Genomic DNA, 72,089 nt, shown 5'->3' on the forward strand with positions numbered 1-72,089 from the left:
AGTCACCCAGCAAGTATCATGGCTGAATGCGGATTTGAACTCGGGTCTCCCCAGTCCTAGTCCAGCATTCTAACCACTACACCACGCTGGCTCATCTGTGTTTGAATTGTGTTTGAAATGTGTGTTCTGTGTTGGGAAGGACAGACTCCCTTTTACTGTGTGCTTCTGCAGTGTTTTTTTAAGGCAGTGTTGCAAAATGCATTGCAAATTGCAATGCAAAACTTGTGTGCAGTGATTTCTGTGAGTGCTGCTTGTTCTGGGCATCGGGAACATAGGAACATAGGAAGCTGCCATATACTGAGTCAGACCATTGTTCTATCTAGCTCAGTATTGTCTACACAGACTGGCAGTGGCTTCTTCAAGGTTGCAGGCAGGAATCTCTCTCAGCCCTATCAGGGAGGGAACTTGGAACCTAGATGCTCTTTCCAGAGCAGCTCCATCCCCTAAGGGGAATTTCTTACAGTGCTCACATGTGGTCTCCCATTCAAATGCAACCAGGGCGGACCCTGCTTAGCTAAGGGGACAAGTTGTGCTTGCTCATGTGCTTCCTTCTGATCTGCTCCTGCTTCTGCTCTGTCCCTCTGTGGTTTATCTGAAACGTTTGCACCCTGGCGCCTTAGGGGATTTTGCTTGCTGAACCAGATATCACCCAGTTCCTGTCAGCAATCCCCCAGGCATCCTTTTAAAAGCTGCTCTGTGACCCCTTTTCTTATTTTAAGTGCCAGCAGTCAGGTTCCATTTTGGTTCAAGTGCAGCCCGTCCCTTTTGTACAGACTTTGCTTACCCCAATATATATCCCAGTGCCTAACAAATCTAAAGCCTTCCTCTCAGCACCACCATCTCATCCATGCATTGAGACCCCTCAGTTCTGCCTGTCTCGCTGGTCCTGCACATGGAACAGGTAGCACTTCAGAGAACGCTACTTCAGTATGCTACCTATCAGCCTAAATTTGGCTTTCAGGACCTCTTGACTGCATTTCCCAACATTGTTGGTGCCAACATGCACCACGACAGCTGACTCCTCCCCAGCACTGCCTAACAGCCTTCCCGTAAGCCACGTGATGTCCTCAACCTTTGCACCAGGCAGGCAGGTCACCATGTGGTCTACACTTGGGTCACAGACCCACCTCTCTATGCCCCAATGATCAATTCACCCACTACTAGGAGACCCCTGTCCCTTAGAGGAGTATTCTTGTTGTAAATCTGTCAGGCTAGCCAGATGGAGAGTAAAACAGGCAGAGGCAGAAGGGGAACAATCGGGAAACTCAAAACACCCCATTGTCCCACATGGGTAGCTCCTAGGAACATCAAGCGGGTTGTGTGGTAGGGCATGATGGTTGCTACCTACCAGCCAACCCACAAAATAGATGGGCAAATGGGAGATTTTAAACAAATGTTTCACCTTTTCCCCAAACCCTCGCATAATGAAGCTGCTGAGGTGGAACAGTGACTAAGAAAATGGACAACACAAGAATTGTCTTCAAACCAACTACTCAAGTGTATATACCTGACTCATAAGATGCAGGCTTGCACACACAAAAGGAAGTAGAGAGCAAATGAAAAAGGATGAATGTTAGGACAATTAGGACTGCATCCCCTCCTTTTGTGAATATTTGGAAATTACATCAAAAACTACTAGTTCAAAACCTCAACAGTGTCAGCATTTTAAAAAATACATTTTCAAATGATTTAGATTATAGCATGCATCATGTGAATGCATTGTTTTGTTTGAGACACATTTCTGGTGAAAAGGCAATTCAAAAATACTGGTAACAGACACTTCACAAATAAAAACAACATATGTGAGAATACCATGGTGTGGAAAGTAATTTTCAGACCCCCCCCCCCCCGATTATGCTTCTGCAGGAAGTGGGGTGGGGGCACGGAACAGCACAGCCTCATTTCGGCAGTTAGGAGTGTTGCACCAATGCACTGCTAGTATGGATATTAGCCAGTATTAATGGCAAGACAGAAAGGAATACAAGTTATGCATATTACTATTGAATGTTAAGTAGGGATGTACACAAATCAATTTTTTCATTTTGATTTGTACCCAAATCGAATCACCAATTTCTTTGAAATCTGGGTGGTAGCAGGCACCCATTAGGGCACTACCACCTGACCCACTCTTCTGCCCCCGAAACTTCTTTTCTGCCCTGAATCTGCCCCAAAGTCATGCCAACTTTAAAAATTCTTTCAAAATCACCCCTTTGACCAATTCCTTTGAAATCTGGGTGGTAGCTTCCTTGCACCCATTGGGCACTAGCACCCACCACAACCCTCTCTGGGCTACTACGGTTCCCCCCCCCCCGGGGAGTTATAACTAAGGCTGTTGAAATCCCCATTATTCCCTATGGGGGAAAACTTAAAGATGCATACACTTCAAAAATAATTTAAAAATCAGCCCTTTGCCCAATTTCTTTGAAATTTGGGTGGTAACTTCCTTGCACCCATTGGGCACTACCACCCACCACAACCCACATTGGGCCACCCTGGTGCCCCCCACATGGAGCTATAAGGGTGCTGAAATCCCCATTATTTCCTATGGGGGAAAGCTTAAAGATGTGCCAACTTCAAAATTTCTTTAAAAATCACCCCTTTGCCCAATTTCTTTGAAATTTGGGTAGTAGCTTCCACCCATTGGGCACTACCACCCAACCCACTTTGGCCACAAAATGGAGGTCCAAATCTCTGAATTTTTCAGGTCCAAATCTAGGGTGATTTGTTTTGTACCCGAATCTGGGCAACTGAGGACAGGGGTGATTTTTTTTGTCTACAAATCACCCGTATCAGCCAGATTTAGGTACAAATCATTTTGTATCTGAATCATTTTGCACATCCCCAGTGTTAAGCAGACCCACTAAAATTTGCATTTGTAACAACATTTTTCTCACTATCCCGTAGAAATTATATAGTAAATTTACTGAGGTCATAACACCTTCCAAAATATAGCTTTGCTTCTTCAAGGTGCACAGTCTTGATGCAAGTCCTAGAGTATAGTAATAAATAATCACAGGGCAGCTTCTCACGACTTATGGCAAGCGAATAAGTTGGAAACTTGTTGGAGAAATGTGGGAATAGAAAGTGCATGCTCCTAATGGACATAATATCTCACCCTCCCAAGTCTGGTACTTGTGCTGGATTCTAGTGATTCGCCTGACATTCACTGACCAACTTCAAACATAGGGTACAAATGGGTGAATATTGGGTGAATGTTACTAGTTAATCTTGGGAATCCAGCATGGTAACCAGACTTGAGCAGGTCCAGATGTCGCACCCACCAGGAGTGTGCATTCTCGGTTCCCAACATTTCCTCAGTGTGTTCCAGGCTTACTAATGGCAGTCATGACTTAATTACTGTCTGGCTTACTGATGGAAGTCATGTGGCTGTCCAGAGATTCTCCTCCAACTAATAGCGATTGGTGATGTCAGTTTGCTGCCACCATTTACCTTTTGGGTTGTTGTTTTTTTAAAAAACAACAACAGTTTTTATACATTACCTTTAACTATTCCATTAAAGACATAGCTGACTGTTTTTTGAGGAGCATAAACATCACAAGGTTTTCTATGGCAGAAAAGATATTACACAAACGGACATATGAGATAAAAGTTAGGAACTCACATGAAACTTATCTTAATTCTCATGAGGTTTTCAAAGGTCATCTAACAAAAGCATTTTTATTTCCTTGAAACTTTAAAAACAAATGTTGAACAGATGAATTTTTCAGGCTTCAGTGCAGCAGATTTGGGATAAAATGACATTTCCATCCATCATCTGGAAGGACCTCATCATCCTAGGTGTAAGGTGCAAAACTGAGCAGGTCACACATCTGTGAAGCTTTTGCTTCAGAAATTACAACAGAAGGTCACAAAATGTTTAAGGTTGGCTTTTAAATTACCATCTGGAGTGCGTTTAATTACTGCTGAGCCCATCTGCCATTTTCTGAGATAACTAAAATTAACACAAAAGTAAACCTCTCATTGCTAAAGGTAAAGACCAGTAAATTGTAGTGCCCCTTCTGGAATCTTGCTCTTCCTGGGCCTTTATCTCAGAGCTAGCTCAGATCCTGTCATTCAGACAGTATTTCAAAGGTGGGGCAGATGGCTGTATGTATGTGGCTGCTGGGTAGTGACAGAGGGGGAGGTTGGCACCACAGCCTTACTCAAAGGCATCACTTGAAAGCAGCAGTGCCATACGGCAGCGGGAGAAGTACTGCACAAATATATATAGCTGATAAATGGCTAGCAGTGCCCACTGAGCAGGGCTTACACTGGGTTCTGTTGGCTATGCATCTCTATGATGCTGCCTGATTGCTCCTGCCTCCAATCTTCACCGATCAGTAAAGAACATAAGAACAACCCAGCCCCTGCTGGATCGGGCTCAAGGACTCAGTGTGAGCCCATCCAAGCAGGAATCAGGCACCAGGGCGGTGATATAATTAGACTGCACCAGTGTTCCCTCAAACAGGGATTCCCAGATGTTGTTGACTACAACTCCCAGCATCCCCAGCTGCAATAGCCTTTGCTTGGGGGGTTATGGGAGTTGTAGTCAACAACATCTGGGAATCCCTGTTAGAGGGAACACTGGACTGCACTGCAGTTGGCAAAGGAAATCAAGCCGGTGGCAGCAGTAGTGGTGGGGGAATGGCTGAGCAGGGGCTGCGGAGGTGAGTGGCAGGTGAGTGGGGGGCAGATACTGAAGTCATTAGGCTGTGTCACCAGCATTGCCAATGACAGTGAGTGAGCAGCTAAGCAGGAGCCACAGAGGTGAGTGGCAGCTGGCCTTCTTCTTTGTGGAGCTTTGTAGCTAGTCTGAAGCAAGCAAATCCTTCTTCCCATTCTGGCCAAGCAGCAGGATTGTCAAAGCTGAAAGCTTCTGGTGCGGGAAAGTGAGCCATTTCAAAAGTTTGTGGATTCAGACTCAGGCTTCTGATACCATGTCACAAAAGCTCAAAGGGAGCCAGCCATTATAAGCTAAGACTACTATATTGTGCAACAGAAAGAGACAAGCTCAACAAGATGTACAGGCTGGAAGAAGGAAGTGCCACCTACTGGCTGGTCATATTGCAACACATTTCCACACAGTGGTGGGTACTAGCCACAGAGGTGAGTGCCAGCAACAGGGAGGCGGCCAAAAAGTCTAGCTAACATTGCTGGTGATTAAGCTGGCAAGAGGTTCTGCTCTGTTGATTTCTATCTGGCTTGGTCAGTCCAAGTTTTCTTAGGGCTATGCTGCCTACAAAGAAGCAGTACTAGTTAGATTACTAGGATAGGTCCTAGAATCAGATGAGACGTTTTCAGGTTCAAGCCATTGATCGTGGCGGTGGTGGTGGGGAGATGGCATTAGACAGGTGTTCTTGATTGACTGGTATTTGAAAAATGCTTTTTGAGCATGCATGGAAGAAGAGAATGCCTTCTTTGCCATGAGTCCCATCACCTGTTGAGATCTTCTGGAGAGGTATGTCTACGGTTGCCACCGGCTCATCTGGTGGCTGCTTGGGGACGAGCCTTCTCAGTTGCTGCCCCTGTGCTTTGGAATGCACTCCCTGGTGAAATAAGAGCCTCCCCATCTCTGGCAACTTTTTAAAAGGCACTGAAGACACTTTTATTCACCTAGGCTTTTATAGTTGTTATAGATTTATAGTTTAAATATTTTTAATATTTGGTTTTTAATGTTTTCAATGATTTTAATTGTTTATTGATTTAATGTTATAAATGATTTTAATTGTAAACCGCCCAGAGACACATGTTTTGGGTGGTATAGAAATATTTTAAATAAGTAAATAAATAAGTAAATAAATAAATAATGGCGTTGTACTGAATTACTCCTTAAGATGTTTAAATTCCCTTGAAGGATTTTACCAATCAAAGCATGCAGGGAAGAATTAATAAGAAAACCATTTCTGCCAGCTTTTCTTTTGTATATTGGTAATCTGTCACTGATTCCACTCCCCCCCACACACACACATTTCAAGCCCTCAATAACAATAACACACTTACATTATGACTTTATTATCTTAGTTTTTACATAGTCACCGCAAATGCCTTCCCTCATAAAATCAGTGTGGTAAAACCACCACATGAGAATGTTACCACTTCAGAAACAAACATATGAATAAGCTCCAAGCCTTTCCGACATGTACAGAACCCTTCACTGTAGCAATGAAGGCTAGAAATGCATTTCACCTCTCCCTCTCTAAAATTATGCAGAGATCATGTATAACCTTGGGATGCATGTTACCTATTGCTGCTGTGTGTACTCTGTCACTGTCTTTGTAGGTCAGAAACAAATTTAGAATGGACATGGGGAGGTGCTTTTCATTTCATGCAAGATATAAGAATCATTTGGCAAACATATACAGTCAGGGTTGCTTCTAAGGCAGAGAATGTGTTCTATTTTAAAACATTATTATTATTATTATCATTTTACACAGTCAGACAGGTGTTATTGACTGGTTTGTTTTATCCAGACATCGAGTCCTTCCCAAGGACCTGGGATGGCTGAATTTTATTGTCAATGTTGTTGTTGTTGTTATAGATATCGTCACAGAATATAGGCTGTTCCCAGTAAAGCTGCTTTTTGTAATTGGCTGATGGTGATTTCTGTGACCCCTATGGTGTTGAGGTGCTCTTCAAGGTCTTTTGGAACTGCACCCAGGGCGCCAATGACCACTGGGATGATTTTGGTCTTTTTCTGCCACAGCCTTTCCATTTCAATTTGTAGATCTTTGTATTTGGTGATTTTTTCTATTTCTTTTTCTTCTATTCTGCTATCTCCTGGTATTGCTATGTCGATTATTTTGACTTGTTTTTTCTTCTTCCCGACTACAGTTATATCTGGTGTATTGTGTGGCAGATGTTTGTCTGTTTGTAGTCGCAAGTCCCATAATATTTTTACATCTTCATTTTCTTCAACTTTTTCAATTTGATGGTCCCACCAATTTTAGGCTACAGGTAGCTGGTATTTTTTGCAGATGTTCCAGTGTATCATCCCTGCTACTTTGTCATGCCTTTGTTTGTAGTCAGTCTGTGCGATCTTTTGACAACAGCTGATTAGGTGGTCCACGGTTTCATCTGCTTCTTTACAAAGGCGGCACTTGCTGTTTGTGGTTGATTTTTTGACTTTGGCTCTTATTGCATTTGTTCTTAGTGCCTGTTCTTGCGCAGCCAGTATTAAACCCTCTGTTTCTTTCTTCAAGTTGCCATTCTTAAGCCATTGCCAGGTCTTGGTGATGTCTGATTTCCCACTTATATTGTGCAAATATTGACCATGCAGTGGCTTATTTTTCTGCTCGGTTCTTGACTTGTTCTTTCTTGTAGGCCTGCTTTGTTTCATTGGTGTTGAATAGTTGTTGGTTTATTATTATTATTATTATTATTATTATTATTATTATTATTATTATTATTTTATATATTTACTCTCTGTTGTAAGTAAGGTAAAGGTAAAGTGTGCCGTCAAGTCAGTTTCGACTCCTGCTGCCCACAGAGCCATGTGGTTTTCTTTGGTAGAATACAGGAGGGGTTTCCCATTGCCTCCTCCTGTGCAGTATGAGATGATGCCTTTCAGCACCTTCCTAGATTGCTGCTGCCCCATATAGTACCAGCAGGGATTCGAACTGGCAACCTTCTGCTTGTTAGTCAAGCATTTCCGCACTGTGCCTCTTAAGGTGTACTCTATTGTAAGTAGGCAACCTATTATAAGTAGGTGCCTACTTCACTTTTTCACTCGTTCGTAAAGTACTTATATTAGCAGATTGCATTTTATTTTAATTTATTAAAATATTATTTATTTAGCATGTAAGTGTTCTGCAGAAAATTTATCCATTTTTTTACTACTAGTACTACTACTACTACTACTTCCATTGTTATAAGTAGCATATGAGTCTTCATGGTACACCTGCAACCTACGTTTCTGTAGTAAACATCAAATGACTCACTCTAGTGTGTTTGACCCAAGGAAACATAAATTTTACAAATATAATTTTGTGATTGTGCATTCCTGAACTAATTTAATTGCATGTTTCCTGAAGCTGGACAACCACCTGGAAGAAGTCATAACAATAATAATAGTAAGTCAATTTTTGCAAGGTAATTGGGTTAAATGTTAAGATCGAATACCATCTCCTGGCAGCAGCTGCAAAAATCTTTACTTCCTTTGTGGAAGGAGTGTTAAGAATGTCAAAAAATAACAAGCATCTGTTATCATTCTCTAAGTAAAATAAAAAGTTATTGATTTCCACTAAAAATAAATCCCTAATAAACATGCACACATTATTCTGAAGCTTAGAAGGACTATTATATTTTGATTGTGCTGTCATTCCCAAAGACATGAAGGGGATTTTATCCTCTGTGCTCTTTCAAAAGAAAAGTGTTTGTTTGAATTAGAAGAGTCTTTTTCTTTCACGATAGAGTTTGACCGTTCTTTACTGTAACAGAAAACAGAATAAACTGGGCTGTAACCTATATCCATAGCACAGGCAATGAAAATTTCCTTATACATTGTTCCCAGAGTTATCTCAAATATCTAACTCTGATCATGGAACATTAGGTATTGGCAACCACAATTTTTGAGATGCATGGATGGTTTACTTTTTTGTTACTCTTTAAAAAATTGTTCCTGTTCTTTTTAAATATTTTGAAAGGAGTACCTCCATTTGTTTATCTGTCTTAGCATGCCTCTTTATAATCTCAGACCTTTTGCATTCTCTCTCTCTCTCTCACACACACACACACACACACAAACACACACACAAAACTTTAAGCTCTTTAAGAGGCTCAGGGTATTATCAACTGAATACAAAGTTGGAATACAACACCATTCCCCCCCCAAATATATAGATATAGATATAGATATAGATATAGATATAGATATAGATATAGATATAGATATAGATTGTGGTGACTTTTGACTGTGATTAATAAAAATTTCATTATTAAGGTGGTTCAGATGATGACTGGGACTGGGCTGTGGGGCGGGAGGCAGGATCCTACTTACCTTCCCCCACACGATCTGGGGTCCCAACAAGGCTCTGCTGCTTGTATGCCCACACAAGTGGTAGGGCAGTGTTTGTGAATGAGAGGTGGGAGGAAGGAAGCCTGGCCACTAGATATCTCACAATGCACTGTGCGAGCAGCATGGTGCATTGGAATATCTCCCAGCTGCCAGAGCACTCCACCCCCCAACTCTAAGGTTAGCATGGCTGCCAGCAGCCCAAGCACCCATATGACCAGGGTGTGAGGTAGGGGGCATGCATGAATATAGGAACATAGGAACATAGGAAGCTGCTATATACTGAATCAGACCTGGGGTGTAGCAAGGTTGGAGTGGGCCCAGAGACAAGATTTTAAAATGGGCCCCCACCTCACTGAAGCTCAGCTCATAAAGAAATCTTAAATGAGGCTGAATAGTGGTAACAAAAAGCATAGTAAAATCTATCTATCTATCTATCTATCTATCTATCTATCTATCTATCTATCTATCTATCTATCTATCTATCTATCACAATAGAACATCATCCTAAATTATGTTTTAAAAGGTTTTGTAAATTGTGGACGATGCAAGTCATTTAATGGTACTAGAGAAAGACATGCTGTCCTGGTAGCTCCAGGTCTTAACACTCACATCAGTTTTGGAAGATGAATACAACTGAAGGAAGCCCAGGCAGGTGCGCAGCTGGGGGAGTCAGTCATATGACTTGCCTCGGGTGGGGGGGCAAGGCAGTGGGCCCCCAGACAACTGTCTCCCCTTGCCCTATTATAGTTACGACCCTGAATCAGACCATTGGTCTATCTAGCTCAATCCTCTGCTAACTGCGCAAAGAGGCACCTTTTACTGTGGTGATTCTCTTTATTTAGCAGGGGGAGAGTAACTGGCCCTATCCACCCCCAGCACAGTACTTCCAGTGACTGTTGCTGGTGTGTGACTTATGTTTCTTTTTAGAATGTGAGCCCTTTGGGGACAGGGAGCCATCTTACACAACTCACATGGTACTTTCAAACAAAATCTCAAGTGTGACGCAACTGGGAAGTCTATATTTTGTGACTGTGTATATGTGCGTAAGAAAGCCAGTAATTTACAATTCCCTAAATATTATGAAGATAAAGACAAAAGAAGCAGAAAGATGAAGGTAAACTCTGTTACATAGTTGTACATTGGATAGAAAGCAACAAGAGGCTGGAAAACAAAACTACAAAATAATAGGAGAAAGATGCAGTGGGAGCTAGAGAACAATGAAAGAAAAGGAGGGAGTGGAGAAAGTAATGATCAGACACAGTAAAAGGGTAGACAAATAATGACAAGCAACCAAGAGATAAGATAAGAGTTACATGATGAAAGCTATGGAAATAATAGAGCCTCGATGTAATCAGGGCTACAGAAATACTAGTATTTTAGGATGTTGTTTGGCTACAAGTTGAGGCATTTGTGGTGGGGGAAGGATGATTCCTATTCGTGGCAAATTAAAGCCTGCTGAAAGCTTAAGACACATTTAGCCATTTCATAATGTATATCATACCACCAGTTTTCATATTTGAGATATACTCTAGTGAAGATGTTTGCCCACTCAAATTAGCATGAAAACATATTTGTCCCAATCCACTAAGGGCAGTTCTCATGCAGAAACATGCTTATGTGGATGAACTCTTTGGGAGGGACTGTAGCTCAGAGGCAGAACACATACTTTGCAAGCAGAAGATCCTGTTCAGTACCTGGCATCTCCAGGTAGAGCTGGAAAAGAGTTCTGACCGAAACCCTGGAGATCAGCTGCAAGTCAATATAGACAATAGGGGTGTGCACAGAATCAGCTGCTCAGTTTGGGTCTGACCGGACCCGAACTGGACCAAGCCAATTCGGTCCGGCAGCCCCTCACCCCCCCAGTTCTGTTCAGTCCAGGAGGGGGGTTCCCCTCCAGGTGGCTTCTCCAAGGGGATGTAAGGTGGTCGGGGTGTGTGTGTGTGTACCATGGAGGTTCCCTCTCCCCCGCCGGTCTTCTTTCAAAAATGGCCTCGTTGAGTTTCCCCAATGCAGTGACCATTTTGAGGATATGCCTATGCAATGGACCTCTGTGTGGCCTGGGCATGACCTAAGCCATGCAGAGGCCCATTGGGCAGGTGTGGCGGCCTCCAAAATGGTCACCACATCGGGGAAAACCATTTTTGAAGGAAGGAAGGTTAGGGGGAGGGGTTACCTTCATGGACCCCACCACCACCTCAGAGAAGCCCCTCAGAGGGGGTAAGTTTTTTAAAAAAATCTTTTTTGGTAAAAGGTCTACAAACCCCTCGAACAGGTCGGGGGGGTTCAGTCTGGGGTTGAGCCAAACCGGGGGTGGTTTGGCTTGACCCTGAGCCTTTGAACTGAACCAATTCAACTTTAAACCAGTTTGGTTCTGAACCTGCTCGCAGATCCCTAATAGACCATAGATAGACCAAGGGTCCCTCTAGTATAAGAGAGCTTCATATGAACTACCCTGTGCATGCAGGACAAAACTGTATCGGGTAGGGGGAGCCTTGCAAGGGAGGTCTTTTCATACTTCAGTGAATAATAATGTGGTGGTGGTGGTGGGGAGGAAATGAACTTATATGCCACTGTGCTGTATTGGTTAGAGTGCTGGATCAGGACCAGGGAGACCTATGTTCAAATCCCTGTTCAGCTGTGAAACTCATTGGGTGACTCTGGGCCAGTCACCTATCTCTCAGCCTGACTTACCCCATAGAGTTGTTGTGAGGATAAACATATACCATGCTCTAGACTACTTGGAGGAAGAGCATGATATGCATACATGTAAAAATTTAAAAATGAAATAAAATATATGCTTCCTTCTTCCTATGACATGTGGTCAGCTCTGACAGAAAGCAAACAATATCATTAACAATGTCCACATGCTCCCACTTACTGGAAATCTTCAAGCTTGACAGACGTCTAGTTTTCCTGCATCAAGCAGGGGGCTAGAATAAATGATCTACACAACCTCTCCAACTCTATGATTCTATGAAGCAGTATCACTGCAGCCCACTCTTTCGTATGAGTATTTATATTGGAACTCATTTAAGTCTGAACAGAAGACAGTGGCTGCCATGACATGCAGCATTCCATCACTGGCATGCTCTGTGCTGGGGCTGCTGTGGACATGCAGGCATAAGAACATAAGAACAGCCCTGCTGGATCAGGCCCAAGGCCCATCTAATCCAGCATCCTGTTTTGCACAGTGGTCCACCAGATGCCGCTGGAAGCCACAGACAGGAGTTGAGGGCATGTCCTCTCTCCTGCCGTTACTCCCCTGCAACTGGTACTCAGAGGCACCCTGCCCTTGGTGCTGGAGGTGGCCCACAGCCCTCCGACTAGTAGCCATTGATAGACCTCTCCTCCATGAAGTCATCCATGAAGTCAGCCCCAGAGCTGTCAAAAATGAGTGGCTGCACAAGCAGCACTGCAGCAATTACTCCTATTGTAGTAAAGGAGATATTCCCACAGTGCCACTAGGGCAATTGGTCATTCTTGGCAATGTCAGGGCTGCCTGTGCGTTGGGCAGCAGCCCCAGCACAGAGCATTCTTGCAAAAGAATGCTGCACATCATGTCATTCATTAACTGTAGTATAAAGAGATCTTATCTTGTTCTTCAAATAAATAAACTTTGCCAAATATTTTGTATAAAGAAAAACAGATACGCTTCAACTCTTGCCCTGTATGATACTGGAACTGGCAGTGCCTGACATACTGGACAAGGGTGTGTCAGTCCAGTAACATTGTGTGCACACAAGTTGTGCAAATGCAGAAAACTGTGCAAATGATGGTACGTAGGAACAAACCCATTATAACCAGTGGGTTTACTCCTGCATAACATCATTTGCTCAACTTACATGCACACATTATTGGAATTGCATCCCCTTGCATGGTACGCCAGCCACTGCAGTTAGCATTGATAGAGGTGTAGCTATAAGGCTATGGGTTATGCTCCAAATGATAATAAAACCCAACAAATATTAACAATAAATAATTCGTTGACCTGAGTAACATGGAATTAGCAGAGGCCTTTTCAGTCATTAGCAATGTGGTATATGGCAAAGCGGGCCCTACCAGGCAGCAGGGTGCAGTGAGCAGCATCAGGTGGCAGATTGGGGAGAGGGGCACATTTTGAGGCATCCCATCCACTACCTGCTTGCTCCTGTCAGCAGCACCACAGTCTGGGAGTGTTCCTGGATCCCAGACTCTCCCTGGTTTCTCAGGTTGAGGTTGTGGCCAGGAGTGCTTTTTATCAGCTTCGGCTGATAGGCAAGAAACGTCCATTTCTGGAGACAAATGACCTCAAAACGGTGCTACATATGCTAGTAAACTGTAGGCTTGACTACTGTAATGCACTGTATGTGGGGCTGCTTTTGTACGTAGTTCGGAAACTACAACTGGTACAGAATGCGGCAGCCAGATTGGTCCCGTTTACCTGAAGGGACCATATAACACTGATTCTAAAAGAACTGCCCTAGCTGCTGCTATGTTTCCAAACAAAACACAAAGTGCTGGTAATTACCTATAAAGCCCTTAATGGCTTAGGTCCAGGGTACTTAAAACAGCTCCTTCTCTGTCATGAACCCTGTCGCCTTTTAAGATCATCTGGAGAGGTCTGGTTATGGTTGCCGCCAACTCATTTGGTGGCAACTCGGGGCTGGGCCTTCTCTGTGACTGCCCAAGGGCTTTGGAAGGTGCTCTCTGCTGAAATAAGAGCATCTCCTTCTCTGTTTGCTTTTAGGAGGACCTTGAAGATGTACCTGTTTCCCCAGGCTTTTAACTGAAATTCAAATTTTAAATTTTAATATGTGTTTTTATCTATTGTGATTTTAATCTGTTCTTATGAATTTTAAATGTTTTGTTTTATATTATGTTTTAATCTGTACACTGCCTAGAGAGTTCTATACTAGGCAGTATAGAAATGCAATGAATGAATGAATGAATGTTGCCATGCAGAGAGAAGTTTACTAAATAAAGGCCATCGTTAAAAGAAGAGAACTCATAATTCTGCAAGGAACATGAGGTCTCTCATTAACTTCTAAATAATCAGGTCCCTCTTAGCCTTCTTTAGTATTCTAATTCTAAGTTCCTATGCCAAGCAAGAAAGGAACTTGACTTTTAAAGATCTCCAGCCTGTTTTTAGTCCGCCACCTCTCAGTGAATGAAATTGAAAGCTCTTTAAGCTGCAGCTATTTGAAAAATCAGCAATTAGACAGTCCATTCGAATCTGAGAAGGGCACAGCAAGTGCCATGTTTCATCAGCATAAATTATTAACTGCAGAAGGACATGCAATATTCATAGCTAAAAATCATTAAATAAAATAGGCTGGGGAAAAAAATCTTAAACATGAGGCAATGTTAATCATTTAGCCGCAAACCTTCAGCTTAGAGACTTGCGTTAGTTTAATTAATTAATTATCCCCCCCTCCCAAAGTCTATTCACTGACAGATGTTGCTCAGCAAACCTGCACCACAAATTCCACTGGGTAGAAAACAAACTTGCGGTTTAGCTTCCTGCAGTATTAATTAACATCATGACACATTGTTAATGATAGTGGACAAAGTTAAAACCAAGAGTTCTTTATGCTTGGTAAACTGGGGGTGAAAGTGGGTCAAAAGAACAATGATTTCAACATAGAACTTGTCCTCTCAAATGTATTGTACAATTACAGATGTTCTTATTTGTGCAAAGAATACAAAACAAACCCTGGTTTTCTGTTTCTTCGAGCACGCACAATAGAAAGCCCCTCAGAGCTTTAGACTTCAAATGAAAACTGGATTTATTCTGAAGCCCAGAGGCTTCATTAAGATTGTTGAGCTGGAGAGAAGGAAAGAAGTTCCATGCAGGCCTAAATTCAGCAGGGCAAGCCGAGAATTTGAGCTCCATTGCTCATCAGTCCATTGAGGTGGTTTCAGTGCAAGCTCCAGAGATCTGCTTTGCTTAGTATGTAGCCTCGAGCACCATTTGGTACAAATTAGTTGTGCCACTTCTCAGTAAAGTTTTATTGTTCTCCCCTCCTTGTCTCAAGGCTTTCTTCTTTTGCCTGGGAAATTAGAATGGGCTGAGCCCCAAACCAGATCACTGTTGCACGACTGCAAATTTTTGACAGCTGAGTAGGCATTTGAACAGACACCACGATCAAAGAGCAGAGACAGTTTAAGACAAGAGAAAGGATACACTGTATTGTTCAGAAATTGTCTCAATAATTGGACACATTGGGGTTTTCAGCCCTGTAAGATACTAACCATTCTTGTCTGATCATGTTTGGCATTGGCATTAAACCCATGAGCATCCTCCTGAATACGAGGATTATTCAAGTGCTAAATGTTACTCACATGATTGAGACTGAAAGTGGATCTAACTCAAAAGCCAGGGAGAGAGTTGATGGGTGGATGGGCAAGGCTAGAACAGATATGTTTATCATAGCACTGGCCGAATGGATATTTGGAACGTGACTTTGAAGAAAAGAATGTACTGTACGTTTCAATTTAATTACAGAGATTATGAATGGAGTAATGAATGATGATGAATTATAAGTATCATCATTTATAGAATACTTGATCATCAAACCTGATTCCTACAAGCAAATCTTAGCTATAAAACAAGATGAATACCAGAAGCATGGCCACTTTTCTTCTGTAGCAGTGAAAAGGCAAAAGGTCCTATGGCACTTCAGCAACTGCCTCTGTGACTATGGCATGAATTTTCCAGGGCAACAGCTTGCAGCGGGGATGGCCAACCAGAGGCACATCAGCTGCATTCAACCCCCGTTCTGATTGTATCTGGGACCCTCTGCTATGTTATCTCCCCAGCGATGTAATCAGGTTTCCTGGTTTATGGTGCCACAGCGACTGCATGTGCTTGTGAACATACTTCTTTATCTATTCATTTTCAGAAAGCAAAGCAGATAGTGCCCATCTTGCCATCTCATCCCCTTTCTCTCCTCTTTGCCAGGAGGGGAGAACAAGGGACACAGGCATCCCCCCATGTGACTTTTCCATTTGACAGGTTTAGAAGCTTGTGATGGGACGTGGCATTGTCCCTCTTGCCAGGCAATGGCTTGAGTAGCTTGGAGATGGGGCGGGGCAAGTGCTCAGAGAGGCAGCCACCAAGAAGCGTGGCAGGCATGGAGTGGGTGCATTCCTGGGCAGGTCTGGGCTGCACACTATGATTTTGGGTCCAGAAACAGCATGAAACCACAGTTATGGCAGCCTCTGCATCTGGACATAATGCTGTTCCCCCAAACCTCAGATTGGGACGGCAAAACTCACTACAAACTGAAGGTCCAAACTGGAGTTTGGGGAGGAAAACCACAGGTAGCTTTTGCCATGAAACCGCGGTATCATGCATTTAGACGTACAGGAATCCCAACCTCTGCTCCATTTAACTGTGGTTTTCAATTACATGCCAATGTGGCCATTGGCAACTGCTGGCCTCCAAAGTCAAATACTGGAGTGGAAGAAGTAGCCAATTGTCTGCATTTATTCATGCTCACCTGTTTTATTAGAATGACAGCATTGGCTCTAGTGCAACTGGAGAGCAAATAATGTTTCTATTTTTTTCATTTTTTATTTTTGCCATCAGATCAGATTGTTTGAGAATATCAACTGTATCCATCAAATTAATAACAAAACAGTCCCCCTGACCAGTGGCATTTTTAAAAGAGACATCCATACAATGTAGCACAATGAGAACTGGCTTTTAGAAAATTGCATTATTTTAATTAATCTTGAGATGAAATGGTATTTTATTTTCTCCTTTCATTATCATAATACTTGATATTATTACACCAATGTGGTATAGTGGTTCATCTGTAGGATTAGGACTGAGGAGATCTGAGTTCAAATCCCCATTCAGCCACGAAACTCCCTGGGTGACTCTGAATCCATCACTTATTTCTCATCTTAACTGACCTCATAGCACTGTTGTGGGAATAAACATAATCATGCACACTCCTCTGGACTCCTGGGAGGAAGAGCAGGAACTAAATGTAAATACATACATACATACATACATACATACATACCATGTTCCCCTCACACATATGCTATCTAGTATGATAATATCAAGCCCTTGAATATGCTGGAAGGAAACATTAACATGGTTATCAATATTTCAGCCACGAACTGAGGTCTAATAGCCTTGTCCTGTCTAAATTCTCTCTACAGGTACAGAGCAGATTAGTTTCCAGAATTAAAGACTATACAAAATGCTCTAGTGTACACACATAAAAGATATACCTTCCTACCATGGGAGAAAAGCCTCAAAGATGAATTAGAATGATAACCATATTATAAAACATTTCCTTCTTCATGTAGGCATACATTATTACCTGAATAATTTATGCCATGAATTTCACAGGTTATTCTGCAAGGTGAAAAATTATAACTTTTGCTTGAAGAGAAAATAAAGAGGGGAAAGAGTCAAAAATGCATCCAAGAATGATAAAGTTTTGAGGTACCCTCCTAAACCTAACCCTCATCCTGAGTCATGATTTTTTTTTTGTTCACAAGTAGGACTTCCTCTTCTCAAGTAGTCCCATTGGTTACATTGGATGCCCCCCAACTTTTCTAGATCACAGAACCTACAATAATGTAACATTTCACTTCAGGGGAATGCAGTGGTGACGCCCACACCACAAGCATGGCGCCCTGTGTGACTGCACAACTCACTGAGAATGTGAGTGGTTAGCTAAGAACAATGAACACTTCAAACTCCATACAAACTGGAATGCATGCTTCAACATCTCAGTTCTCAGCATATCCACTGAAAGGACACACTGTGACTGACTGACCTAAAGGCAATCATCAATGTTCTAGTAGCTATTCAAGTGCACTAGCCGACCCCGCACAGAGCATCTGTGCACATTTTGGGGCCGGCTACCTCCCCCCACCTTCTGCTCCAGTCTCTGGCAGGTGACCAATTCTCCTGGGTGCACCTCAGCCAATCAGGCACCTCCACCACCCAGCCAATAAGCTGGGCGCTGGGACGCACATTCCAAGGCTCACCCAGGAGAATTAAAGATTCTACAGGCCAGACTCTCACTATCGTCAAGGTTTCTTGGCAGTTATCCCTTGGCACACACTTCTTGTAAACATACAAAACCTATGTCTTCTGTCCATCCAAGCCAAACACAGATGACAATGGTTTCCTTTTTGAATGTGGTTGCATCCTTGGGAGTATGTCAGGCTTGTGTATGTCTGGCTTGTTGAAGAACTCAACGTGTTCAGGAGGGCCTCTGCCAGCTGTACACTGGAAAAAATAGTTACCCTTCACAACAATCCTCTCAGGGCAGGTTCAGATGAACATAGGTTTTTTTGTGGGCTCACTAGGAGAAAGGGGAAAACTCCAGAGATAAGAACGGCCATTCTGGATCAGGCACAAGGCCCATCAGAATGAATCCACCCGGACTCAGCATCCTGTTTCACACAGTGTCCCACCAGATACCACTGGTAGCCCACAGGCAGGAGCTGAGGACGTGCCCTCTCTCCTGCTGTTACTCCCCTGCAACTGGTATTCAGAGGCATCCTGCCTCTGAGGCTGGAGGTGTCCTATAGCCCTCCGTATAGTAGCCATTGATAGACCTCTCCTCCATGAAATTATCTAAACCCCTCTTACAGCCAACCAGGTTGTTGCCTGTCACCACTTCTTGTGGCAGAGAATTCCACAAGTTGATTATGTGGTGTGCGAATAAGTACTTCAATTTGTTGGTCCTAGATTTCTTGGCAATCAATTTCATGGGATGATCCCTGGTTCTAGTGTTATGTGAGAGGGAGAAAAAATTAGCAACTTTCAACACACCATGCATGATTTTATAGACCTCTATCATGTCTCCCCACACTCATCTTTTTTCTAAACTAAAAAGCCCAAAGTGTTGTAGCCTTGCCTCATAAGAAAGGAGCTCTAGGCCCCTGATCATCTTGGTTGCCCTCTTCTGCACCTTTTCCAGTTCTACAATGTCCTTCTTTAGGTGTGGTAGCCAGAACTGTATGCAGTAATCCTAGTGGGGCTGCACCATAGTTTTGTATAAGGGTATTATAATATTAGCCATTTTATTTTCAATCCCCTTCCTAATGATCCCTAGTATGGAATTGGCCTTTTTCACAACTGCCTCACATTGAGTCCCTCTCCTGGTCACTCACTGGCAGCTCAAATCCCATTAGTACATATGGGAAGCTGGGGTTTTTCACCCCAATATGCATCACTTTACACTTGCCAACATTGAACCACATTTGCCATTTTGTTGCCCACTCACCCAGTTTGGAAAGATCCTTTTGGAGCTCCTCACAATCTGTTTTGGATTTCATTACCCTAAATAGTTTAGTGTCATCTGCAAATTTGGCCACCTCGCTGCTCATTAAAAATGTCACATTGTGTAACTGATGGATCCAAATACTCATTCAAGGGAGGACGGACATGTACTACCCCTCTTACAATCCTAGAAAGCTCCACTGGACAAGACCTTGCAGAAGCAATGTGGACAGAAAAGTACTGCTTCTTTGCTGCACACATTGCACGTTATATTTCATGTTGATTTTAGTGTGCTGTATCTGATTTTATTGTGAACTGTCTCGGATACTCAGCATTGGGGTGGGAATGCAGGGTTTAAATTGTGTAACTAACTCACTCACTCACTCAGTCACTCACTAACAATGCATGGGAAGTCACACCAGGTAAAATATAATGCCCACTACTGAAACCATCAAATGAGAACTCTACAATAAGTGGCTTAACAACTGCAAACTATATTTCATCACATTCCTAAGTTAGCATCTAATGTGTTTCAGCAGGAGGAATTGATTTATACTAGCTGTATCAACTTCTGTGTTTTGTGGACAGAATATTGTAAATTCAAATAACCTTTTGATAAACCTGAAGGGGTTTTAAGGTCTTCATTCCAGCCTGTGCATAACTTTCTCCAAACAAGGTAATTATACTTCTTAATATTTTATGTAGCAATATACCCTAATGGCTTCATTAAAATGAATAATACCTGTAAAAAGAAACAGAACCAAGGCCAAATGAATCTGATCATTCAAAACCAAGGTCAAAATGCCCACTTGTTTCAATGGGACCAAAAATTGCAATGGCTATAAATTAGCTTCACATGGTTGTTTGAAACCAGTGCAAACTTTAAAGATAATTTGGAAAAATAAACAAGTGTCCCCTTGGTGCTGATATAACAGCACACTTTGTTCTTTATTAGCATTTTGTCTTTGTCTTCTGCTTGTTTTTTAAAACTGAAATAAAGTGTAACACATAGGCCACATTCACACGTAGCACAAAACTAGAGGTGACTTCACCTCTGGTTTTGCAAACCGTATGTCCAAATGCAGGAAACCACAGTTAAAGCTAAAAACAGATCCTAGGTTTCCCTCCCCAAACTCTGTTTTGTACCTTCAGCTTTCATGTGGTTTTGCTTCCATTAACTCCATTTCTCAGTGCCACCATTACATCTGAATGCTGGCACCACAGTTTCCCCCTTATGCAAACGGAGTTGAGGGAGGAAGCCCCTTCCTCACTCCAGCTGCTATAGGCTGCTGGGGCTGTCCTTCATTAAAGAAGGAAGCCCTGGCAGCCAGTTCCCCCTCCTCTCTGCAGTCAGTGAGCCTGCAGTTAGATCGCTTTCCATTTCATCCAGATACGGATGAAATGCAGGTTTTGTAAGGCAGCCAGTATCAACTTTAAAAGCAAAGGGACTACACAACACACTTCTGCTATCTTCAGTCTCCACTGAAGTATGTTACTAGCCACTACCTGTACTCTGTCCACTTTTGGCCACCACACTTTAAGAAGAATAGAGACCAACTGAAACTCATTCAGAGGAAAGTAACAAAGATGGTCAAGGGCCCAGAAACCAAATCTTACAAGGAAAGGTTGAAGGAACTGGATATGTCTAGCCTGGAGAAGAGAAGACAGAGGAGGGACAGGATAGCATTCTTCATATACCTGAAGGGATGCCATACAGAAAAGGACAAAGACTTGTTTACTGCTGCCCCAGGGGGCAGAGCTAGATTGAATGGGCTTAAGTAATAGGAGGGTAGATTTTGATTGGACATTAGGAGACACGTCTTAACAGCAGGAGTATTGGACAATAGAAACAATGACTTAGGGGACAGTGGGTTCCCTTACTGGAGGTCTTCAGAGACTGGATAGCCATTTGTTGGAGATGCTGTAGCTCTGGATTTCCTACACCAATTATGGGGTTGGCCTACAAGCCCCCTTCCATGCTATGATTCCATGACCTCTCTAGTTTAAGGCAATGCTTGTTCTTCTTTTCCATTCCTTTGCACCTTCAGCAGTTTCCCCTGGATTCCTTTCTGATTGTTCAGGAGATGAGTGAAAAAGCCCTAGACAACAGATCAAAGAGTACTATTTTTATTTCTTGGAAGTACTGTTGTTTGACAGGAGCATACAATAGGCTCTAACAGGATTAAACAAACTCAGTGTTTTATGCTGCAGGAGAGAATTACAAGTTTGTAATTAAAGAAGCAAATTTGTGTAGTTTAAAACTGTTCAAGTGCCTTTAAAGTCTGCCTTGAAGAAAGAAAAAACTAGGACAGGGCCCCCTTTTATCTCAGTGTCTCCTGTAACATGGAGCCCTCTGGGTAACACTTTCAAAAACCACCTCAGTCACTTAGTAAGCCAATTTCTTTGCCAGCCTGAAGCCCCACTGAAGCTAACAGATCTTGCTCTCACAAACCAGGGCAAATCAGGGCCAGATCTGATGTGTCTGTCCTGCTTTCAAGGGTGGTGAGGAACACAGTTATCTATGTAGTCCCCAAGAGCAAGTCATGCGAAATAAATACTCATATACATTTGTGCACAATTGCTTATAAAAGCTTCACTAGTGCAAGAACCATATAGGTAACTAACTAGTAATACCAATAGTGGTAATATTGATTATTTTTAAGGTGCTATGCAAGATTAGAGAAAGGCCAGCCTGCAGGCTTAGGCGGGCTCTACACATGCAGATGAAGACAGTGGTAGAACATGGAGATGGCAGAATGGACTGTATCACCGCAGATTGAAGGTGAGATACTACTTTTTAAATGTTTCACCAAAAATCTCCCTGCAAATAGAAAACTAGCATATCAGGAAGCAAGATTCTAGCCCAGCCTTAATCCTGCTTTGCTGTTTTTCTGTTCTTTAGGGAGTGTTTAATGTGGGGGAGAATTAACAAATGTGATCTTCCACCTGCAATTTGGTGTCACCCAGTCTACCACTTCTGGATGATGCTATCACATCATTACCCTCTCAAAACCATAGATTGGTTTTGAGAGGGGAAGGCAAGGAATGTAGGAAAGAGGAAGAGACACATTAGGGGAAAGTGTGGCCCAAGAAGCCACCACACAAATAGTAGCATATACATTTAGGCATACTGTAATGGTTCTTTCACAAGTTAGCATTTGGATTAGACCCCATTCCCACTGCTGGTACCAAAAGCAGCGCTATCCAAAGGCACTTGCATTGTTTGGGTGGTGAGGGATTTCTTGAAATCTAGAGGGCTAATATGTGCTAGTTAATCACTGCCCAGTCAGAGCAGTGTTGGGGTTTTCTGACCAATTCTTTCTGTTCACGAGACACAGGACTGCACCAGATGAAGTGGTGTAGATTGCTACTGGCCCAATCAGAGTTTAAGCCAAATCTTAGGAGCAGAGCATGAATCTCTCAGAAGGTTTCCTGAATAAGCTAATAGGGGTGCTAAAGGGTCACTTTTGTATTTCTCTGGAATAAAATTGTTTCTAAATCTGCGTTGGGGAAATGGTTAGGTTGGCTTCTGGGTTAATCAATTATGCTATGGTACAATGCCTCATAAACTGTGGGCTCTGTTGTGATGCTATTATCTGATAGTGTTGCCATGTAGACAATATGCTTACCCTTCCTCTCTGCACTCAGGCTCCTTTAAAAGTCCATACTCTGGAGAGGAAGGGGAGGAGGAGGAGAGATCCAGAGAGAACAATGTTGGTGGCTGACATTCTGTGCAACATTCCTGTGACATTCCTGTGACACACAGGTGCCACAAGAGCACTTTTGTACTAAACAGAAGAATTGTGTAAACACAGTTGAGCATTGTTTCTTTGGAAATAATGACTGTCAATTATTCAACTGCATTTGTGCCATTCCTGTGTTTAGCGCAAGAGTGCTCTTGTGCAACGGTGTGATTGCTACATTGCAAGGTGCTGTAATGTTGTGCAGGATGTCAGCCTATTTCTAATTGTTGATACATTTTATAAACTATGGTTACCTTAGAGTTTGTGAGAAATTAGTATGACAGAATGTCTGCTTGCCCATAAGGAGGAGGAGGAGGAGGAGGAGGAGAAGGAGGAGGGTCAGAGGCATCCATTTCTTCAAGAGTACAACTTTCCACAGCAAATCCAGCATGATACATTCAACTTGCTTTTCTGCGGGCTGAGGTGGGGAGTGTGTGGGATATCACATCTGGCTTTGGGAGCTGTACATTCCAAGGATATGGATCATCATAGGGCTTTATAGCACTGCCCCAGAAATGGGTTTCTATTGTCTTAGAGCAGAGCTGCTCAAGCTAAACTATGGATGGGACCCTGGGAAGAAAGGCTCAATTTTTAGATGAAAGCATTTCTTCCTGATAACCCAGGTTTGACTCCTTAGCTGCTTTAAGATAAAATGGCTTTTCTGGCCCAATAAGGTTTGGTTTCCTTCTGCACAGGGAGAAGCTGTGAGATAGCATAGCTAAGAGAGCCCCAGAGGAAACTGCCTTGTTTGATGCAGGCTGGAACATCCTACTTAATGGCTGCATTCACACACAATGGCAAACCACGGGTAGACAAACTCGAGGTTGATTTTTGTAGCCATGAATCGCATAGCAGATGTTTGTCCAACCGTAGCCCGGCAACCTTCAGTTTCAGGGTAGGGGAGCCTCTCCCTCTTCCTGGTCCACTGAGGCCGTATCCCAGCAAGCTCCATAGCGCTCACATTGCCAGACTGTGGGCAAAGCATCAGAATATCTGCTGGGCAGCATCCATTGGCCACAATCTTCAAGGGGGGGTGCCGAGTGAGAATGAGCTTTTTTGGAACGGACCACCAGCCCTGAGCAGGGAAAGGGTATTCAAATCCCTTTAAATGTCGTGTACGCTCTTTTCCTGACAGCAGTTGCATTGCTGCCTTAGTAAGAGCCCTTGATCAAATAAGTCTTGCACAAGCACAATTGCTGGCCATGGGGGGATGCAGAGGGGCAATATTTTTCTGTTACTCTGGGAAGGGATCATGATATCTCCTAGGAAGGAATATGTATATGAGGGAGGGCAAATGATCCACTGTTACCAAGGATGCTCTTATGGTGGCTGACCCCAGCAAAGAGGTCCAGCAACATCCAAGCACATGCCTGCCCCGTGTCAGGATTAGCCCTCCCATGATTAGCCCTCCCATGAGAGTTCTCCAAACCTCAGGTTGGAGCAGTCCACTGGGGAGGACCAGGGGCTCCAAGCCCTTCAGTCCTCCATCAGACTGTGCTCTCATGAGGTAGGCCATCCAGATCAAGGGCTCCTTCTGTAGGGCTCCTGTTCTCTCCGGTAAATTATAAAACTTGCACTAATAATATAACGTGTGAGATAACAGAACTGTGACCCCCATCTCTCCAGGCTATGATTTCATAGTACCAAGGAGTAGTGGCCTCTCCATGTGCCCAGGTGGTACCATGTGGGCAGACTAGTGAAACACCGGGATTGGGGATTGATCTTTACTCTCATTCAAATTTCCTGGGTTTGGACTGGCATTTCAGAGTATGCTGTGGGGATTATTAGTGATCCCAGGAAAGTAGGGTTGCTGTCCCATGCAAAAGCAAACATAGATATGTGCCAGTGGACAGCCGGACTGGCAGAGGAAGTGCTTGGACTGCTTCTTCATAGCAGTTGCCAAGATAGGGAAAGGTGTTGCTGGGGTACCCTTCCCCATGGCTTGCTTGTGTCAACCAACCAGACTAAGCAGTAGCTGCCATCCAGCCCTCATGCATGTCTCCATGGAATTTAACTCTCATGAGAGAGTGGTCTTCGGGAGAAGGAGTGTCATCACACATTATTAAGGATCCAGTCCACCTGGATCATTACAGTCCACCGGGACAGTTCATCTCATGAGTAATAAATACCATGGTTATGGAAGAATCTGTGTTTGGACGTAATGCTGCCACCTTCTAAACTCAGGTAGGAGCAGCAAAACTCACTACCAAATGAAGGTTCAAACTTTTGGCGAGAGAAAAGGTTGCTTTTGCTGTGGAACTGTGGTTTCATTAAGACATATACAAATTCCAACCTCTGCCCCATCCAACTCTGTTTTGGCATTATGCGCCAATGGGACAGTAGATAGTGAAAACTCCCACTTTCCTTTCCTCTCCTTTGGTCCTTTGGATCTGTCAAATGTTTCAATCAAGATGTCAGGATTGCAAAATGTTTTGCCCTAATAACATAAAGACCACTTTTGAGACAGACCCTCAAGCTCACATGACTACATGAAAGTGTACTTCTACTGTATACAGGCAGGAACCCTTCTTCTTCTTCCTAAGACAGTTTGCTGTGCTCTTCTCAACATCCCTGTGCTAAGGTTCAAAACAGGATCTCTTTTCCCTGTAGGATTGTCAGCTGTATGAAATTTCAAGAGAACTTTCCCTCAAAGAGATCTGTAAGTATCATATTTATTTAGCATGTTAGGATATGGCAAAATTAGATCGATTATTCTTGTTTTATTTTATACTATTTGTATTTTTTTATTTTATAAGGGGGGAGAGCTGGTCTTGTAGTAGCAAGCATAACTTGTCCCCTTAGCTAAGCAGGGTCCACCCTGGTTGTATATGAAAGGGGGACTAGGAGTGTGAGCACTGTACAATATTCCTCTTAGGGGATGGAGCCACTCTGGGAAGAGCATCTAGGTTCCAAGTTCCCTCCCTGGCATTTCCAAGATAGGGCTGAGAAGGATGAAGGAGAGGCAAAGACAAAAGTGGAGAGACAGAACATAATCTTTATCAGAGCCAAACTGCTTATTTCATTTGCAAATAATGTGTGTGGGGTGGGGTGGGGTGGGGGGTGGAGTGGGGTGGGCTGATCCAGGCCAGAATTGTAGAGCTGTAGCGGGGCTGTCACACTTTGCCTTTACTTTAGTCTCAGTTGGGATCAGGGCCCCCACGGATGCTATTTTCCAAGGAATAATAGCTTCCTTTCCCCCCATGTCAAGTAGTACCTATGGGAAGGGTACCCAAATCCAAATTGGAACAACAATTAGACAAGGTCTTACAGCTCCCATCATGATTCCAATCTGGGTCAGCCGGCCACTGCTTTTTACCAAAGAAGATAGTCCTAGCAAACTTGCAATGACATTATTCATCTAGCCTGAACATTAGTGGGGAATGGGAAGAACAATTGCCATGCCAGAAGAGTTCTCTCCACAAATAATAAAATCCCCAGAAACATCTCCAGGCAGGGGAAGAAGAGTGATCAGATAGGACAAGCTATTTCAAATTAACGAGAAACAGGAGTTAGATTCCTGGGCCAAGGTACACTCCTGATTATCCCTGTCGTGATGTCACTGCTGCCCCTCCCACTCATTTAAGAACCTGGCAGGCAGGAAATGGGAGGAGAAACTTCCCCGTATTGATTCTGTAGTATTTTATTGTTCCTTATGTGTTCCTTTTAAAACACATTACCTTGCACAAAGGATTAATTATACTGAGATGCTAAAAAAAAACCCTTACTATTGAAGTGAAGTTAATGTGAAACATAGAACATCCACACTGTAAATCTTCACACAAGCTAAAGGGAAATCGGATTTTTTTTCATTCTGTAACATTTTCCATTATTTCCTTGGGTCACATTAAACAATAATAAGCTCTGTTGTATCAGAATTATAAGTAGATTGATTTGGAATATGCTGCTCTTCTCCCTAATGAGACACAGCCAAAAAGAATGCTTGTGAGGGGGATTATTCGTGTTGGAAGTGTAAAATACTTACAATTAGAATTCAACAGGTGCCAATATTACTTTATCAAAAGCCTTTGAGATATATACTGAGGTTTATTCATGTGAATATATAAGAGCTAGGTGTATGCAAGAATTGGATTCTGCCACCTGCTTTGACAAATCGATTTGTGAATTGTTGAGTGGGTTCAATTTTCTGGGAGAGCAGGTCTACTCATTAAACCCAATACACCAGCTCTCCATGAGAAAATGGTGCAATTTGAGCAGTGTTTTTCTTGGGAGAGCTGGTCTACCTGTTGGGTTTAATGGGTTGACCTGCTCTCCCAGAAAACCTATTGGTAGACCTGCTCTCCCCAAAGAAAAACAATCAGAAGCAAAATGGTGGTTCGAATAGATGAAGTTATTAGAATAGAATCAGGATCAATTTGTTTCAACCTCTAGAATTGGCATTGGGGGTCAATGGCAATTCAAGGTAGAATCATTTGAATTGGCATTAGGGTCAATGGTGATTTGAGGTTGAATCATTTGAATTGACCCAATTTGAATCAAATCAATTTGTCCTCGAATCTGTCATAAATCTGTTCGCTCGGCTAACCCAACAGGATTTACAACCCCTTCAGCTCTACTTCTGTGAGTTAAACAGGAAGTCTGGAAAGAAGAGTAGCAGTGAAGGTGCACGAATGAAAGCGGAAAAGACTCCCAAAGAAAAATAGTAGTAAACAAAACTAGGTACCACCCTCTACGATAACTGAGTAATAACTGAAAAAAACAACAGAGCAAGGAATGAACAGAACAAGGGACAACAGAGCAAAGAATGAACAGAACAAGGGACAACAGAGCAAGGAATGAACAGAACAAGGGCAGGCTGGAACACGAAAAGGTTGAAGAATGCTAAGTATGAACACGGTCTGTGGTAAGCGAAAGTCGCTAATAGCAATCTGTGCCAATAACAGTCTGCTTAATATAGGGCTCAAGATAACCGACAGCCAATCAGGCTTTCCTGACTCAGCACTTCTATTTCCTCTCCTGTGATATCTTGCGCCTGCATGTCTCCCACTGAGCCTTTCTCTTGAGATGCCTTCTTAACATAGGTGAAATCCCAGCTTCCTCCTGATCAGCCTCTTTAGCCCTCATGTCTGCCAGCTGCCCAGACTCCTCTGTATGCTGCTGTTCCAGCCCAGCTCCAGAGTCTGTTCTCTCAGCCAAATCCTGCTGATGTGCCTCTGAGCCTGCACTCCCAACCTAGTCCTCCTGTTCCTCCTCTGACTCTTCTGACTCAAAGGTCTGAGCCATGACCAATTCATAGTGCACATCCCTAATAAGAGCCTGAGTTTTACATTAACAGTCAACATTTTCTGTACAAGCCTTAATACTTTGAGTCGCTTGTTGTCGTTTGAGTAAACTACAAGCCAATACAATACAATCAAAAGCCAGATAATATGAAGAAAGGAATAGTTTTTTTTTACCTTCTTCTTTCTCAATCAGTTTCAAACTACAATTCCAGAAACATTTGTGTATTACTTTCACCTTTCTGCATTTATAGTACTTGTTCAAAGAGCTGACATTTGGTTTGCTGTGTTGAATCTAAATCTTGTCTGGCTGGTCAAAATGCTTTTCTTTTTAAATGCTGTCTTATTTATTTACTTAAAATGTCTTAATGCTGTATTTTCATGGCTCAAGGCATCTTACAAAGAGCATAAAAAAGCAATTAAAACAAAATATAAAAACAGCTTATCCCTAGGTTACCTGACAATCACATTGTATCTAGACAGCCCAACCTAAAGCCAAATGAGAAAGGTATGCTTTATAGCTCTCCTATACAAAATGTTAGAATTTTTTGTTTTGAAAATGAAACCTTGAATTAGGAAAAAAAGTTAAAGGAAATATATTAGGACATCATTGCCTTAAAAAAACCCCAACAAGCTTAGTTTAGACTCCATTTGCCCATGTCATATGTGTAAATGACCATGTTATAATGCCACAAGGACAATGTACTCCAAAATATAACCCTCTTTCAGAAAGACCTCCACACATGCAGCTGTATGCATGTGTGCACCTCTTTTCACACATTCAGCTGAAAAGTTTGAGACCTTGAGGGCATGGCCAACATGATGGTAAGTAGGGCCAACAGGCATGGTCCTACTCTTCCCCTCATATGTTCACTGGAAGGGGCTTGTCTGAAAAGGACTCTAATGGGGTGTGGGCATTCAATCAAACTAAAATAACAAACCCAACAAGCTGCCTTTAAGCAGGCATCTTCTCAGTTATGAATAGCTTGTCATGATTATTAAACTCTTGCAACTGAAAATCAAAACAAATCACAAGTTCAATTGTTATTTCTATAACATCCCAGTTTATGAGCCTTTCTATTTATTTGTGATTATGTTTCTTATCTGTTTCTTCTAGTAGTTGTAGACAACTTTCATAAAGGGTTGTTTTGGGGTGTGGTTTTTTTGCATTTGTACAGCTAGCTATTTTTTCTAGGCACCTCATTTTATTGTATAGTATTTTGTTTGTTAACTTATGTATTGAGCCATTTGGAAATATCTTTAGTTCATTGCATACCAGATTGTTTTGTTTTGCTTCTTTTGAACAGAGCCAGCGATTTGTTTAGCGCTATTTCAGGATTTACATATTAACATAATGAAGCTATTCAGATGAGCAGAAAATAGGGTTACATTCTGAAAGCAGATAGAACCCTATTTTTACCTCATAGCAAACAGACGGGTACATGCTGCAAACCCGGCAGGGAGTGTGAGCAAAACAAATATTGGACCCTCTAACAGGGGCAGCAAGACTGACATATGCGCGCAAATGGAAAGACAGTCAATGCCCGTCTAAAGAGGATTGGATTCTTAAAGTACTAGAATTGGCAGAAATGGCGAAATTAACATCACTACTAAGAAACAAATTTGAAGAAATTTAAAAAAGAATGGGACCCTCTTCTTGTCTATCTAAAAATACATCACAAAATGGATTTCTGTCAGGCTTTTGAGGGCTAACAACAAATGTTTCAAAAACACCCCAAAGTTGTTTTCTATATGAACTACTGTGGAGAGAATGTTTAATCTATCAAAGGAAGAGTCACACCCCCCCCCAATGCACTCTTCAGATCCAGGAGGGACACAGCGGATGCCCCCTGGAGCAATTGCCAGATGCCGATGAGAGCAATTGCAAGATGCCCCCATAAGTAGCCCAGGCACAAGGCACACTCCGTACACCGCAGCATGGTTTGGGAAGGCAGAAGGGGGAAACTTCCCCTCGCCCACTCACCCTCCCCGCAGCTGTGGCTGTCACCTCAGTGGCAACCCACCCCCACCCCACTGTATAGTGTGTGTAGAAGGTAAAAGGGAGAACCCCCTTGCCCCTCCCACTGCTGCCGTAGCCAAGTGGCGACTCTGCCTCTCCATCAATCCACCACTGCCACCCCTTGCTAGCCTCTCTGGGCATGGGAGGGTGGGCATGTGGGGGAGGGTGTCCCCATAACCCACCTGCCCTGATGCTGCCACTTGCCACTCTTGCAGTGCCAGCAGGGTGGGAGAGTGAGTGGCAAAGTGTCACCCACACCTGCACACCCTCATTGGCACTGCTACCCTCTGCATCTTGATGATGGTGCAAGGGTGGGCGGGTGGGTGCAGTGTCACACCGAGGCAAATTGGGCACCTGGACTGCCCCCGCCGTGAGGCCCTCTGCCGCTGCTGTGAGCCCCCTGCTGCCACCGTGAGCCTCTCCCCACTTTCATTGCCTCCATAAGGCCGAACCAGTGACTGTTAAGGACCAGGCCTGATTTATATACTAAATATGCTCATTAGCTAGCATACAAAATTAGGTCTGGCTCATAGTGTCACCAAGTGACCAAGTTCTTTTATATGGTGACCATGTAGGATCTGGGTGCATGGAAGAAAGGAGATCAAACCAATCCTCAAAGATTCAATGGGCTTTATTGAGTATAAAAGAATAACAACATAATCTAGCAGAAAGCAGAACACTCTATCAATATTACTAACAGTATTTTAAACAGAACATCCTAGCCACAACCAGTGTTCCTAACTACCATATGTGTGTATATTAAATCTTCCTAGAGCCTAATACAATTCAGATACAGATGGAAAAGGGGGGGGGGAGGAAGGCTGAGGGCTGGCATGGTTTTTTGGGGGGGGAGATCAGGAATTAGTAGGGGGAGAGGGGAAGGGAGCAGGAGAAGGGGAAGGGATGAGGGGATTCTAGGCTCGTAGGGGCAGCATATTTACCAGGATCAGAGACTTGAGAGTGGAGATCTTTTCAGCTTGAAGGAGCGAGGCGCTTGGCGGGAGACAGGAGCGTTTGCAGTTGCTCAGATCACGGCTGAGAGCCAGAGCACCATGGCTGGGGAAGTCTTGACTTCTCACTGTGCAGTAGAAGTCACAGACAGCTCCTTTCCATGGACAGAGTTCCTGCTTTGCCCCGCGGCTTAGCAGCAAACTCTGGGATCCTTGTTGAGCAGCTCTAGGCAAAAGATTGCCCGTAGGCACAAGACTGCTTGTAGGAGACAGTTCCTGTCCATGGACAGAGTTCCTGCCTCTAGCCCCGTGGCTTAGCAGCAAACTCTGGCATTGCTGTGAGCAAATCTTGCTGTAGGCACAAGATTGCTAGACTCTCTGTCCAGTAGCCTGCTTCTTTATAGTGTAATTTTTCTTTGATCTCTCTCTCTCATAGAGTCTATTCAAATCCCATCTTTTCCTGGGTTCTCAAAAAGGTGACAACTTGCTGCTACCTTCAGGACAATGTCTTTTTAATTATTCAGGATATTGGCCAGTCCAGAGAGATCTCAATCTCATCTTCTGTAAACTGTGCGCTTGGGGGGGGGACATTGCCCAAAGCAAATCTGCATCTCAGAGCTACAAATTGCATCTTCCCCCAATTGCCAGTTTGACCCCAAAAGGTGTTAAAAGTCAGGAGTTTAGTGAGAGAATTAGTTCTATTTGTGTGAGACAGCAATTAAATTATTTCTTGTGTACCTCTATCTAGTGTGTAATTATAACAAGAGAAAATTTAAAGTAACATGGCTAGGGCAGAAGCATCAGTGAGGTAAGAATTAAAGTCTACAGGCAGATCTCTGTATGCATCTACCTATGTTGAATCTCTATACAGAGCGATTGAGTTAATCTTTGGCAAGGATTAGCATGGATTTCTTGCAACAGGAGAGAGCAGCCTCTGGCCTCTCCACAGACATTATGAGTCACATTTTAGCATTTGGGTATAGCAATCAGCATTCAGGCCTGGCTTTTGTATTCCTTTGAGCAGTCATTTACAACACAATGCTGGATTGTCTCCTGCTTTACATAGCAGTTTGAGATCTAGTATGCCAGTTCACCTCGAATTCAGGTATTATTTCATTTCTTAATATATGAAATCAGACACAGGCCTATATTTCACATACTTCTGAGTTGGTACCTCTGGTTCTGATATGTTGATATGGACCGTCCATAACATGACCCTTGCAAGGACAGTCATTCCAGCAGTCGCTCCCACTCCACCAGCAGATGGAAGGAGGAACCGGTGGAGCCCAGAGAGGTGTACCACATACTCAAGTTCCTCCTCACAACAACCCTGTGTAGTAGGCTAGGCTGAGAGAGAAGTGACTGGCCCAGAGTCACCCAGCAAGTCTCATGGCTGAAATGGGGATTTGAACTCGGGTCTCCCCGGTCCTAGTCCAGCACTTTAACCACTACACCACGCTGCAGGCAAGGGCAGCTGCAGGCAAGGGCAGGGACACTCCTGCTCTTGTCCAGTGACTTGCAGGGGACAGGAAGGAGTACAAAAATCCCCATTCAGCCATGATACTTGCTGGGTGACTCTGGGCCAGTCACTTCACTCTCAGCCTGACCTACTTCACAGTGTTGTTGTGAGGAGGAACTTGAGTATGTAGTACACTGCTCTGGGCTCCTTGGAGGAAGAGTGGGATATTCTATATTATTAATTCTTCTAAATGGGCCATGTGCCCTGCGGGGCAGCTGGAAAGCAGTTTGACAGTTGGATCGGGGGCGCTGTGAAGCAGCAGGGAGCTCGGATGCTGGGGGCAACTTCGTGAGCTGGACAGTTGGCTCTGAGGGCTGCGGACAGCAGACGGTTGGCTGAGCTGTGCCATGAAGCGGCAGGGAGCTTGGAGGCTGTCAGGCGAGCAGGCGACAGTCCCTGGCAGTGGCAGGGGGAAGCAAGGACTGCGAGAAAGAGATAGAAAGATGGAGGACAGAGAGCATGAGCACGAGACTTGTGGGGGGGAGACTTGGGGGGAGCGAGGGTGGCGAGAGTGAGTGAGAGCATTGCGGGAGTGGCAAGAAACTTGCGGAGGGAGAGCAGGGTGGTGAGAGCGAGCGAGAGCGTTGCGGGAATGGCGAGAGACTTGTGGGGGGAGAGCGGGTGTGGCCAGAGTGAGTGAGAGCGTTGCGAGAGTGGCGAGAGACTTGCAGGGGGAGAGCGGGGGTGGCAAGAGCGAGAAAGAGCATTGCGGGGGCGGCGAGAACAAGCAAGAGCATTGTGGGGGTGCAATGCCACAGGGTCAGTGCAAGACCACACAGATGCTCTGTGCAGGGTCAGCTAGTAAAATGTAAAATGAATGAATAGTATGACATGTGTCTGTGCAACTATTCCCCTTAGGGGATAAGGCTGCTATAGGAAGAAGGATTTGAGCTCCCTGCCTGGCATCTCCAGGTCGGGCTGAGCGGGAATCCTGCCTGAGAGCCTCGGGAAGCCACTGCCAGTCTGTGTCGACAGTACTAAGACAGTACTAAGCTGGCACGTCAAATTAGTAGATTCAGTAATAGTTACAGTATAATCCTACCTAATGATTATTCCCACCTCATGATTATTCAGCAGTGAATAACACAACAAGCAGGTAATTTATGTTCACTTTAAATCTGTACTTTTTTTTTTCATTTTTCATAAAACCTCACAAACACACACAATGATAAAAAATAAAAAATGCTTTAATGACCGTGTCCAAAACTACAGACAATTTCCCCAGAAATTTTCAATAAACCTCACAGTTCTCTTGCTTGATTTAATTTCCTTCAGGGTAGTGTTATCAGCAAAACAGTGTAAACATTGTACACAAGTGATTGTACACACACACACACACACACACACACACACACACACACGGCAAGCAGCCATGGCTGGCAGACGATCAATAAAACGGGGTTAGGAGACGGCTTGCTCTTCTAACCTCATTTTGGAGGGTGGCTCCATAAGTGAGTTTGCCACAATGATGCTGCTGGGATCATGGCCAGATCCCAGTGGTAGACGCGCACGTGGAGTACTGGACTGGGGTTCCTTAGGCCAGCTTTGCACATCCACGTGAAAAGCTTCCATGAGTGAAACACAACGAAACTAACTTAACCGTTACAATGCAGGTTTACAAAGTCTAAACCAGTAGGGGTGTGCACGGAACCACCACCCTGCGGTCTGGCACTGGGGTGGGGGGGTCGCTTTAAGAGCGGCGGGAGGGTTTACTTACCCCTCCCGCCGCTTTCCTGATCTGGTGCCGTAAATTTTTAGAGTAATTGGGGCAGCAGGATACCTCCCTGCTGCCCCTTCCCCGCTGCTCCTCAGAAAACTTCCTAAGAGTCCTTTGCATGCGCGCGCAAAGGACTCTTGGGAAGTTTTCCGAGGAGCAGCGGGGAAGGGGTGGCAGGGAGGTATCCTGCTGCCCCAATTACTCTAAAATTTACGGCGCCAGATTGGGAAAGTGGCGGGAGGGGTAAGCAAACCCTCCCGCCGCTCTTAAAGCGACCCCTGGACCCTGGACCGAACCACCCAGCTCCGGACCGGTCCGGACCGGTCCGGAGGCCTTTTCAATGGCCTCTGGACTGGTCTGGGCCCATCCCTATAAACCAGTGGTTCCTAACCTGGCTTCCTCCAGATGTTGCTGAATTACAACTCCCAGAATCCCCAGAGTTTTAATTCAGCGATATCTGGAGGAACCTGGGTTGGGAACTACTGGTCTTGGTCTAAACACTTGATTTCTAAGACAGAATGAACTACCATGGAAAAACCAAGTAAAATGTGAATACAACAACACCTTGCTGACCATAGAGAAACTGGTGTAACTGCACTAACTGTTTGAATTGTGATTGCATCGTTCCTGTTTCCTTCCTTCTCTCCTGTGTTTGAGGAAATCAATGCAAGGAACATTAACTCTCAGTGGAGCTGCATCACATCAGATGTTTCATCTTCTATTCCAGAGCATTCACATGAACATTCAATGAGGAGATTCTCAGGATCAGCAAAAACCGGGCTAAAGGAGCCTAGCCCACTTTTTTGCTGATTTTTTGCTCCCCCGGGAGTCACGCAGCTCCTGGCAGCAACCCTCCAAATTCCCCCTCCCCTTAGCCGAGGTTAGTGGAGCGAGCACTCCACTAACCCGATATTTTGGATCGTGTATTGCTGTGGCGCAGCTCCGCTCTGCAGCAACACACGGGGAGACCCGAGGAGGATGAAACAAGCTTCTTGACCCTGGGGGTCTCTCCAGGATGCTCTGCATGGGGCATCCTGGAACTTCCAGGGGGCCGCACGGCCCCCAATCCCCACAGCCCCCTGCTGGCTCCATGACGGAGCTGGCAGTCGTGTGGGTCGCTGATCCGGCTACCCAGGGCTGCCTTCCTTCTCATCTGCGGGGAGAGCGGGATTTTGCAATATTTGCATGGGATCTTGTTTGGCTTCTATTGGATATTCCATGGACTCTTGGCATTAGCCATGTTTCTAATTGTGCTTTTTGGGGGCCAACATTATTTTCTGTCTTTGGACAGAAAGAAGATCTTTACCCTAAAATGGACAAATATGGTCTCACAAGCCAAATATGGTCTCACAATGAATACTGCAATATTGCTAGTAGTAAATGCAGACTGCAAGATCTCTGGAGACAGATCATCTGGAGATCAGGGGTCATCAACAGTATTTTTGCAGTGCCATCAATGTACATGACACTTTTCAGAGTAACAGAATTACTTTGAAAAGTGTCATGCACATTGACGACACTGCAAAAATAGTGTTGGTCTCTTTCAGTATATCCTTGACTGGTTCTGAATCTTGGACTATTATATGCTTGAGCTGTAAAGCTTCCATCTAGTTCAATACTTCAGGAATTGCTTCTTTTTAAAAGCCATATTGTCCATTCAATCCAAGCTTTGTGCTACAGGCAGTTATTAACTACTCACCTATATTACAACCATCTCTCTCTTTTGATTCTGTTATTGCCCAAGTTAATGTTATACACATTACAAACTGTCCAACTGATCATGAGTTTTAAGGTTTTAGTTTGTTTTCTGGCAATCTAGGTTGCAAAAAGGTGATGAATTCTGACACTTTTCTGGTTTGACATAAACTATAAATTTAGCCTTTGCCCATTTGGAGGAAGATGGAGTGGGGTGGGGGAGGTGAATTAAAAAAAAAAAAAAAAACACCTTCTGAATATGTCACAGAGATTCTAGATGGGATTTGATTTCTATGAATAGAAGACAGAGGGTTCTGTCAGATGAAACACGGAGCCATGGAAGCTTCTAACTGTGCTTCCAAAAACAAGCAGAGAATTCCCTCCGCAGATTACCTGACAGCTGCATGCTTTGTATTATTTGAGGTTTATTTGTCCCCTCCCTCCACCATTTGCCCAATGCATGGCTGTTTCTCAGCTGCTATCTGCTGAGATTCTTGCAATAAGCTGAGAATAAAGCCTGGCGGTCAGTTCGGAAACAATGTGATGGCAAATTCAGCCACACTTAAAACAAACAAGCCAACTACTTGTTTGTTGGATACAGATTATCTAGGCCCATTTCAAACTGGCTTTCAGGTGAGCTATGGGGTAGAGATTGCCTTAGTCAGCCTGATGGATGGTCTCCAATTAGGAATTGATAGAGGTAGTGTATTGGTCCTTTTGGATCTCTTGGTGGAGAGACATAGTATCCTTCTGGAATGTCTGAGCGGGTTAGGAGTGGGGGGGGGCATTGCATTGCATTGGTTCTGCTCCTTCCTCTCTGGAAGATTCCAGTTGGTGTATCTTGGAGACTTGCTCTTCAGAATCTGAACTTTTACATGGTATCTCCCAGGGGTCCATAATGTCTCCAATGCCTTTTAACATCTATATGAAACTGCTTGGCAAGATCATCACAATGTTTGGTGCAGGGTGTTATCAGCATGCTGATGACACCCAAATCTATTTCTCCATGTCAACATCATTGGGAGAAGGCTTAACCTTCCTAAATGCCTGCCTGGAGGCAGTGATGGGCTGGATGAGGGGTAACAAACTGAGACTGAATCCAGAGGAGACAGAGGTTACTTATTACTTACTTACTTATTGTGTGGGGTTGGAACTCGGGAGATGATTTTGATCTGCCAGTTCTGGATGGGGTCCCCAAAAGGAAAAGGTATGCATTCTGAGGGTGCTTCTGGATCCAAACCTCTTCATGGTATTCCAAGTTGAGGTGGTGGCCAGAGGCACTTTCTATAGGCTGCGACTGATACGCCAGCTGTGTCAGTTTCTAGAGATAAAATGACCTCAGAACAGTGGTATATATACTGGTAATCTCCAGACTTGACTGCAATGTGCTCTATGTGAGGCTGCCTTTGTAGTCTGGAAACTGCAGTTGGTACAGAATGTGGCAGCTAGATTGGTCTCTGGGTCATCTCAGAGATATCATATTACTCCTATACTAAAAGAGCTACACTGGCTACCAATAAGTTTATGGGCAAAATACAAAGTGCCCAAAACAGCTTAGGCCCTGGGTATTTAAGAGAATGAGGCTGTTCTCATGAGCAGCCAAGACTGAGCTAGAGCAGCTAAGCCCGGGCTTGACTGCCCATGAGAACTGCCCAGATGCATAAACACTATTGTGCGAATGGGTTCAAAGAACCTGGGCCACCAATGAAAAAGGCCGCCAAAGCACCGTGGCTTGGGCTCCAAGGAGAGCGAACTCCCCCCTCCCACACCCAGGCTGCTGAGAGCTGGAGTGAACTCTCCACCAGTTATTTCAGGCAGTGTCAACTGCCCAATAGGGTGTTTTTCCCTTTCTCTCCCTCTCTAGTAAGGGGGGAATGTCCTATCAGGCAGCCGACGCTTCCAGAAATGATGACCTGAGAGCTCACTCAGGCTCTTGACAGCCCAGGCCATGCCCCCTTGGTGTATGATGTCACACGCAAAGGGGCATGGTCCAGACTGCTGAGAGCCCGAGCGAGCTCTCCGCTTGTCATTTCAGACAGTGTCAGCTGCCCGATAGGACGTTTTCCCCTTTCTCTCCCTCAGGGAGAGAAAGGGGAAAATGTCCTATTGGGCAGCTGGCACTGCATGAAATAACTGGCAGAGAGTTAGCCCAGGCTCTCGGCAGCCCGGGCATGGAAGGGGGGGAGTTTTCTGGGGTGGGGGGGTGGGGTGGGAGTTCTCCTTCACCGAAGGAGAGTTTGCTGAGCACAGGTTTTGCTCTGGGCACTGATTATTCTCCATGCGGTTCTTGGGGCGCCACATTTGTTCTGGCTCTCAGTAGCCTGGGTGGGAGGGGGGAGTTCGCTCTGGAGCCCGAGCCACACCCCCATGTGCATGATGTTACGCGCATGAGCGTATGTGGAGGGGACCGCCGAGCAGGGCGGGACCCAGGCTGCTGTTCGGCTGGCTCCTCGCCTGGAACTGCCAGGAGCCACTTAGCTCCCAGCAGCACCTTGGCAGCAAACCCGGCTAAGAAGCCGGGCTGTTAAACAAGGTTAAGGGAGTGAGTGCTACCTTAACCCCATTTAATTAACCGTGTGTCAGTGACAGCTGCTTTCAGCCAGTGCTGAAACACTGATCAGCATCCTCCTGTTGCTAGGGGGATGCCCATAATGCACTGTGGACACACGTGGTGCATTGTGAGATTTCCAGGGGCCAGGACAATGCATACCAATCCCTGCACCATCGCGTTGCCTCAGGCAGCAGTGAAGCATCTGGGTACATGATCCGTGCACCCAGACTCGGCATCAGGATCGTCGGTAAGGAAGGCGAGCTTCTGTAGTCTTCCCTGCCCCCCACCGGCAAGCCCACTCATGCAATTGTGAGAAAGGGCTCAATGTCTTCTTCACCAGGAGCCTTACTGCCCATTGAGATAATCTGGAGAGATTCATCTGCAGTTGCCACAACCTCCCCTTCTCTGACAATTCAAAAAAATTCTCTAAAGACTTATTTATTCATGCAAGCTTTTTAACTTAACTTGATTGTTTTAAGGTTTTCATTTTTAATTGGTTTTATGTTTTTGTAAACTGCCCAGAGACAGAAGGTTGGGGCAGTCTACACATTTTACAAACAAACAAACAAACAAACAAACAAACAAACAAACAAACAAACAAACAAACAAACAAACAAAGTTAATAATCTACACACCTTGGTTTCAAAGCTTGGTTTGTTTGGCCAGATTGAACTTTGGGTGAATTTGAGAGGTATATTCAGACAGAAAAGCAGAGTGGGGATTCTCAGATTCAACTGAGGATCCATGTTGCATCTGAAAAAGCCCAGAGAGTGCTGTGGCACCTTGCCTGGCAATTTTCTGTCCATTGATAAAGAAAGTTTAGCATGCTGTCTCCATATTTGGATATGGAGTTTCTTGAGATCCCAAAGACAGTGACATGTTACAATTTGAGGTGCTGTTAGCCTTAGTACAAATTAAGTTCTTTGTAAAGTAATGCAGTTTTGTGTAAAGTAATGCATCACACTCTCGCACGCACTCTAACATCTGATTGTCATGAATCCCAAATTTTCATATTCAAAATATTGTTGATCACTCTTAATGCTAAATGGTTGTGGTTATGAAATTGTATCTTTCTTTGAAATGTGCATGCTGCTGAAACAGAACACCACATTAAACCTTGAGAATGTTTTTGCATATATAATCTAGAAAAGAAGACATGTTCCTTAATATGCTGTCATCTCATTCGAGTGTAATATTCCCCACAAAACAAATTCAGCCAGAATTTTCATTACAGAAAACTGGTTTAGCTATCAAGTCTTCTCATTAGAAATCCCAAAATTGTTACATTATTCACATTAAGATATTAATTTGAAGTACTTACTATTGGTGCTTTAAACATATCTCTCCTGTGCTTTGAGGAAGAGACAGTTCATTTTTGCTAGAACTTAATATTAACTTAACAGCTTATAATACAAAGGGGTTTAAACACGTTATCAAATACTGCAGGAAGGCCATGCCCAGATTTTGAGGAGAGGGGATAGCGACTGATGCCCTCTTCATTGCCAGCATTGTAGAATGTTTGGAATCCTGGGAAATCCCGAGCTCAAACTGCTGTGGAAAATTCTCCAAACAGCATATTGCAGTAGTTTGTCAAGAGCAATGATGTTTAATGCTACTGAGTACAAAAATCAACCTTCCTTTTCTGCTTGCAGCCCACTGTGTGAAATTCTCCAGATCATTACATGAAATTCAGCATCATTTCTTGGCTAGTATTGTCTCCTTCTCTGGTTGCCAAGTCAAAGTGCTACAGTGATAACAGACACTATAACAGACTCCTTCTATGCAACTGTAAAAGAAACAACATTCCTTCCTGTCAGAGTATAGACCTTTCAGCCATATATCCTGACAGCTTCCTGGCTCCCAACCCTCAGCCCTTGCCTGGTTGCTCCTTCCTCTCAATAAGGTACAGCCTCGCCTTCTCCTTTTTCTAGAAGTCTTGTGGAGTTTTATCCTGCATCTGCTTACTGTTTTCTTTTCCTTTCCCAAACTCTCTATCAACTCTCCATGAACTCTCCCCTCAACCATTGTTTCCAAAGTCCTTTGCTTTTCGGCCCATTGCCTAGCCTACTCTGGACCACGCCCTTTAGCTTTTCTGCTTCTCGGTCAGTCCCCCAGCACTTCCTGTCTCCTGCCCCTTGGGATTTCTTCAGAATTTATTCTTCTTTCTTTTTCTCTTCCTTGTGCTCCATCTTAAAACCCCAGGGTGGTGAACAACAAGATACAAAAACAATAAAATTTCAATAAAAACATCCTCAAAATAAAACAGACATTTGTAATGTCACTTTTTGCAGCAGCTACTTGTCTCCCTTTCCTTTGAGTCTCATTCTCTTGCATCTCCCCTTTCCTCAAATCCCTCTTTCCTCAGTCCTTTGTTTACTTTTCATTCCTCCTCCATTCATCTTGCCTCTGTGCTCCCTGCCTCTTAGTTTCCCTAACCCCTCAGACCTCTTCCCAGTACTCTGCCTGCTCATGAAGTTGCTCTCGTCTGTGAAATCTGTCTGAGCTTTTAATACCAATCAAACAACTTTCTCTTTCTCATAAACTGCATAAGTTCTGACAGATTTGTTCCATGAGTATTTGGAATATTCATGAAAATTCCATGCCATCATGTCAGCTTAGCCAATTGGTGTCAAAGGCTGCATGCCACAAGTATCATGGATCCAGCATCTTGCTCCAAATCACTCTTACTTTTTGACACATGTTTTATTAAAGAGCAGAGCTATTTATCCCCCACTTTGCATGAATATTTCTACATGCATTGTTGAGACCAACATAGACTGCAGCCTTAAATGCACTTATTAGGGTGTAAGCTCATTAAATACAGTGGGAGTTAGATCGAAGTAAAACATGTATAGTAGGATAACAAAGAATAACATATTCAAAAAATATGGAAAAAGACAAATACTCAAATAAAAATTGTCTGCAGCCTAAAACTAGATACTACAACAATTGTTTCATGGTACAACACCACGATAAAACTAATCTTAAAATTATAGCTTTGCCAGTGGCGTAGCGAGGATGCCGGCGGCGGCTCCTGTCCAGCCCACTGCTGCCAGGCTCCGCTACCCCAGCCAAACTCCCTGCACCTGATGTCAGATGCAGGGGCATGGCCATGTTTGCAAATGGGGCTGTGCACGCCACTTGCAAGTAAGCTTCAGCCAGTGCCACATCTGCAGCATGGCTGGGGTCGCCTCTCCCAAAGGCAGAGAGACGCATGGCCCAGCGCTGGCTGAAGCTTCTCAAAAATGGAGTCGCGGCTCCATTTTTGAGAAGCTTCAGCCAGTGCTGGGTTCCCAACTAGGCTGGGAGCACGGCTCTCTGCCTTTGTAAGCAGGGAGAGGTGATCCCAGCTGCCACAGCTTACTTGCAAACATGGCCACGCCCCCTGCGTGTGATGTCACATGCAGGGGGTGTGGCTGGGGCACCAGGAGCAGACCCTGGGGCATGGCATCCTGGGTTCTTTGAGACCCCCTGCGCAATGTTGGCTATGCCCTGAACCCTGCCATAAATTAAGGGTGTTTAACAGAAGCTGATCTCTTCCTAAGTTTAGATGCCAGCAAGGCAAAAGTAGCTGCTTGGTAACTTCTGTAGGATATTGCATCTGCCAAGAGAGAGCATGCATTCCACCTCAGAACTCATAAATTTGTCCATAATCTGACCCACCATTTATTTATTTACTTATTTAACAAATTTCTGTACCGCTCAAAACTCACGTCTCTGGACGTTCACAATAAAACACAATAAATACAAAATTTAAACATTAAAACAATTTAAAACTCAAAACAAGTTAAACATATTAAAACTGTAAATCTAATTAAAAGCCTGGGTGAACAAATGTGTCTTAATTGACTTTTAAAAAGTCAATTCCACCCCCCTTATTGCATCATAAAGGGGGCAATGTAAAATGTAATGGTTCAGGTCCTCCACCTTTCTCTGACCACAGGGGCAGAGGTGCTGTTCCACTGGGACTTTACAAAATCTGCCCTCAAGATACTCTGATGGCATGGTTTGAAATTGTAAAGAGCTGAATGCCTTTCTTAATGGCACACCAATGAAACTAACTACTAGATAGTGCTAACTAGACCTACTTTTTTTAAAGTGGGGATACCATGCTGAACATTTTGAATGTTGAACCATATCAGCATCCCAACTAGCAATCTGGATGAAAAACTGATCATGGATTTTCTTCCTGTCCCAGAGCTTAAGTTCTTCTAGTAAAGGTAGGGAGTATTGCTGTAAGATGTTAGCATATTGGTCCACTGGTTCCCTTCACTATAATACAGATAGCAAGATTTCACTAGATGGTTTTCTGGAATACTATCAAGTTTCTTATAGTATTTTAACAATGCAAAGTGGACTCTGGCAGAAATAGACTTCCATTCTTAGATGCAGTGGAGGAGTACCCTGAGGTAGGTTGAGAATTTTCCATAGAAAACTAATCTGGATTATTTCCAGCTGAGCCACCAGATTCTTATTCTAACCCCGGATCTCTACCCCATACAGAAGCTGAGTGATTACTTTTCTCTGAAGCACTTTAAGTGCCAGGACTATGAGCTGGCTGTTCCTAAAGCAGAAAAAAATTATGATGGCCCCCACTGATCAATGAGAAGTTATAAGTGCAACATTAAGGTGTACCCTCCATGAAAGGGAGTCCTGAAAGGACACTTCCAGATATTTAAAGGAGGAACATTGCTCAGTTTGTTGAGCATTATCTGACCAGCTGTGTTTATTTTTCTACTGCCAAGACCATTACTTTTGTCTTGTCATAATTAATCTTTAGCTTTCCTTTTTCATGATAGTTGGCCAAACTAGTTAATGCTCTTCAAATCCAATCTAGGCATAAGAGATTAATGCCAGATCATCAGCATACATCAGAATAGAGACTTTCCACCTGTTAACTGTAGGAGAGAAGAGTGTTGGTGAGTCTATTGCCAGCACAATATCATTACTATAAAAATTAAATTAAAAAGGGGCCATCAAACAGCCCTGTTTGACTCCTCTTGAGCAAAGTGGGTCATTTAGAGATCCCTGGTGGCCCACTCTCACCCTGGCTGAGAGTATAATTCCATCAATAACCTAAGTAATCATCTGTCAATATCTGTCCTGCCAAGTTTTCCCACAGTCTAGATCTGTCGATAGAATGAAGAGCTGATGTGAAATCAATAAATGAAACATAGAGATGTTTTTTAATCCATTGATATGCTTTTGGATCTGTGATTTCAGGGTGACACAATAATCGGTTGTGCTGTGACCTTTATGGAAGCCTGCCTGCTCAGGATAGAAAAGGTTTTTCATCTATGCCCAATCCTCCAGTTTATATAAAAGATGTTGGGCATATGAGCTTGAAGAGACATCCAGAAGACTAATGGGGTGATAATTGTCTGCCTTTTAAAAATATCGGGTATACAATACTCTGCTTCCAGTTTGAGGGGATGATACGTATACTGTCAATGTCAGAAAAAATGCCTCATTAAAACTAGAGACAACCAGTTGCTGTTCAGCTTTTATACATCTGGGGGAACCATATAGTCCCCTGGAGCTTTCCTGGAAGTCAGAGAGGAAGTCAGAACCTTATACTCTGTCTCCATGACAGCAGGCCAAGGTAGTAATGAATCTACTTAGGAGCAGATATACTGTAGATGTCTTATTGTGAATACAGCCATAGATATTAGAGAAGTGCTGGAACCAAATTTCTGCTAGGATGTAGGCATCGGGGACAGAGCCATGAGTGTCCATACCTCTTGTCACTAATTCCTAGAAATTTCTATCATTCTTCTGCACAAGACAAAGACCAAGCTCTTTCTACTGATCATTATGATAAGCATGATTTTTCAGCCGTCAACATTTGCTTTATCAAAGACTGAATCGAGGAATCGGTTCTATCCTTCCTTAATCTGGACTGGTTCTGCTGTTACCTCATTATTTATTATGCAGTGATAAAGCTCCTATATTTCTTGTATTTCTTGCAGTCATTGATACAGTGCTGATGTAGTATTTCCATCCCACTTATACAGACCTCAAATGTTTGAATTACCTTTTTTACTGGTGTTAGTTGTGCATTTATTCATTATTTATTCATTCATTTTATGTATCATCTGCTCATTAGTACAACTTGGAGCAGTTTTTTACAGTGAAGTATTTTAAAAACAATAGTCATAAAAATCAGTGAGACCCACAATGTAAAACACTAGACAAAACTAAAATCTATCACATTTCCAATTTAAAAATTCTAATTAAAATCTAGCCACATGCCTTCTGAAATAAAACATCACAGTATTGAGCATCCATGCTCTCTTCTTTGGAATGACTGAAATTTTAACAGTGTTCAGGATTAATGCCAAATTGTGCATTCAGACAAGTATGGTCAATATTAGCTTATTTTTGTGCTGATCAGTGGTGTCTGTAAGCAGCTGTCATACAACAAACAGAAGGCAACTCCATGAATACATGAATATTTCTAGTATTTAAAAGGAGGACTCTTCTGAGTAAGAGCACCGAAGGAAGAGAACAGCAGCACCATCCCCACGCGTGATGGCTAAACCTATTAGTGATAGGGATGTGCATGGATCAATTTTTTCGATTCAATTTGTACCCAAATCGAATCACCCCCGATTTCAGGCAGAAAGCAAGGCAAAGCAAAGCTCCTCTGGCTCTCTCTCTTTCTCTTCTTCCATGAGGCAGGAAGGCAGAACGGTGGCTGGCTGCCTCCTTAAGTGCATTTGAAAATTCCTCTTTCAACTTCCCCTACCCTTGTCCCTTCTTTGACCCTTCCCTTAGCCAATGCGGGGTCAGTCACCTCTGGCAACACAAGATTTGAATGGAAATGAGCCAATCTGGAACCAAGGGGGAATCACCAGCCAATCGTTGCACACTGCAAGTCACTAATCTAAAGCTTGGGAGGGCAGGATTTTTTTTTTTTTAATTCCTGACACAAAATGGACACAGCAAAAGAGATCACCACAAAATGGAGGTCTGAATCAACAAATCTTTCAGGTCTGAAATCTGGGCAATTTGTTTTCAACCCGAATCTGGCCAGCTAGCACAGGGGCAATTTGTTTTGTCCACAAATCACCCAAAACAGGTAGATTTGGGTACAAATCATTTTGTACCTGAATCAATTCGCACATCCCTAATTAGTGCCATTCATGGCCATTCTAGTAGGGTAAGTGGCAACTGCAGAAGAGCAAACCAATGACCGTATCTATAAAAGCACAAGCACAGAGCCTTTGAGACCAGACTCAAGAGCTTATTGATCTTAATGACTGTAAAAAGCTGTTTAGAGCTGATAAAGTGTCCACACTATCCTTCCATGAACACCCGTAATAGAGTCAAACATATTATAGTTACCTATAGCTTCTGCAAATGTAACTGGCATAGATCCCTTAAAGAAAGGGAAGAAAGGGATGCTCAGTAGCATGAAGGAAAGCTGTCTCTTTGTGACCATGGTGCCCTGAATAGGGGAGGATCACCCAAGCAATGAAGACGGGGTAGCCTGGTGAGACCACTGGAGGCCACCCTGCGGGCACAATGACCCAAACAAGCAGGTGGTCATGCTGCCACACTGGCAGTCACCTGAAGAAATGAGGAGAGGCCATGGGCAGTGGCCAATGGGGAAAGGTTGGCCCAGGATTGCATATTTGCCTCAGTGAGGGCAGGACAGGGAACTGGAGGAGTTGGCAAGAGACCCAGCCATTGCAAAGGAAAATAGCTTGTCACCTGAGAGGTATAGGTTGGAGGGACTACCTGTACTTGGAAGGACACCAGGTCAGTTTGTAAAGGGAGGGAGAGCTGGGCCATGAAGCAATGTGCCCATGCCCAACAAGCCTGAAGAGAACTCCCAGACCCTGATTTGTAACAGTTAGGAAGACAATAAAAGGTCTGTTTCAACAGAACTATATGCGTCTCCTAAATCTTGCTACAGTCTGTCCATGGTTTAGTCAGCCCTGTATGATGTTGAACTGTCTTTCTAGGGTGAAGAGCCCAGCAACAACTTTGATTACAATGATATTAATTCATCTCAATCTATAATCCAGCTGGCAACTTTTTTACTCTTGCTAAAGTAAGGTTAAACAGTCTATCCATTTCCTTAATTGGTAAGCTGACATTTCTTTTTGTATCTTGTCTTCTTTCGTTTCCTTTTTATTGGTGCTTTAAGACTGATTTTATTCATAAGGTTTCTTGACATCATTCTGCATCTGTTCATTTTACAGTAACCAAGCATGATTCAAGTTATTGTAATCTGCTAAATTAAAAAATAATGCACTGAAAATGTCCTACTTGGCATGATTTATGGCTCAGATAATTATTGGAAAAACTGCTATGCAGGGAAACAGAGACACACTTTGGACTTTAAAAGTCCAGAAACCTAATGACAGCTCACAGGGTCCACACTTCAACAGAAAAAAAAGGAGAATAAGGTAATAACTTAGGGGAGGAAATGTGCTAAAGCAGCAATGGCTAGGAGAAGCAATGGCAATTAGGAAACGTGGAAGCCCTTCTCATGATCGGTGAGAAGAGCTTCTTCTGGGTCTGCAGGGAGAGTGGGCTTAGCCTGCTATACCTGCTGCAGAAGATCAAAAGGCAGCCCTGGGCAGCCAAATTGGCCGCCCACACAGAGCCGGCAGGGGTTGCGGAGATTGGGGCCACGTGGCCCCCGGAAGTTCCAGGAGAGACTCCGGAAGTTCCAGGAGAGACTCTCTGCTTGCAGCCTCCTGGACAGGGGTCTCCTCATGTGTCGCCGCATGCCACGGCAACACACAAACAACCAAATGAGGTTAATGGATCGCTCGCTCTATTAACCTCATTTAAGGGGAGGGGGAATTTGGAGGGCTAGCCACCTTGGAACCCAGTGGTTCCCACGATCCCCAGAAAGCAGGCTAAACTCTCTTAGCCCACTTTCCATTGATTGTGGGAATAGCCTCATGATTTTTCCCCCCAAGTGAATATTTACACAGTCAAAGGATTTTGGTAAAAAAATTCCCAGCCCTCAAAATTTCAATTTTCATCGCCTCAAATAAAACTGAAGAATATTTGGTACAGCTGCAATTCATACCCAGAGTTGTGTGAGATTTATAATATTTTACTTAATAATTTGTGTAAATTGAGTTAGACGAAGCTAAACAAAATTCCCAGAATTCTCATTACGTTTTCCATCTGTTCTGCTGTGTCACCATGATGCAATAAATAGGTGCAAGGTGTCTTGGGTGTAGTTCAGCTATGGACATAATCACTTCCTTCATTAGACTTTATAAAATAGTTACAATTCGGAATACAGGGACATAGGAAGCTGCCATATACTGAGTCAGACCATTGGTCTATCTAGCTCAGTATTGTCTTCACAGACTGGCAGGAATCTCTCTCAGCCCTATCTTGGAGATGCCAGGGAGGGAACTTAGAACCTTCTGCTCTTCCCAGAGCGGCTCCATCCCCTGAGCAGAATATCTTACAGTGCTCACACTTTAGTCTCCCATTCATATGCAGTCGGGGAAGACCCTGCTTAGCTAAGGGGACAAGTCATGCTTGCTACCACATGACCAGCTCTCCTCTGAGTCCTGAGTTGAAGTGGGAGAGACTGAGACATCTCATTTTAGCAATGTAAGCACACCTTGGTGAAAGAATACAAAACTATCCACAAAAATGTGGGTGCCAGGGAAAGAGAGGATGCATACTCAATGACGGGTCAACATTTCTCACATTGGGGTCCATATCTAAATATGAATTCCATTCAAGGTGAGGCAGTGGAGGGGAATGACATCCACATTTGGATATAAATGTGGTACACTGCACTGTGGCTTGGACTAAGATAATGATGAATGACTTTCTTGCCCCCTATTCCATGCTGCATTCTCTAGCACTGATGTGGAGGGAGTTAATGTAAACTGCATCCTCCCCTTGTGCATGCAGAGCTGCCTTTCCACTCTAATGCCCTTCCTCTGGATTCAGCCCCCAAAGATGCACATTTGAATCTTAGTGCATGAGACCATTGATCTAGCTACCTTAACAAGTTCCCTTTCCTGTGTCCTAGCAGCAACAGAGTGTGTGATCAATAGGTGCAGAAATAGACCAAAATACAGAAGACAGGAAGGATCCATAAGCATGCTTGTGCTTTCCTGAAATCCATCTTCCACTGCAAAACCCAAACCTCATGAAAATTCGGCACAACACTACTTACAATTTTCTGCTTTCCAAAAACAGGGACAAAGGTTAACACTGGCAATACTTGTTTGATTCCTGATCAGCTCTTTGGATAGTGACTCTTTGAACCTTACCCTTATTTTGACTATTGTTATGGTCTTTCAGCCTTTCTCTATCTCATGTTACCAATTTATTTCCCCTGCCTGATCTCTGAGTGACCTTCCTTTTGTGCAGATCTTTGATCTATATGCATCTCTCAGTTTCATCCTGTCTTCACTGGCTAGAATTTAAATGAAGCCAGGATCTCAACTTCATGAATGTACTAATAGGTGAGTGCTGCTGTTGACTGGGCAGGCATTTTGTGTAGACTGCAGTTCTAGGAAAGATCAAGAAATTAAATATATGTAATAGAATTTTTTTATTAATGTGATTGCAAAAGGGAAGTAAAAGAACAGTTTGAAATGTGTAGGATTTCAACTTCAAACATTTTTTAATTTTATTGAATATTTACCATATATGATACATTTGAATCATAGTAAATTTGAATCTGAGAAAGATCTTCTGCTTATCTGGGGCATGATGTTGTTTGCAATTATTGATCTGATTTATGAGTGTTAAAAATCTGTTGAAAATAACAGTTAAAATATGATTATATTAATAATTTCTTCTTTAAAAATTACATAAACCTCTCCCCCAGCATATTCCATTGTAAAAAGTAGTGCAGCCAGCTAATTTAAGTGGCAGGATTGTTCATGCAGAATTTGGTATACAGGTGAACCTTGGAAAATTAGAATATCGTGCAAAAGTCCATTAATTTCAGTAATGCAAATTAAAAGGTGAAACTGATGTATGAGACAGACGCATTACATGCAAAGCGAGATAAGTCAAGCCTTAATTTGTTATAATTGTGATGATCATGGCGTACAGCTCATGAAAACCCCAAATCCACAATCCCAGAAAATTAGAATATTACATGGAACCAAGAAGACAAGGATTGTAGAATAGAACAATATCGGACCTCTGAAAAGTATACAGTGTACTGTGCTTGATTGGCCAGCAAACTCGCCTGACCTGACCCCATAGAGAATCTATGGGGCATTGCCAAGAGAAGGATGAGAGACATGAGACCAAACAATGCAGAAGAGCTGAAGGCCACTAATGAAGCATCCTGGTCTTCCATAACACCTCATCAGTGCCACAGGCTGATAGCATCCATGCCATGCATTGAGGCAGTAATTGCTGCAAAATGGGCCCAAACCAAGTACTGAATACATATGCATGCTTATACTTTTCCGAGGTCCGATATTGTTCTATTCTTCAATCCTTGTCTTCTTGGTTCCATGTAATATTCTAATTTTCTGGGATTGTGGATTTGGGGTTTTCATGAGCTGTACGCCATGATCATCACAATTATAACAAATTAAGGCTTGACTTATCTCGCTTTGTCTGTCTCATATATCGTCTGTCTCATATATCAGTTTCACCTTTTAATTTGCATTACTGAAATTAATGGACTTTTGCACGATATTCTAATTTTCCGAGTTTCACCTGTATTTAGGCAAGTATGAAATTCAGAATTTCCTCTTAAAATACATACAATAAAACAAAATTAAACCTTTCATTGAACGTATTCCCGTTTAAAAAGTAATGCATTCCAGTAATTTCAGTGGCAGGATTGTGTATGCAAAATTTGGTATATATAGGTTATCAGGAAGTATGACTTCATTTTGCACAAACAAATTCTTCAAAAAATATATTAGATTCTTGCCATGATACATCTTCCTTTTTCCTTACTTTTGCTTTTGGGTTTTACTTGCCTATCTCTGTTCATAAAACCCTGGTCATTCCTCTAACTTGCTCTTCTGCCTTGCATTCCTGTTATCTTTTGTCAAATAGTTTTTGCAATAAAACAAGGATCTGTCTATCCACTTAGCCCACCAGAAATCCTTCCGGTTCTGCTGTGTCCCATTTTTAGAGATATTACTTTCCCTCTGGTTTATTCTGCATGTTGCATTTTTTCAGATGTGCCTTTCAGCACAATATCTTTACTGGAGTTATTGGATCTTTACAGATCTGTCAGTGGCTATCCCAGCACCCTCCTTCTAGTAGGAGACCTGCCAAGCTTAGCGAGCCTGCTAAGCAAACCTCCCCTCTGCCCCAGTTGAGGCCAGGTCAGGGCTCAGCTGGTCTTTATGGATTCAGTGTGGATCTGCAGCTCATCACAGTAGCAACCAAGAAGGAGCATGCCCTCTCTCCAGCCCTGAGATCTCACCTCAGCACTGATGTAGCTGCAACAGCAGCATATAGACACTCATGCTGTGCTGCGAGGAATAAACAAAAGCATGCACAAAGCTATATGCAGCTCTCTTAAGAGTAAATGATGGAAGGCGGAGTTTTTCTTGACAGGGGCCAGAGCTAATGAGCTCTATTTCACCTGGTGCAGCCATAGTGGCACAAGACACTGTTGTGTCACTGCAGCTTGAGCTGATCTTTTAGCATTGCGCCATGAGTTCCTACTCCTGTGAAATGGGAATAATAATCTCTTTGACAGATTTGCTTTTAAATGTTAAGGTGGTAGGGAATTTAAAGCACTTTGTACAGTAAAAGTGCCGATGAACTGATAAGCCACAACCACTTTTCTCTTTTCCATTAATTTAATCGAATCTTCCACATTTCTACATTCCTGGTTTTTCCCCCTTCTGATTCCATATACAAAAATCTGTCACCCCACTCTTTCATTCAGTGTTTGTCTTGACAATCTTGCTGCATATCTGTGTGATCTTCCCCGCAACCCCCTACATTTTTTCTGTACTTTTAAAAGCTGGCACTTCTGAGCTTTCTTTCTCTCACTCGCTCACACTTTCACTCTGAAACTTTCTTTTCTTCTAAAACAAGCTTTTTTTCCCTTTTAAAAAAAAATCCAATTTCAGTACTCTAAACTCATTGCTTCTAAGAAATGATTTGATAGCAACCATTAGGGTCTGCAGTACTTGTCATCTTTGTAGAGTTATGCACATTTTCAGCATGTATATTTTGAAGGAACCTTTTCCAGCTTTAGAGTAGATAAAGCAGATATTTTGCAAGAATTTTAATGCAAATTAAACTACTGGGCATGATTCACTTAAAGTAAAGCCCTTTAATGTCTATGGGAGGGCAGGTTTGTTTGAAAGTAGGCAGTCTGTAATATACTTTATATGCCCAAACCTATTCATGCCTATTCTAGTGAGCAGCCCTATCTAGGTTAGGGCAGCCCATCCTGGGTTGGGCTGCTCATGTGTAGTGCTGGGATCAAGCCTGACCCCAGCACTGACCTTCCACCCAACCCAACCTTTTGCTCCAGCCTTTAGCCAGGGTTTAAGGCCATGAACACACCCTCAATCCCATTGCTGGGGTCTTGTGGGTGCACAGAATAGGATGCCTAGAGTGCCCAACTCCCGAAGGAATCCCCCAAGGCACATCATCACACAGTGCCTTGTGGGATTCCTGGAGGCTGGGCATCCTTCCCCCAGCCTTCCTGCTGCTGTGCTGCTCACCACAGTGGAACTTATCTGGGAGTGCAGTGCAGTGAGTGGGGCAGTAGGAAACAGGTTTGATGTCGAACGACCATTCAGGGTTGAACCGAACCATCCCCTGTTCAGTCTGACCCCGGACCGAACACCCTCCAACCGTTTGTGTGTGTGGGGGGGTGATTTTAAAAAATAAAATTTCTTACCCCTTCCGGGGGTGTTGTTGGAGGCAGTGGGGTGGGGGGTCCATGGAGGTCCCCCCATCGACCTCCTTTGATGCCTATACCAGCTGGCCGGCTTTTGGGCCCGTTTGGGGCCTTCCCCCTCTGGCCTGGCAGCCATTTTGGAGGCCGCCGTGCTTGCACAATTGGTCTCTGTGTGGCCTGGGTCATGCCGAGGTTAATTGTCGAGGTGCAGCCAACTCCAAAATGGCTGCCAGCCAGAGGGGGAAGGCCCCAAACGGGCTGAAGAGTTGGCCAGATGGCTGGTATGGGCATCAAGGGAGGCCAGTGGGGGTAGGGGGAACCTCTGCAGACCCCCCCCCGCCACATTGAAATGCTGGCTGACTCATCTAATTTGTACCTACTTGGAGTTTGCAGCATGCAAAACAGCAGCATTATTAAGAGCACAGTTTAACATGTAGCGATTCTACCACTTGTTTCTTTGAAATTAGTTTTTTGGGGGATGTTTTTTTTAAAGAGAGGAGCCTGTTGATTGCCTGCTGCTTGGAAGCCCACACAGTTCTGAAGCTGGGTCTGATTCTGAAAACTAAGAGACCACAGTTAGACACTGTCCCATTAGATCGCCATGTTATCCACAAACAATAGGACTTTTCATTTCAGTGGTGATAGCATTTGTTCATGTCAATGATCTGGCTCACTCTTCTTCAGATCTCTTCCAATTGTTCTAAATGAGAATCGAGCCCTTTCCTTTCCCCCCTTTTAAAAAAAATCCCTATGCAGCACCAAAGGATAGGTTGGCTGGTAACAGCTTCATGGCCCTCATCCTTCTAAGACGGAGTCACATGAAACAGCAGTCTATCACAGCCACAGTGTTTCTTGTTTTTAATCTTTCAGGCACAAGTGGAACATTTTTAAATTAACCTTTCTGTCTTGCTTTTCTTGTGCCGTTGGATGACGGGAGCCAGCCACCTCGCCCATGCTTACTGTAGCCTTCCTACAGTGATGAAAGCTGGGCAGCAGCCTATGGATCATCCAGTTCTCCCAGACGCTGATGTGACTGCCTCAGTAATGGGATCTGACAGCAACTGTCCTGGCTGGAAAGCAGCATTACTCAGGCTGATTGTTTTTATTGGATAATTATTACTTTTTAATTCAGATCCAATAAAGGAACTCCCCCAAGTTCAGCAGAAACACTGTTAAATGTTAATGCTGTCCACAAATGCACAAGGCACTTCTTTCCATACATAGAACAAAGTGAGCCTGCTTGTTGCCAGCTACAGATTTATCGGTGTATGGATTACACATATTAAACACAGTCATCAGGCCACAAAGGTTCCATCACCATCTGCCTAGAAGCTAACATCATTAAGAGACAGACTCCATATATCTTCTTGACTGATGTGTTGATCTTTCCCACTCCATTGACTAATGAATTGACACCAGTGATGTTCTTCGCATTGGTGTGCACATGGCTAATTTACAACAATGACTTCAACGCTTGAATGCTGATGAATTCTAAACTACAGTGGTACCTGGCTGGCCATAATACTGCTTTGAATGTAATTATCACACCACTGGAGAAGAATCTGGAGAGACCTGGCCTGTAGGTGACATTATATTACATTCGTTTGGGGTGGTGTAAAAATATGTTAAATAAAATAAATAGATAGATAGATAGATAGATAGATAGATAGATAGATAGATAGATTCGCAAGAGGCCACTCTAGTTTTCTGTTTTGTTCCATGTTTGGCGATGCAGTTTTGATGCTAAGATAGTAGGAAGATAGCCAACAACTTTCCCATGCAACCACATTCCACATAGCTATCATATTTACCAATATGCTGTCTTAATAGGGGGAGAATCATAACTGCTAACCTACGAAATACTATGAGTTTAAGGCTGGGAAAACGAATGCTCCACATCACTTGTGCTATGACGTGTGAGCAACACTAGGTGCCACAGCTTTTCACCCACTTGGGCTGGTTTCTGTTTCAAGAACAAGTCACCACTTTAGGGAACTGATTTTCAGCAGGAAAACCGGATGCAGGGAAAGAGTCAGCTTCCCACTCCCTGTCAGGATCAGGGCAGACAGGGAGTGGGAAGCTGACTCTTTCCCTGCATCCGGTTTTCCTGCTGAAAATCAGTTCCCTAAAGTGGTGACTTGTTCTTGAAACAGAAACCAGTGTCTCAGGGGCAACCCCCCCATTTCAAAGGTTTGATTTTTTTAAAAAATGGGGGAATGGGACAAAGTGAAAGTGTGAGCCTCCTCCTTCCTCCTACCATGTTAAAGTTACTTCCACTAGTATATGTCTGTTCCAGACAGAGACCAACATCTGGAAGTGCATCTGTGCAACAACACAGGTGCACTTCCAGCTAGAAGTATGCCTTTAGAGCACATGTTTGCAGGCGCATCATGGATTTCGTCCAAAGCTGTTCCTGGAAAAAACGGGATCTTAGTGATCTCATCTGCTTTTGAGATGAGAATACTAATCTGAAAATACTTCTGTTTCCTTTTAGAGCTTACAGTTAGAATCCTTACTGGGCTGCTATTCACATGTGTCTTGGCAGCAAAATCTACAATTGCTTGCACTATGCATCAATGACCTTGTTTACATTTACTTTTTACTTAGGATTGGGCAGGTCTGGCCAAAGACTCCCTGGTGCCTGAGGTAGTGTGGTGTACTGCAGTCCCAAGCCCCAGCGCTAAAATGCACTTTGCATGCCATGCAATATCAGTCTCCCCCTGCATTCTTCACCGCAGATGATCTCCCTGTCCCTTTCCAATTTCCCCTCCTCAGTTCACAGAGCATGGCTATGCTACTTTCCACCCTCCAGATTCCCTCCCCAACTATAGCCCCCTACCTTCCATGTTGTGTGAAGTCCATCACATTGTGATTCTCCCTGACCCCTTCCTGATATTCTTACCAGCCAGGCCATGGCTACCCCCCACCTGCTGGAGGCATGTCAACCACCATTGCTGCTGTCCTCCTCTTCCTCCTCTGCTCTGCTGTCTCTGCCAATCTGCCACCTGAGGCAGTCATCTCACTTGATCTCATTCTGTGGAACCTGGCTGTGGAACCAGTTTTGTGAATATAAAAATGACTGCATAAAGTGGACCTCCGTCTGTTCCTTTGTTCTCTCTCTTCCTCTCTCTCTCTTCTGCTGTAGTCATGAAGAGTTCCAAATGTAAATTTTATCAAAATGTTAAAATAAGTTTAACTGAACATCTAGAAGCCCAAAGTAAGTATGCTTACTTTCTTCTTCATATCTTAGCCAAAACAAATGATGCCCTCCCACAACACAGACAGTTCTGATTCAGAATGGCATCTAATCCTGATCTCAGTTGTTGGTATAGTCAGGTTGCCGTGAAATTTTGTTGTAACTGAGTGGATAGTGATGCTGCTGCAGAAAAAGGAAGGAGCACTGGCATGCCAAAGACTGAGGTGAGAAGGGAATATGAGTAGGCTAGGCTGTTCAGTGGGTTCCTGTAACTAGCACAGCCTGATATTGTCATCAGGTCATGGCTGTACACATTGCTGGAGGACACTGCATGGCCTATCCAGTCCTCCTTTCTCTGTGGTCATAGCTTGGCTATGACATTTTTCAGAGCTGTTGGATGTGAGCGTAGGGTGCCTCCAGTCATCTTGGCAAAGAGCCACTCTGAGATGGTCTGCTTCCTCCTTCTTCATGGCAGTGACAGATACCACCACATGACTTGGAGAGATTCATACTCCTGCCTCCCTCATATGCCACTGCCAGGCTAGTTGCCAAAAGGGGAAAGAAGTACCAGAGGAAATAACGGAAGGGCAGCACAGTACTGGGAACACTCTAGGGAGCGTCTCCAGTATGCTTTGGGCACTCTATAGAGCATCTCCAGGGCTCTACTGCTCTTGGCATTGGTGTGCAAGGGAAGTAGGAGGGTGTGCATCAGATCAGACAGTGGCAGATGTTGCCACCAGGAAGAAGGAGAAAAGAGCAGAGGAGGATTGTTTTGGAATGTCTTTGCCACTGCTGAGTGAAGAGCTACTCTGATGGTGAACAGCAGGTGTCAGAGGAAGGCAGGTGAGATGGGATCTTGCCATTCCCCAATCATCCATCACTTGTGGTAACTGCCTCACTTTGCCTTGTAGAAGGCCTGCCCCTGCCAGGATGCAGTTATTCTGTAATTTTCTACACAACCATGTGACTCACATGTGATATATTTTAGTAATTATTGTAAAAATTATTGTAAAAAAATAACTAAATGTGGCACAATATAATTATATGGTAGAGGTTGAACCGAATCACAAAAACTCTAATTGATTTGTTGAAAAGAGCAAACTTGGCCAGCTGTCTTGACAAATCAACCTTGAATCACTCAAATTGGTTTGACAATTTTAGGCCCATTTTTCTGGGGAGAGCTGGGAAAACAGGCCTCAAAATAGTGCTATATTCCCAAGCAGAGTTGGTCTACCACTTGTGGTTGGTGGGTAGACCAGCCCTCTGCTTTGGACTTAGCATGTCAGCCTGCTTCAGAAGATGGGTCTACTGGGTCTACCCACCATCTCTCCCCAGAAAAACGGGACTCAAAATGGCGCTCAAATTACCTGAATCGATTTGGATTGAATTGGGGGTGGTTCTCTTCTACCCCTAATCATGTCCTTTATTTTGAGGGCAATTTGATTAGGAGTTTGACTACCCGAAACACCTCGATTCAACCAGAATTCATTCGAGGTCAAAATGAATTGCACATCTCTATTATATAGTCTAACTAATGAAACTTCCCATAGTTCTTAGTTTTTGGTGAATACACTTGGATTTGTTTTACTGAAATTGATATTTTAGAATCTTTGTACCCCTGCAGAATCTTTTGTCTGTTTTGGATGATGTCTAAATAAAATTGCTAGCCTCCATTTGCCAGTCCATCTTCAAACTTCATAGAAGTATAGTCTGGAGAATCAGCAGAGACAAAGACAGAGCAAAAAGAGGGCATACATCACAAACAAGGTAATTACACTGACTGGAATCAAAATGAGTTCATTTTTCAGAGCTGTTGGGTGTGAGTGTAGGGTGCCTCCAGGCATCTTTAATTTATGTGACTGCTGCTACTTTTGCAGCAAATAAGCTATTCTGATACTGACCTTCATAACACTACAGAGGTAATATATTTCACATGGCTGAAACTGTCCTAAACAGTTCTATATTTCCAATGAGCAGGCAATATATTTTCTGCTCTTTTTATATATGACAGATATACTGACTTGCTACAGTATATTTATTAGACGAACCTAGTTGAGTAATTAGATATTAAAAGAATCTTGAAAAATGACAAACAATTTTTTAAACTGAGTCAGATAACATCACAAATGTTTCAGCCAGCAAATGTTTGTCTGAAGAAGTAGTTGTAAAAAAAGCAAGAAGATTGCAAATGCATAGCCAACATTTGGGCCATAGGGAAGTTTTTTTTATGCTTAAGTACAATTGATGGAGGGTGAACACATTGAATTTTGTTGAGGTGTTTATTTTATTTATTAAAATGTTTCTGTACCACCCAACACCTGCCTCTCTGGGCAGTTTACAATTAAAATCATTTAAAACATTAAATCAGTTAACAATTAAAATCATTAAAAAAATTTAACACATTTAAAACCCAGTATTAAAAATATAAAAAATATAAATTAATTAAAAGCCTGGGTGAATAAATGTGTCTTCAGTGCCTTTTTAAAAGTTGCCAGAGATGGGGGAAGCTCTTATTTCAAGAAGGAGCACATTCCAGAGTCCAGGGGCTGCAATGGAGAAGGCCCATTCCCAAGTAACCGCCAGACGAGTTTATGATCGCAAAATAATTTTAGGAAAAGATGATATTGTGATTTCAAGTTTCATGACAACCTGTCTTGTATAGATCCTTTTTATTTATTTATTGGTTGATTACATTATTTGTACCACACTTTTCCCTAGATAGATTCAAAGCAGCAGTATCATGCTCAGGCACCAATGGGAATGCAAGCTTGTAAAATGGTATTTAAGAACTGCCACTGGTGCAGAATGCTCTTCTCAAGTTCCTATCAGGGGCTTCTTAGATGGAGTGTATTACCCCAATCAGTTAATTGAAACTAGTTGCCTTCTTATTTGCATCTATCAGGAGCAACCTCGGTTAAGGCTGGGGATTTGAGACCCTGCATACCACTGCCCCCTGTGGCCAGCTGAACTATACCAGCCTTGCCAAGCATGGCGTTCAGGTTCTGTTTTGACCCCTACTGTTGGGGTCAAAGGCTGTTGACTAGATCCTTCCAAGACAGACAGGATATAAAGGCTTCCTGTTTGGGCTTAGCCTTTGCCTCACTTTCAAGATCTCTTTGGTCTTGATGTGTTGTGTTTGCTGATCCTGATTCCTGTTTGCTCAGCTTGATCCCTGGCTTTGCTGTGACTTTTAGCTCATCCTCTACTTGTTCCTGTTGTCTGCTTGGCTTTGACCCTTGGCTTTGTTGGTGATTCCTGAATTCTTTCCTGACCTTGGTTAATGGTTCATGCTTTCACGCCTGGGCCATCCTGGTTTTGAATTCACTGACAGTTTTAGTGTATATGTTCTGTTGATTGTTTATATTGAGTCTATGGTCGCATTCACACATAACAGGGAATTGCTAGAGTTGCAGGGACTGTTGTTTCCTTACCATTACATCCAAACGCATGCAGCTCCAGTCCCATCTATTGCGTGACCCGAGGTTCCACTCAGGAGACTCCAATTTGAACCCCTGGTTTGTAGTGACTTTCACTGCTCAAAACTGAGGGTCCATGGAGCCTCCATCCCATCTGAACACAGCACTGGAGGCTGCATTCAGCCGGACTGGAGTTAAGGGAGGAAGCTCCTCCCTCTCTCCCTCTGTGATTGGCTGTGTGGGCAGTCCTTCAAGCAAGAACGAAGTCCACACAGCCAGTTCCCCCTCCTTTCTGCAGTCTGACAGAGAGGACACTCTTCCTGTCTTTTTAATGAGGACAGGAGAGTAGAGTATGTGTATGTGTGTGTGTGTGGGGGCGTATGTGGAACCACCGTTCCATTTGACCTGCGGTTCTGCTTGATGTGCGAATGCAACCATTGGTTTTGCCACTAACCGCTTTGAGGCTGCAAGTCAAAAAGCAATGTAGAGTAGGGATGTGCATGAATAACCAAAGGTTAGTTTGGGAAACTTTAAGAGCAAGGAGAGCAGGTACGGAAGAGCAGCAGATGAGCAGGTACGGACCTGCTCTCCTCACTCTTAAAGGTTCCTGACCTAATCTTTCAAATTAGTGCACGGATTGTGATTGTGATTTGTGCACATCCCTAACATACATATATGCAAAAGGAAAATAAAATAACCAAACAAGAAATCCTTACAGGTGCAGGAGAATCTGCATTGCATTCTTTGCCAAGTGTTAATAAGCTCCTGCCACTGAAATAATTGCACAAGTTACACAACATGGATCTCTGGATCAGAGTGGAGAAATGTTTCTGTTGATAATTATGATTGAGACAAAAAAGTGTATTTGTGCTCTGTTCTTTTCAGTGTCCAATTGGACACTGAAACCATTGTCACAAACCTATATTAATCTAAGCCTGTCACTCCAATTGATTTTGAGTATCCTTGTAATAAGTATCTTAATCAAGATTAAAGGTAAAGGTAAAGTGTGCCATCAAGTCGATTTCAACTCCTGGCGCCCACAGAGCCCTGCGTTTTTCTTTTGGTAGAATATAGGAGGAGTTTACCATTGCCTCCTCCTGCACAGTATCAGATGATGCCTTTCAGCATCTTCCTATATTGCTGCTGCCCGATATAGGTGTTTCGCATAGTCTGAGAAACATACCAGTGGGGATTCGAACCAGCAACCTCTGCTTTAGAGTCAAGCATTTCCCTGATGTGCCACTTCAATAGGCAGTGTAGGAGGTTTAAATAAAACTCCCTTGGATATGAACCACGCTGGGTATCTTTGGAAAAGCTGCTTAGCCCAACTGCTTGCTCAAAGAAGATTAATATGCTTCTTTATCAATCAATCAATCAATCAATCAATCACATTTTTATACCACCCCATACAAAAAGGTCCCTGGGTGGTTCACAATCTAAAAACCATTAAAACATTAACTCAATTAAAACAATTTGAAAATACAAATAAAAACTCTAAAACCTGAAGCTTTAAAACCCTAAACTAAAATCCTGGCTAAACAGGCATGTTTTCAGGTCCTTGTTAAAAACATTCAGAGAAGGAGAAACTCTAATTTCATCAGGAAGCACGTTCCAGAGTCCCAAGGCAACTTACACACAAAATAGTGTAAACAGAATCTATATTATCATTTCTCCTGGGTGTGCCTTCGAATGTGCATCCTGGCACCCAGCCTGACTGGCTGGGCGGCGGAGGCGCCTGATAGGCTGGCGCACCCAGGAGAATTGCCTGGCGGCGGGAGAGAGTGGGGGGGGGCAAGAGAGTGAGGGAGGGGGAGGGCAAGAGAGCGGGCAGAGGGAGAGGGCAAGAGAGTGGGGGGAGGGCAAGAGATGGTGGGGCAGGGGGGAGAGGGAGGGCAAGAGAGCAGGGGAGGGGGAAGGCAAGAGAGCATGGGCAAGGGGAGGGGGAAGGCAAGAGAGTGTGGGGGATGGGGAGAGGGGAGAGCAGGAGAGACTGGGGCAGGAGGGCAAGAGAGAGTGGGGTGGGAGGGGAGGGGGCAAGAGAGTGGGGAGGGAGGGGAAGAGGGGCAAGAGTGTGCAGCAGGAGGGAGGAAGGGGGAGGGAGAGTGGGGCAGGAGGGAGGGGGGAACAGCTGGCCTCAAAGAGCGCACAGATGCTCTGTGCGGGTTGGCTAGTTCATTTTAGTTGTATTGTTAACCATTATTTTACTACTGTACACATTAAAACCTGTGTGTCATTTCTCTGTCTTTCATTATTCCCTTTGTGGTGAATGTTGTACTTTGCTGAAATTATTATACCAGTGTGATGAACCCCAGATTTATCTTGGTTCAAACAGTGCTGGCCCAAGGGTTCGTGGTTCCCTAGGTGAAGTCTGGCTCTGGCACCCTTGCCCTTTGCCCATGAAGGCAGGTGCCTCCCAAGGGGCAGGCCCTGTCAGCCACCTGGCCATCCACTTGATCACCTCTCCCCCTCTGTCTGCTGCTTCTGGGCAGCCGCCCTGCTGCGGTATGTTATAACGATGTTGCCATGGCAATGTGATTATAATGTGTTGAAGCAGGGCGAATGCCCACAATCAGTTGGCAGCAGTGGGCAGAGGCAGCAAGGAGAGCAAGTGGGCAGCTGGGTGGGCAACAGGGATGAGAAACGCTCACTCAGTCGCCCACCACTTGCCTGCTCCAGTGATGGGAGGTGTGCACACTTACCTGTACAGGTGGTACATGACCCCAGGCCATCAGTGCTTCTCCCCACTTGATGCTCTAGGCTGACCCTGAGTTCAAGAGCTCCACCAAGAGCATCTAGGATTTTGACTCCCCACTCTCTGAATGAGTACATTCCTTGCCTTTTGTTATTAAGAGGATTCAGCCATCAAGGTACTCCCTGGTTCTCTAGACGGTGTTTTATAAAACTCTTCTACACGTGCAATACACAGTCATTTGTGATTCTGAGCATCTTTAGAATCAACTGTCTAGAGCAGGGCTACAGAACATTGGCCCTCTGGCTGTTGTTGGACTACAGCTCCCATCATCCCCAGCCACAGTGACTAATAGTCAGGGATGATGGGAGCTGTAGTCCAATAGCAGCTGGAAGGCCAAAGTTCTGCAGCCGTGATCTAGACCTAGTTGTTGCAGACTCTGGCTGGTATGTGCTAAATAGTCTCATGCCAGGATTTTGTTGAAGTGTGCCGGAATCTGATCAGATCAGTTTGCAGCTGGGGGCAGCCTACCTTGAAGGAGTGGTGTGCTCCTAAAGTGGGATCAGAGCAATCTCTCTAGTGCTGGTAAATCTCAGGAAAATGTAACTAAAACACTGTGATGGACACAGCCACTGGTCCATCACAAACCACAGGCCCATAACAAAAGAGGAAAACAAATATTAGATTTTTAAAAATCCTAGTCACAGTCACCTGACTGCATGAATGTGTTGGTATGCAACTTAATATGCATTCAAATGTACTTATAATCTTCTCTGAGTTTAATCTCAGACTATTGCATCAGCATGGGGAGGAATATTGCCCAGTACTTTTATTTGAAGCAGGCATACAAAACACTAGGGATGTGCTCAAAATGCGATTTGGCTTCTGAATCGCAGCACAATCCCTTCAAAATCGAGGGCTTACCCAGCCCTTTTAACACAGAGGAGAGCAGGTCCATCCCTGCTCCTCCTGATTGCCACCATTGCAGTAATCCCAGCGCTCCCTCCCCCCCAGCGATGCCAGCGCACTGGTGGCATTCTCTCCCAGCAGCCTATGCACAATGCTGACACACACACATGGCCTCTGTGCATGCGTGGAGGCCATGTGTGTGCCGGCATCAGGCAGGGGAAGCTGGGAGATGCCCCACTGGCATGAGGGCATAGCTGAAGGGAGTGCCAGGATTACTGCAGTGGTGGTGACTGGAGGAGGAGCAGGCATGGACCTGCTCTCCTCCGCGTTAAAGGGTCTGGGAAAGCCCTCGATTTTAAAGGGATTGTTCCTCGATTCAGAAGCCGAATCACACTTCAGTACATCCCTACAAAGCACATAGTAAACATAATATCATCTTAATTATATTAAATTACTTCTCAGGAGCAGCACTGCCCTGTTGTCAAAGGCTAGCAACTTGCTTTTAATGATAAATGTGAATGTCATTGAGACATTCTGTATCACCATTTAACTGCAAATGGAACCCTAATCAGTTGTGAAGGTATAATTAAATGCTGAAAAATAATTACCTTGGTCATATCATTTGAAGTTTCTTGCTTGTAATCCCCTTGTGATCTATGAACAAATTACTTTATTAGGAAATCATTAGCGCTTAATTTGTCTCTACATACATCAATATTAATTTCTTATAATGTGGCACTGCATTCTTCTTACTATAAATTCATATTAATGCACCATTAGCATTACAGGAGACAGCTTTTGCCAACCATGAATACAACAGACCACTATGGTGTGCTTAAGGCCTGAACCGCACCTACCATTATGTTAAAATCCACTCGTCATATGAGACAAAAATGTTTTTACATTGGAATGTTCTATAGGTCTGTACAGTTCTAGACTGGTAAAGTGATCTTAATGTGGTTAAGAATCAAGCACAACACACAGATCCTTGCATAATATGCTCAAAAGACCAAGGAACCAAGGAACTGCATCTCTTTGCCAATGCAGCCTCCCTGCTGTCACTGAATGGTAACTTGCCTAAGGGATAGGCATTTTGTGGGGAAAGAAAGATAGCTTTTTGCATGTGAGGAAGTCCCACAGACCTTACCTTGACTATGCCAGCCATAGAAAATGAATTTGATGACTTGGAGTGTGAGCCATTTCTTTGCCAGTTCAGCTTAATTGGACTATATTTCAATTAACTTCATCTCAAGAATTGTCTTTGTCTGGAAGCAGCTTTATGATAAGATGCAAAACCTGGATGTGTAATTAAATGGTGCATTTAATTTAATTTTATTCCGAACACCTTTGCCTGAGGAAGAGCCTCCCTGTAGCTTGATAGCTTGTAATTTTAAGCAGCTAAAGTTCAGCCCAATAAAATGCATCATCTTAACCTGCTCTGTGAAGCTAATCTTCTCTACCAAGGTATTTAGGGGGCATGGCAGAGAACAGCTCTGCTCCCCGCAAGCTCTCCTCCAGGAGAAAAACGCTACATCCTCTTGATATAAGAAAACTTTTCTATACAGAGTGTAGACCACACATTGCTTGTGAAGCCCTAATGACTACAACATGAGACACGGCATTCCAATTAAGATCAAAGGCAGACAATTTGACCTCGGGAGCCCCAAAAGTACATTCTGTGAGGCACTAAAGTTGTAAAAGGGAGAGGAGAAATAGAACAGACAGACTTCTTCAGATGAAAGGAACAAAGTGCTAAACTCATCAATATCAGTAAGTAGCATAAATCAACCAAAAGCCAGCTCGAAAATAATAGAATGACACCTATATTCGGAAGCCAGTATGAGGAGCTAAAAACTAAAGATGGTGGTTTTTATGTTTGAGATTTATGTTTTATGTTTGAGATTTATAATGCCATGTTTGATGGATCACACAATGCTTAGCCTTCAACTCAAGGAGTCAACATTTATTTTTGGTGTAGCTCTCTGATGGGTTTACAGCAGAGAAGATTCCAGACCAGTGTTGCTGAATATGCTAGGATGATCGCTATTTCATTCCTGAATATGGGCAATGCTCAAATCATATAAGATTCTTAGCTGAGGCTAGAACTATGCATTATGTGCAGTTTTGTGATTTCTTGGGGGGGCGGCGCTTTTTTCTTTTCATACAGTGCAACTACTGAAGGTGCAAATTGAAGTGGAGGACCAAGGTAGAGACAGAAGGGTTTTATAACCCTTTGTCAGCATGTTACTTTTCTGCTGGACATCAGTGCCCCAAACTATTTTTACCTCTGGCCTAACACAGAAAACCGTGAAATGAGAGAATTAAAATAGAATTAACATAGCAAACTAGTGCTTGATAGGGGAACAGAGGGAAAGTCAGGTGTGTAGGGAGGCCAGTAGTAGCCCCTGTTCTGCCCGCCAGCACCACCCCCCCAGCCATGCCTCCTATGTCTGACATCAGATGCAGGGGGAGGGGGTTTGCTCACAAATGGGGCCGCACACCCCATTTCTGAGGAAATTCCTGACCAGCACCATATTCGCAGCATGGCTGGGAGTGGCTCTCCCCGCTTTAAAAGGCAGGGAGATTCATTCTTGGCCAGGCTGGGAAGCCGGCGCTGGGCTAAGCTGCTCAAAACGGAGCTTCACAGCTCATTCACGCAATGGCTCTGCCCCGGGGAAAGAGTTTGGGTCAGATTACGAATCCAGCTGTAACCTGGAGGTTGTAATGTTCACCTCAGTTTGGAGGTGAACATTTAAATATCAAGATTTAGCATAATTTGCCCTGCAGTTTTGTCTTGAAGAATAATGCCCTACAGTCCCATTACACTGGAATTGGTCTGAACCCTTTCTGATTTGCTAACAGCTTTAAGTTTTGGGCAAAGGACTTGCCTTATTTCTGACTTCTCCTACACTTCGCCATGCTCTGACCCGTTCTGTGTCTCAGTATCTGTACATGACTATATAGAGCACCCTCTAGAGGACAATCTGTCTTTCTGTCGCCACCAACTGAATGGGAGCTCTTATAGAGGCCTTTCACAGGCTTCTGGAGGCTCAGTATGCAGAATGCTCTACACACCAGCTGGATGCAAGAGAAGCTTTTTCTCTGCTCCTCCCCCTGAACCTAGGCACCTGTAGGAACAGGTGGCTCCTACTGGCATCCGCTCTCCTGCTCTTGATATAGCAGTGGCATATATAGTAGGCTTGTGCAATATCAGATTTCCAAAATCAGAAATGACCTAATATTGGAGATACTGGAAATACTAGAAATAATTCCGATCTGATATAGAGAAGCCTATATTGGTCGGAATTATCTGATATGGTATCGGGAATATCAGGTAAAATATTGGATAAATTATCAGAATATCAGAGCACAAAAAGGCAGCAGAACACAAATTTGAGTCCACAATTCCTACCCGATTGCAGCTTGCAGGCGGGAGTACTATCTATCTGCCTGCCTGTGCATTTATTTATTTGTTTGTTTAGATGATTTTAAATTCAATTTCTACTGACCACTTTAAAAAGCAAGTCAGTAGATTTTCTGATGTTACATCACTTCCCCTGTGATACTGAATGTGGCATCACTTTTTGCCACAATTCTCAGATGAGAGTACAATTTCTGGGATTTTTTAAAAAAACCATTAAAAATCAATGAATGAACAGATTTAATTGAAATTAAATACACAGAGTGCTGCCATCCTGGACTACATGTGCACCTAATTTCAAAACTCTCTGCCCAGCCATTTCTTTCTCTGATCTCGCCCCCCACCCCAGACTTCTATGGGGATTTTTAGAGATAGTTTCAGATCAGAAATCTGATAATGATACCAATATTCTGAAGGGACAAATGACCCAGTACCAATATCTATTGTATCAGATTGGGTCCAATACAATATTTCCAATAATGCACAGGGCTAGTATATAGCAGCTTTTATAGCACCCCATTTTCGTGAATGAGGAAAACTATGGCAATGCTGCTTCTGCACCTGTTGCTTCAGAACAGCATCAAGGCTTGCTTTGAAGTCCACAGCAGCCCCAGGGCATAGCATTACAGATCTGTAATGCTATGCACTATGTAAGTCACTGTGCTTATACTGAAATGACCAATCATGTTGCAAAATAGCCTGAAAGCATCTGTTATCCCAATTCCTGCTATTTGGATTCCCAGCCAAGGCTTTACAGACTATGGCAACATCATTAGCAGTAATCTGAGAGTATGCCTTATCTAACTTAGGGAGCGCTTTCTTCTGCATGATCCCCTCTGCATGTTAAGGTCATCTGAGAAGGTCTGTCTTCAGTTATCACCAGCACGTCTGGTGACGACTCAGAGGTGGGCCTTCTCTGTAGCTGCTCCTGGGCTGTGGAATGCACTCCCATCAGAAATACATAATCTGAGTTCATTGTAGGCATTCAGGAGAGCCCTTAAAACCTATCTGTTTGGCCTGGCCTTCCAGGGTTTTTAAACCTTTTTTAAACTGTAAAGGTTTGGCCTGGTTTTCCAGGGTTTTAGTTGTTTTAACAATGGTTTTATGTTGTTTTTGCAGTTTTTGATTTCAACAGTTAATTGATTTTAGTTTTATTTTCATGTAAATTGCCCTGAGCCATTTTTGGAAGGGCAGTATAGAAATCAAATTAATAAAAAAAATTATAGATAGATAGATAGATAGATAGATAGATAGATAGATAGATGGCAGGCAGTCGCTCAATAGAGGAGCAATGGTTTGCACAGAATAGACATGGAAACTACACACATACAATGCAGTACATCATTTTGTGCTTTAGAATGACTGGTGGATTCCCCTCCCACCCCCCAGTTTTGCATCCACCATCTGTGGCAACTGATCACTATGGTAAAATCCTGTTCCATCGAGTTAGTAACCCTAGTTCTAGTTAAGCCCCTACCATTTTTTATTTGCAGGGAGGGGGCTACAACTGGATGGACTGCTTCAGGCAGTTTTAGAACAATAGAACACAAAAGCACTGAGTTATTGTTCTGCCTGCTTCATTGATTAACCTCATTCTCTGGTGACTAAACATGTTCACTATAAGCAAAACAGCTTATTATTGTGTCAAACGTGCAACCACTACTTTAAGTATGAATAATAATTTAAAACCAAGCATGGTGGTTGATGAACATTCCACTCATTTGCAATTCATGGACGTAGTCGCCATAGCAAGCATTGCTCTGCAGAATAATCATTCAGTATGTGGCACATTATTAGGAAAGAGGATCCTGAAGAGCAATAGCCATCCACTTGTCTCCATGGGCATCATAAAAAAGGGAGTGGGGAGAATAAATAAGATGAATTATTGATGACAGTTACATCATTTATGCTTCTGTGAAATGGCATGAATAATAACTACAATGTTCCTTCCAGTTAATATAGTCCATAAAGATGTGTGTGGAAGATACGATTCATCTACAATTTGAACTGTCCTCCAATAAGTCAAAGCTCTGCTTTGGCTCTTAAATGAACTGATAAAATATGTCCTTGGGACAATCTCACCTAATTTCTGAGTCGTATTATGGTTATAGGTTTGGCTCAGTGTAACATCTGGAAAATATCAGATTTGCTTATGCGTGAGAATACTACTGTCCCTAAAACCTTGCCCTCAACTCATTTTCATATCCTCTGAGTGTTGATGTTACTACACTGAACTTACCATATCCTCCCTTCCACAGAATATATGCTGGCAGCATCTAATGTACTGCAATGTGCACCTATCTTGGTCCCATCCTATCACCCCTCCCTGTTATTGCTATTGAGAGCTCATCTGAGTTCCCAAGACTGGTAGATTAAGAAAGAACAAGGGTAACCTGGCCAGAGGCTCATACTACTCCTCTCCTTTCAGCCAGTATCAGCCTCCTGGACTTAACCCTTGACCCTTCCATACTGTTACAAAAAGAGGGTTCAACTCATCTGAAATGGAAGCTCAAGGTTGACCCATCATTGCTGTATCCATTTATTGGTGATGAAAGAAAAGAAGAAGATTTGTGTTATCTTTGTAATTTCCCTGATTTATACATATACAAAAATAACATAATGGAAGCAAGCAAACTCCTAAAGCAGGCAGCATAACTACTAATGCTGTATATAATTGCTTAAAATCCATCGTTACAGCCATCCCCCGAAATTTGTGCTCCAGCTTTTAGCTAAATTAGACAAAAAATGGCCTTTTATCTGTCTTTGCTCACATTCAGTTTGCAACTGCTGTTTCACTGGCTTCACTGACATTCAAAAACATGAGAGGGAGATTTCCAGTCATTAGGGCTGTTACATCCTTTTGATCATAATTCAGTTTTTAATGAATATATCTTGCTTTTCATCACTGACGAAAAGCAGAAAACATAGAAATATGAATAGAATCAGTTTTAGAGTAATAGTTCCATTCACAAAAACATGTCATCCAAAACAGTATTAACATATTATATAATAAAATATAATAAAATTATATTCTCCCATTAGAACTGTGCTGGTTCTTGGGGAGAAGGAAACATGAAATCCATTGGGGTTGGGAACCCATTCCATATAGCTTTTTCTTCTTCATACTTTGAATAAAATGAATGTCTAAGATCAGAGTTTAATAGAGACAGTGCCGTTATGTGTATACATCTGTGAGTGTTGCTGGGGAGAGGATGGAACATCTTTGAGCATTGGCTCAAATGATGGGAGAAAAGGTAGTGGGGCTTAATGAAACTTATAAGGTTTACCCCAATTTCCTCCAATTTGGACTGCAAATCCTTTCTACCTGGTACCAGAAAGATTAGGAGAGTGTTTTCTGAAACACTCACTAACAGCTAAGACAGGCAATATGTAATCTGACATAAAGCAATTGGACAGAACCAGGGCTTTTTTTCATGCAGTGCTATGAGATGTCACAAACCCCTATTTTATAACTCAGCCGTAAACATTTGCTCCAGGCTGGAACTTGGCAAGCTGTATTTCATCGAGGGAACCATTTTAGTTTAAACAAATTAAAGAAATATCAGTTTGCTCATTTTAAAATGTATGAGTGCCAGCATTTCCCCCCTCTATGCATATGACTCAATAGGGGTTTGATTTATCAAAATTAATTTGGCAAATGATTAGTTTATAACTAGAAGTAATTGCTTTGGAGCGGGAATGGAAGCAGCGAAACAGTTGATACTTTAAGAATTCTTAAAATACCATCCACAGCACATGCAGTGTAACAGCCTTATGGAAATCTTTTACGTCCCATTGATTGGAATGGGAGGCAAAGACAAGATCAAACCTTTTGATAAGGCAGATGACACTCTTCCATGCCTTTTATGAGTCCCCGCACCCCCAAGTATTGGCATTTCCATGCAAAATAAAAACAGATAAGCAGGGACATGCATCATAAGAACAGCCCTGTTGGATCAGGCCCAAGGTCTATTGATGCCTGTGGGCCACCTCCAGCCTCAGAGGCACGATGCCTCTCAATACCAGTTGTAGGGCAGCAATAGCAGGAGAGAGGGGATGCCCTCACCTCTTGCCTGTGGGCTCCCCAGGGGCCTCTGGTGGGCCACTGTGTAAAATAGGATACTGGACTAGATTGGCCTCGGGCCTGATCCAGCAGGGCAGTTCTTATGTTCTTATAACCATTTATCAGGGATTTGGGGAAAGGGCTTTCAGGTCAGAGAGTTGATTTAAAGCAGATATGAGTTTTACAAATGGTATACTATACATGCCTGTCCCCTTCCTTAGACACTTCCTAAAAATGCAAGATGTGATGATAGATGTAACTTCCCCTATACAGACACTTTACATTCTCCCCTCCTGCTTCCTGTCCTTGTGTTGGATGAGTGAGGCATAGCTGAGGCCTCAGTTGCCAATACATTCCAACACTATAAAGGAAAGTGGGGAAAAATGAAAATGAAAATGTGAAGCCTGCGTACTCTGATACAGCAGATGGACAGGGCTTAAGGGATGTAGCATTTGTATGTGTTACCCTTTGAATGGTCGCTGATTTTAATCGGTTTCATAGCCTGGCTGCAACAAAAAGGATTATTTCTTCTTTCTTTCTCTTTTTCTGTGGAATTTAAAGATGAGCTTATTCATTCAGAGAACAGAGTTGAAGCAAATTGAAACATGCTGCTGGGGCATAATCAAGTCAAAGTAATCACAAGCTCGTGCTCCTTAATGCTTCAGACACCATCCTCTTTAAATACTCTTTCCCCCTTCATTCTAAGCTCATTTATGCTTTTTGTCCTTATTGAATTAACTCATGTCTTTTCTCCTGCATTGTCTCCTGAGGGAACCCCCTTTTAAAACTTTTCATTTTAATTCTATTAATTGGCATATTGTCTTGTCTCCTGTTTCCCCTTCTGGATCCTGAACTAGTGTTCCCATCCAGTTCTTAAACTCCTCGGCGATATTTTTGTAGTGTTGACTGACAACTTGCTTGATCTACAGACAAAGCCTCGACTCCCTTATCTGTCCCTCCCAGCCTATATGTTTAACAATGTCGCTACTGTGCTGTAGTTTATCACCAACATATTAGTGTAGCCAGGTAGCACATTTCCTGCAGCTCTGAAGCGATAGCTGAAAAATAAAAAGCAATAATAATCCATTAATTGATGCGAGGGTATATTATGGTGTCATTAACTCTACTTATGAAAGCATAAAGGCTAGCATTTGCCTTAGTAAGCTAAGAATTGCTCTTGTCTCTTTCTAGTCTGAAGGGCTAGTTTAGATGATTTTGTTGGGGGCTGCGTTGAGAATGCACTTGCCCCAATATCATGAAAGAATGTGCTGATGTGATGTGAGCTCAGCTTGTCCTTTAATCATATGAGGAGTGTTCCTTGGAATTGCCCTCTACTCATGCTACAAAACTCTAAGCACGTGTAGAGGAGTTATTCCAATAAACACCCCTCACATGCAATTAGAGGATATGCAGAGATTGCATCAGCATATGCCCATCAAAGTGTATCTAGTTTTATGGAACTGTTTCTCCTGTGTAAGCACTAACAGGCAATGGGAAATCCAAAAAGCAGTTTGATCGCTTACAGGCTGGGTTCTGACATGGGTTTGGATTTGAAACTTCCATCATCATCCTTATGGATGACCTGCACTGGTGCAGGGGAGTGTAACCTTGCTGATTCTTCTGGACCCTTCAGTGGCTTTTGATACCATTGGCCATTGTGTCCTTCTGAAACAAATGGCAAATGTGGACTAGGAGGTGACTTTTTATGGTAATCCCAACCTGTCTCCTGAATCAATCCCAGAAGGTGGTGTGGAGAGACTACTGATTCAGCCCAGACCTGTGAAGTGCCACATGGATCTACTTTGTTCCCTCTGTTCTTTAACATACCTGTAAAACTGCTTTGCAAGGTCATCTGCAGGTTCACCAA

Source organism: Hemicordylus capensis, chromosome 4 (genome assembly GCF_027244095.1).
Source record: "Hemicordylus capensis ecotype Gifberg chromosome 4, rHemCap1.1.pri, whole genome shotgun sequence".
NCBI classification, from domain to species: Eukaryota; Metazoa; Chordata; class Lepidosauria; order Squamata; family Cordylidae; genus Hemicordylus; species Hemicordylus capensis.